This window comes from Nelumbo nucifera, chromosome 5, assembly GCF_055504915.1.
Source record: "Nelumbo nucifera cultivar China Antique chromosome 5, China Antique-T2T, whole genome shotgun sequence".
NCBI classification, from domain to species: domain Eukaryota; kingdom Viridiplantae; phylum Streptophyta; class Magnoliopsida; order Proteales; family Nelumbonaceae; genus Nelumbo; species Nelumbo nucifera.
Genome location: NC_142653.1, coordinates 50,630,272 through 50,702,360, shown reverse-complemented (window position 1 = coordinate 50,702,360; position 72,089 = coordinate 50,630,272). Strand labels below are relative to the sequence as shown.

General features: G+C 36.8%; 2 protein-coding genes and 2 pseudogenes across 6 annotated transcripts; 3 read left to right on the top strand and 1 right to left on the bottom strand.

Annotated features, from left to right (window-relative positions):
• Window positions 1–11,663: 11,663 nt before the first annotated feature.
• LOC104588723 (naringenin,2-oxoglutarate 3-dioxygenase-like) lies at window positions 11,664–20,435 on the bottom strand. Of its 3 annotated transcripts, XM_088888906.1 has the most exons (6): window positions 20,241–20,435; window positions 20,070–20,166; window positions 19,733–19,802; window positions 13,855–16,374; window positions 13,144–13,572; window positions 11,664–12,154 (listed from the first exon to the last, which is right to left on the bottom strand). In XM_088888906.1, the coding sequence occupies exons 4-6, from the start codon at window positions 14,212–14,214 to the stop codon at window positions 11,864–11,866; spliced, it is 1,080 nt and encodes a 359-aa protein (XP_088745032.1). In that variant the 5' UTR covers window positions 14,215–16,374; window positions 19,733–19,802; window positions 20,070–20,166; window positions 20,241–20,435; the 3' UTR covers window positions 11,664–11,863. The 3 variants fall into 3 exon arrangements, with proteins under 3 accessions (XP_088745032.1, XP_088745031.1, XP_010245069.1); XM_088888905.1 differs by having other exon boundaries at window positions 20,070–20,435; XM_010246767.3 differs by having other exon boundaries at window positions 13,855–16,240; window positions 20,070–20,435.
• Window positions 20,436–27,411: 6,976 nt separating this feature from the next.
• Window positions 27,412–32,389, top strand: LOC104588742 (LRR receptor-like serine/threonine-protein kinase EFR; annotated as a pseudogene). Its single transcript, XR_016076690.1, has 2 exons — window positions 27,412–30,258; window positions 31,671–32,389. The product of XR_016076690.1 is annotated as an LRR receptor-like serine/threonine-protein kinase EFR (transcript).
• Window positions 32,390–47,127: 14,738 nt separating this feature from the next.
• Window positions 47,128–50,010, top strand: LOC104588724 (uncharacterized). The gene has a single exon (XM_010246768.3). The coding sequence runs from the start codon at window positions 47,888–47,890 to the stop codon at window positions 49,793–49,795; it is 1,908 nt and encodes a 635-aa protein (XP_010245070.1). The 5' UTR covers window positions 47,128–47,887; the 3' UTR covers window positions 49,796–50,010.
• On the top strand, window positions 49,929–66,308 carry LOC104588725 (LRR receptor-like serine/threonine-protein kinase EFR; annotated as a pseudogene). The gene is made up of 4 exons (XR_016076489.1): window positions 49,929–50,065; window positions 58,970–59,088; window positions 59,199–62,907; window positions 66,056–66,308. The product of XR_016076489.1 is annotated as an LRR receptor-like serine/threonine-protein kinase EFR (transcript).
• The last annotated feature ends 5,781 nt before the right edge of the window (window positions 66,309–72,089 follow it).

Sequence of the window (72,089 nt, the reverse complement as noted above, 5' to 3'; positions counted from 1 at the left end):
CCTTACCTATTAGGCACTAAGGTTGTTGTACACTCTGATCACTCGGCCCTAATACATTTGCCATCAAAGAAAGAGGCCAAACCCAGGCTCCTTAGATGGATCCTTCTATTGCAAGAATTTGACCTTGAGATTTGGGACAAAAAGGGGTTCGAAAATGTGGTAGCTGACCATCTATCCCGAATTCAAATTAAAAAAAGTGAGCCCGTCCATGACTATTCCTTCCTAGGTGAGCACCTCTTAGTTGTCTCTCATAATGCTCCCCTGTGGTATGCTCATATTGTCAATTACTTAGCAGTTGGTAAAATTCTCGAGGGGTGGTCTAAGAATGAGAAAGACAAATTCTTTTATCAACTCAAATACTACTTCTAGGAAGATCCTGAGCTATTTCATATATGTTTGGATCAAGTGATCCGGCGGTGTGTCCCTGAGTCTGAACACCAAAGCATCCTCAACTTTTGTCACACTCTCGCTTGTGGGGGCACTTTTTAGGAAAGAAAACAGTGGCCAAGGTTTTGTAGAGTGGTTTTTACTAGCCGAGTTTATTTAAGGATGCCCGTGTCTTTAGCCAAAATTGCCCAAGATGCCAATTTGTCGGGAATATGTCCCGTAGAGACATGATGCCACTTAACCCTATTCTAGCTGAAGAAATATTTGATGTTTGGGGTATTTATTTCATCGGACCATTCCCGCCATCATCTAGGCACGAATACATCTTGGTGGCCATTGATTATGTATCAAAATGTATTGAGGCGATGGCAACTCGAACTAATGATCAGAAAGTCGTCATGAAATTTGTTCAAAAGAATATTTTCTCTAGGTTTGGGTGTCCGCCGGCAATCATAAGTGATGGGGGATTTCACTTTACTAGTGCGCAATTCCGTACGTTGCTCCACAAATACGGAATCACCCATAAGATAGCATCCCCTATCATATCCAAACAAATGGTCAAGTGGAAGTGTCCAATAGGGAAATTAAAAGTATTCTACAAAAGTCCATTAGGCCCGACCGAAAAGATTGGTCCGACAGTCTGGACGATGCATTTTGGGCTTATCGGACTGCCTACAAAACTCCCATTGGAATGTCTCCTTATAGGCTGGTTTTTGGTAAAGCATGCCACCTTCCCATCGAATTAGAACAACAGGCTTATTAGGCCATCAGAAAGTTCAATCTAGATTTAGGCCAAGTTGGATCCCACTGGCCCTGCAATTAAGTGAACTAGAGGAATTGCGCAATGAGGTCTACGAAAGCTCGTGCATTTATAAAGCCAAAACAAAAGCCTTAAATTATAAAAACATTTCAAGAAAAAACTTTTGAACCGAATCAAAAGGTCTGGCTTTTTAATTCTAGGCTGCGTTTGTTCCCTAGTAAGTTAAGGTCTAGGTGGGACGGGCCATTTATTGTGGAAAAAGTGTTTCCGTATGGTGTAGTTAAAATTGTTGATCCAAAGAATGGAAGCACATTCCAAGTCAATGATCAAAGACTTAAACCATATGTGGAAGGAGTCTCTAAGAGCGGAAAGATTGAGAAGATAGGCTTAAGTGATCTAGATAGGATGGCGTCTGGTTGAAGACGTTAAACTTAGCACTGGTTGGGAGGCAACCCAACGTAGTTTTCAGTTGTTTGGATTTTAGGATTAGAGTTTTTCTTTATTTTCTTGATTTGAGACTAGTTGGCAAACCTTGAACCCCTTGGGAAAATCCTCTTGATTGTTCCCTTTGGCCCAAGTCCCTTTGCAACATTCTATTTATGCCATTAGGGACAATGAAACTTAAGTTGGGGGTGAGGAAAGAGAGTGAAAAATTGAAAATAATAATAATAATAATAAGATCTAAGCCTTTAGAAATGTAGAACTAAAAATTTTGCTGAGAAATTTTTAAGTTTTTCCATTAAAAGAGATTCCCAAACAGAAAAATTTGAGGAAACTGATAGAAGAATATTGAATTTTGTAGAAATTGGTAGCAAGTGATAGGAGTCAAAATTGGTCTTATTTGAATATTGTTGAAACCATTTAGAAATTGGAAAATACTCCCAAGTTTGCCTCTAACAGGATAAGAAGAGAAAGATTGAGAAATTAGACAAAAATTGTTAAAGTCATTAGAGACAGTAGACTACCCTGAACAGTGTTTCCAAAAAAAAAAAAGGAATAAAACGTTAACGGACACCCTAGACTTAGTAACCGGGTCTCTTCACCTAATCCAAATGTCGAAATTCACGTCAAACGGAAAAGGGAATGCCAAAGACAATCACCTAATACTTAGTAACCAGGTCTTTTCACCTAAGGCAAGTGTCGAGATTCATGTCAAACGGTGGAAGGTAGAAATAAAAATAAGCGTGTGTCTCAAAGTTCAAGGGTAGAAATCGATTGTCAGAAATAGTAAGAACAATACCTATCCGGTTTTGAAATCAATCTAGATTTTCTTGACAATTTGCAAATGGAAGAGTATACAAGATTTTTAAACTAAGTTTTTGAAATATTCAAAGAAAGACAGTTTTACCCCTTAAGCTCAATACTGATCTATACAAAGTTTGAGAATTCTAGAATCAGGATACTTGGCTGATTTTGTTAAGGATGATCTTGCTATGGGAATGACTTCTTTTTATACTCAGTAGGATTTTAACGCTACATTGCTAAGGGACTAGCAATGATCAAATTGGGGGGTGTGATAAATTTGTATTTTGATGCCTTAAGGGCATAATTTTAGGGTATTTTAGACCTTAGACTAACTAATCTATACCCTTTTTCCGATTAAATTCAATGTTGTGACCTTTGATGGATCCTATGCAAATTCTGGGTAATCACAGAGCTTTTTATAGATTTTGGGAAGCTTGTGAGAATTCTAGGTGAGAAATGAGGTGTTTCTGTGAAAAACTAAGCATAGGAGGGTGCCTCCTCTCTGCTAAACCCAGAAAGGCGCCCCTCCTACTGTATTAGCATACTTCCCTCTCATTGGAAAACTCTAGGGCGCCTCCCCACTCATTCTTTTCACCTCTAACAAACCTATCCACCCCTAACCGCTAAATCTTCACCTTCCACTCCTCCCCAACATCTAATCTCAACTATCCAAGCCTTAATAGCCCCTCATACCCTTAGATCTCTCCCTAGACAGCATCCTAGCCTCACATATCACTCCTTAAACCTCAATCAATCACCTTAGGGTGCCACATCACACCAACCAATCACATTTCTCCAGTTCTGGGCGCCCAATTCTGGGCACCCAAATCTCAACCCTACATAATATTGGGCGCCCTTTCTTCTCTTCTCAGCCTTTGGATCACCTTAGAACAATCCTAACCCTCCATTCTCAACCCTAGGGTGCCCATATTTCTGCAAAAACCCAACTGCCACCCCTCTCTTTCTCTCTAATCCCAAATCTATCATTCATTCTCTGTAAAGAGGACCCAAGGGGTCCTAAGAAGGGATTTGATTCTGCCCCTAGGTAAGACAAAAGGTTGTTCTTGAGAAGTTCAAGGGTAGAGGAAGAGGAGAACGCCCAAGCTAGAGGAGGGGTTTCTACTTGCAGTTCGCCTAGCCACTATTGCCACCTCTGGATCCTGATCCCAACTAGTTTTCCATAGTGTTAGATTTACTTTTTACGCGTATTTTTATTTTTCGTTATTTAATTTCCAGTTTTTATTTTATTTCTACAATTTAATTTTATCAAATTTAATTTTTGTCTTCCTTTTTACAGATCTGAAATTCGGCTAGGTAAGATGGAAGGCGCAGCTCGAGGAGTTCGAGGGTCAAAGGATAGATCCGGAGACTACTACCTTTGAACGAGTTGCAAATTTTTTATTTAGTTTTTTTTATTTCTGTTATTTATTTATTTTTCTTCAATTTTTACTTTCAGCATGGTTAGAATTTTATTTTAATGGGTTCCAGTTCAGTTAATTAAATTTTGTGTTTCTGCAATATAAAATCTTGTTATTTTGTCCAGATTGAAGTACATAACAATTTTTCACTTGCTTCCCTGTGGATATGACTCCTTTCTCACCACTAATTGCGTTATGTAGTTATTTAGAGAATCGGGAAAATAAATATTGAAACTAGTGTTTTGAAGTGATTAACGACACGCTTCCGGACACACCATTCATCATGAAACCATGTTTCTATTTTCTCATTATGAAACTGGTGTTCCGAAGTCCATAGCTAAGGTATTAACTCATTTTCTCATTAAATCCTAAATTTAATTATATTTGTTCCTCATCTTCAAATTCCACTAATTAAATCCATAACCTTAATTTTAATAGTATAAAAATTAATATTTTGATATATATCCTAAAACAAAACTATTTTCTTTCCTCCTAGTAGTGGGTAAGCAATTCAACCATATGAGTCAATTGGTTAACCAATGATGCCATAATTAAGTAATAAAAAATAAAAAATACATTTATCATGTTAAATTAAAATAAGTATGATATGTGAGAAGTAATTTTTATTAATGATAAAAATGGAATATAAAATCTAAAATTAATATGTAAATGATATGATGTTATTGTCAAATCATAAATTTCATAAAAATATAAAATATAAAGAATAACAAGAGGAGGGGTGAGCTGAGTTTAAGGCTTTGTGCCTATCTAATCGAAATTTTGTTCAATGTAATTTAATATATTTAATTCAAACCACCTAATATCGTTCTCCTTCCAAATTTTCATAACAAATAGCTTACTTATTTCAAAATCTGTTGATAGAGGGGATGCTTCCCTATTGCGTCCTATTCTACAATTTCTTAAAATGGTAGTTTAGTGATATGGACTTTAGTCCAATTTTCTCACAACCTATTTCAATTACTTTTGCACAACTTTGAATACCAAGGTTTTTAAAACCGACCTGAAGAATGAACTGGTCAGGGGTCCAATTCATGGGTCAAACGGTCAGTTCGTTCTGACAAAAAAATAAAAAAGTCAACACCATTGAATGGTTCAAATGGTTCAACCACCCGGGTCAGCGGTTTGCTAATCAAATCAATATTTTTTGTCAAAAATCTAGTTTTAGGGAAAAATGGAAACAGTCACCCCGAATTTCCGGTCTGACCATCCGGTCCGATCCGGTTTTGAAAACCATATTTACAACATAAATCAAGTTACATTGTACTTAAATAATCAATATTTGCTAAATCAACTTCTTTCCCATTTATCATAAACATTTGATAATATGGAGATCAAGGTATTTCATACAAGCCTTACCATGTCATCCTTGACCAACCCACCAATTACCAAATACAAGGGTCGCAAGGCATCCCTTGTATTGAGGAGGCATAGGTTCAAACTGCGGAAGGCAAGCTTTCCACATTGTGTGTTATTGGGCTCTGCATCTTGTTCCCTTTATGGGCTAAATCAACGATACCATAAAAGACAACTTAATTACCACAAAAAGAGGTTATAAAAAAGAAAGAAAAAAATCTTCCCTAGAAAAGCCTTAATCGACTGAAACTGAGCCTTAGTGATTGATTAGTATAAAAGGTTCCAATTCAAATTCATTTATAATTTCTCTTATATTAAATTATTAGTTATTCATAATATTATCACTACAAAATGCCTTTATAATTCAAAGATCAAGTAGACTTGTCAATGCATTATTTAATAAGAATTTGAAGAGACTTGTCAATGCATGCATTGATGTTAAAAGATGCCCATGTTCATGTTCTATAAGAGAGTGATTAGATTCAATTTACTTATAACAAGAAAAGCAAATTGATCCTAAAGGGGTGCCCCGTGTAACGTGGATGAGAAACTGGTGTAATGTGGACACCACACTAAACTTCACAACTATTCTCAATTATGAATTGTGGATGGGTCTATACATCTTTTGATTCCATGCATCTCACATATAGCTGGTGAGATGATCTATACAATGAATTATAAAGAAATGATTCTTACACTTTAAACCCAAAATAAGTTGGAAAAAATCAATAAATTCATATTAACCAATAAAAATTTAATTTAAGAAAAGGCAATAAAAATAGTATAAAATAAATTTATAATGATAATTTTTTTAATATTATTTTAAAAATTTTATCTTCATAACATTATTAAATTATTTAAAATTAGAAAAAATAAAAAATTATTAAAATTAAACAAAAAAATTTAAAATGGGCAAATGAAATATTAATTCACATAAGCATATCATCAAAATAATGGTTTCATTGGTTATGCATACTAATGTATGGATAAAACCATAAAAAAATCCCAAATTTACAACTGATATTTAAACAAAAATAACAAAACAACTATGATAATACATATAAGAATGGTGAAAAGCATGTTGCATTCACAACATGCAAACAACACAATCTCCGGTTTGAGTAATTTAGCACACTTTTGTAACAACCAATTTAGTTACAGTAGATGACCAATCATAAGTTTTTCATTGGGCTAAGTGAGCATCATATTTAGTAAATTCATCTACCCAATTAAAAGAATTTGGATGATTCTCCCATTTTGAGTAATGGTTGAACCACTATCCATAATTTGCATTGGTTATTATTATGACTAGTTCCATCAATCCCTTACCATATGACCATGCAGGTGTATGTCTATATTTGACCATCTTTGTATCAATTTATCAATTTAAAAACAATTATGAGATACAATTAATTTACAAAAGCAAGGAAAAATAAATGTAATGTACCAAGTAAGTTCGAAATGTTAAAAACATCTCTAATACATTGACCATATAATCATATTATCTAAAATTCAAATTAAAATAAAAAAATTAAATTGTTCTAATTGGTGTTGCTTCCACATCATATATGCTATATTGCCTCTATGACCAATTATTTGTATCTTTTCTTGTTCATTCTCCTCATCAGAATCACTCTCAGTAGTTTTATTTGCATCCTCACTAGTCACACCTTCCATTTCCCATCCTCACTAGTCATAAATTGAATGATGACATATTTTGTAAAATAGGAAAATTTTCCTTTAAGCTCAATTTGGAAGGAGTACAAATACAAATATGTGTGGTGTGAATACATACAAAATACAAAGTTTTACACTCTACAAATTTGTATTTGTACTCCTTCCAAACTGAGTCTTAATATCCCAAAACACCTCTCTACAATATTCTTTAGTGATGAATGCCTAATTTTCCCATATCTAGGGGAAAGTTGTCAACATTTGTATGGGACAAAAATGCCCCTTTAGTAATGAAATTTTTATGGCTAAGATGGTCATTGTCTTATTTACATGGGGAATAAAAGAACATGGGTAAATGCACTTACCTGAGTAAGTCTTTCTTGAAAAACACTTACCCAAGTAAGTGCATTTACTTGAATGACTTACCGAAAAATGAATGGGGCATAGGAGTCTAACTACATGTGCCTATGAGACTCCTTCACGAACCGGAGACTAGTTGATTCTTAATTGATAGATGGGCTTGGAAGGCCGATAAATGGAATATTTCCTACAATCATCTCTTTAAGCATGTAACAAGAATCTAAATGTGAATTTGATAATTGACACATTTTCCTTGAAAATCGGGTCATTATGAGTATCACATAATCGTTGTGGAGAAAAGGTATTGGCATGTGTTGAGTTTATGATTCTTTGACACCTTTTCAAGCCCTCAAGTTGAACAAGATCCCCACAAATATTAAAATCAAATTACCATCCAACATGAAAATTGACATCATCGAGGATATTGGCACTATATGAAGCTCTGTCACCTCATCCTCGAGTGGGCGTTTGTAGACATATAAATTTTTATGCCAAATAAGTGGACTTAATTTACATAGAAGACCTCTCAAGTTAATATGTACTTCCATGGACCCAAGGCCCAAGTCTACATAAATATGACTTAGTGGCCTAAGGATCCAAGTATACTAAGTCTAATATGACTCACGTCCTATTGTAATAGGGTGGTCCCATTGGCAATACCACTAACTCCTAAATAATGGTGCATGTATGTAAGTTAATTCTAACCTAACATTCCACTTACATGGGATTGGTTAGCAAAGTAGGCTGAGGTGGTAGTCCTAATCTTTGGCTATAAATAGCCTTGCTTAAGAAGAAAGAGATTCATTTATCAACAATCACATTGCAAGAAGTTCGCGCACACCAATACTTGAAGATTACAAGTAACCACACACACTTGCAAACTCCAAAAACTTCAAGATCAAGATAGAAAAAAAAAGGGAAACGTTCCTTAGTTCTCTATAACATATTTGGATTCAAACTCTTCAAAGAAGATCAAGCCATTACAAAAAGGGCCCTTCTTAGAAAAGCATCATTCACAGCCGATCAAGCATGAGGTCGGAGTGAAGAAATCTACATCAACTATTTAGAAACACCAAATTTAAGGAAATCTACACCGACACCTCAAGAAGTACGAGAAACACGTCAACAACCCTCGTCTTCACTGAATTCAACTGTTAACTAGAGGTTGCTCATGTCATTGAGCAGAAATCAAAAAGAGTTCATTCCCTTGTATTTTTCTTTATTACAAAATTTATTTTTGTAATTTGTCTCCATATTTTGTCTTAATAAAATACACAAAATTTGTGTCGATAATGAGGAATAGGTACCTTGCCTTGAAACCCACACAACACTTGGGATAGGGTGGGGAAAATTCAAGGATTCCTCATCCTTGATGAGGAGTGGGTGTCTTGCCTTAAACTCAAATGACAATGAGAATGAGGTGGACAAATTTGAGGATTCTCTATCCCTAACGGAGAGTGGGTGCCTTGCCCTAAACCCGCCTAACACTAGGTACGAGGTGGGAGTAGGGATGGGGTGCCTCGCCCCGTCATCATTCCTGTATAATTGTTAATTATTAGTGAAATTAATAAAAATGTTAGTTTTTGTGATTATTTTTATTTATTAATAGTCAATCAAAACTTCATTTAAAAATAATGAAAATAACAACATTTATTAAAATTACTACCAATGATTAATAAAATTAAATTTGTTAAAAATACTTGTTCATATTAAATTAGCAATAATTATTTTCTATAAATCAACATTAAATGAAAATACAATTATTAAAAATTTAAATGTTAAAAATAAATTTGAATATTTTTAGTTAATTAACAATAAATTTTGGTCATTAATTTATCAATTAATTAATAATAAATAAAATTATTCAATCTTTTATATTTTCTCATGCATCGCACGGGTCCCCACTAGTCTACTACTATATGGGGACTGAGTCCACATGGCATCTTCCTCTTAAAATTTTGCTCCAAAATCTCTTTTGTTAATCTTATAAATTTTTAATTTTTGATTTTTGAATTCTATGTAATTAACTCACATTCAGCCATTCACGTTTCCCACCCCAACTAACAATCTTAAAAGGCATCGTTGAATGAATCACAACTTATGAGTCAAGTCGTGATATCAAGACTAATCTTAGCTTTCACCATCTATGTGTTTTCAAAAGCTTCAACTTCGACTCAAACATAGCAACTTAACCGTACTTCAAAATAATTAGTTAAACGCTAGTTATTATTACAATAATAATTACTAGTAGAGGGGTCCTTGTTTCGCAGGGGCTGGAATGGAATTGCAACATTTTTATTTGCTACATTAAAAAAGATAGTGGTTTCTTAATAAGAAATTTGCAATTATAAGTACTCAAGTCTTGAAACTCATATAAAGATCATCATGTGCTCGTTTTTTAAATATTTCTTCAACAAAGCATCTTATATAAAAGAATGTTATCATACAATGATAGTTTTAAGTTCTAATTCATAATTGTCCTTTGTTTCACATGAAGAACTCCCAATTGACCCAGATAGTAGGACCGTTCGGCCCGAGAACCATCTAGGCAACCGGTTCTGTTTTACTCCAAACCCAGTCCTTGGCCAAAAAACATTGAATCTATCAATGATTCGTTTACCCGAATGGTCAATCCATCGATCCGTTGACCCGTTCCAACGGTTTTTGTCCATTTTTATTTTTTATTTTTAATTTTTGTTGTCATAATGGGCCATCTGTTCGAACCAGACGGTCGAAGTCGACCTGAAAACTGGTGGCCAAAACGGTTCCATTTTTTGGTCATTTTTTCTAGATGTCAATAATTAGACGAAATAACATTGTAGTCATAGTCATGGGAAGGGTGGACATTGGAAGGGATTCTAAAACCTTGAAAGATAAATCCAAAGTGACCTTAAACACAGAAAAAAATGGCGATAAATCCACCAAACTGAAAAAATCAAGGAAAAAAAATCAGAGAATTGAGTCCAAAGCTTTGCTTTGAGACGGAGCTAAACATACATGCAATCAAAGAAAGAGACAAAGAACATCATCTTGAAAGAAAATTAAAAAAAAAATACACTACACAAGAAAAACCAAAGAAAAAACAAAAGAGAAGAAATAAAATGGTGGTAAACCCTAGATCGTACACGCTCGAATAAAGCCAATAGTAGAATAAATCTTTGAATAGTGAAAATCCAAAAGCATAAAAAATCATGGTTTTCGAACTGCTATTGACCCGAACGGATGGACATTTTGGTCCAGGAACTGTCCAAGCAACCGGTTCCGTTTTACACAAATCTCGGTCCCTAGCCAAAAACTGTTGAATTGTCCAACGACCCATTGATCTAGGAGATCAAACTATCGACCCGTTGACATCTTCAATGGTTTTTTTTATTTTTTTTAATTGGGAACCGTCTAGGAAACCGATTTTGGTTTATCCTAATCCTGGTCCTTAACTAAAAACCATTGAATCGGTTAATGACCCATTGACTCGGGCGATTGAACTAATTATTTATTGTATGGTTTTCAAGCAAATTTCATAAGAATTTTGGGGTATTTTATAAATAAAGTTAAAAGATTTTGCCATTATTTTTTAAATAAATGTTATAAATCGTCAAAAAATTAAATAGTTTGATCAAGACAAGTCACCAAACCACTTCAGTGCTACGAAGAAATGCAATTGGCCAACATAACCATAAGCCATCAAACCGCCTTAATTAGTAATTTAGGTCATTTCAGTAATTTTACAGTATTAAATAAACGAATCATTACGCTAATTTTATTCCTTTTATTATCTTCACATTGTGAACGAATACCACATGTAACCTAGCTATGTATCATATGCTTCTCAGACAAATTTATTTGATAAGAACTTTGAGTATTGACTTTACTTAGAAATAAATCTTATAAATTGATAAAAGAATTTCGTAAATAGTTTGATTGAGAAAAGTCAACAAACTATTAGCAAGAAACCGCTTGCGAAACGCCACGTAACCAAACACCCACTTAAGCCTCTATTATCATCAACCGGTCCATTTGAGTTCCTATCCCATATTTCAAGCGATTTGGCCCAACCTGACTAATTAGAATATATTTGTTTTAACTTTTAAGTCTCCGTTTGGTTGTGGGAATAAGAATTAGAATGGGCTATTTCGATTCTAATTATTTAGTTGGACGGAATTAAAATTCTATTTCTATTCCTGGTGGAATGACATTCTTCTATTTGAGGGAATGGTCATTCCCTTCTTTTCCCTTGAGAATAAAATTCTCATTCCTGTTTCAATCAAACAGACTATGGGCCTGAATAAACCATTCTGATTTTAATTTCGAAGGATTTTGGTTCTAATTCTGATTCCGTTTTTTATTTCAACTCTAGACCAAATGGACCCTAAGGTTTGGCGTTGGATTGTGATTGGAGAAATAAAATATCATATATCTGATAAAATGTGTGATAGAAATAATGGGTGTACTCATCATAAGATAATCTCTATTAGTAAGAAAACTTCAAATGCACAATACATATTAGTGGGACAGTATAACAAGAGAGAAACAGAGAAATTCAAACCAATAAAAAAGACAGAAACACAGAAAGTAGAACAATCATATAATTAACCATTAACAAGCTGACAAATTAAGCAAGAAGGTTTTCAGCTGGGTTGCAGAGTAATCAAGCAAGAATTTCTTCCAGGCGTTTGGTTTTCTCCATCTCTTCCAGCTGCTTGTCCTTGGGGAGCTTCTTGAGCCTATCACGCTCCAGTTCTCCACAAAACTTCCTTCGGTACATCTCAGTGAATGTGATTGACTCATCCAGCACTGGCGTCTCTCCTTCTCTAATCTGGAGTGGATACACAATTGCCTCAGGTGCTGGGTACAGGAAGGTTGCGATTGAGAGACGACTGCAGCTGGAGTTCACTACTGCCTGGTGATCTGCCTTCTTGAATCGCCCATTGCTTAGATACTATGAGCAGCCACATCAACTGTGTATTAGTCTCTATTTATGGGAAAGCAATACAAATTAATGGGAATGTTAAGTATTGGATTGGGTAGGCTTAGTTTCTCAATTTTGGGCTGGCCCTAGCCTTTTGAGTCAGATCCATTTAAGTTGGCTTCAGATTAGGGGTTTCAATTGGACTGGATTTGGTCCAATCTAATTCAATAAATATTTTGGACCATTTTGAAACGGTCCAATTCAATGTCTGGACTGCCCAATCTGTTCAAATTAATTTTGATTTAGATTGGTTCTAACCTAAACCTGGTCCATTGACACCTATGCTCTTATCTTCTTATCAATGGACTAGATATTGACTCAATCCAACCCAATCCAATATAAATTCATTATGGATGGACCAGGTCCAGTCCAATCCAATAAATACTTTGGACCATTAAGTCTGGCTGGTCTAATTCAATATGTCTTGTTGGTCCATCCAATCTATCTAAATTGATTTTGGTTTGGATGAGGTCCAATCTAAAACCGGTCCATTGGCACCCTTACTTTGGATATCTACTTAACCATAATTGGACCGAATCGGATCGGATTTAAAAATATGATCCACTCATTTATGGAATTCGGTATTATTTGATCTGATCCGATATATGTATGCATATGTAAATATCATTTTTTTAGTACTAAAATTCTTCAAAATTAAGTTGGAATTGGGGTTTAGATAAATTAACTTTTTTATTTAATTTTATTTGTAATTTATGATAATTTTTTTTGTGGACTTAATGAATTAGATCGAAATCAGACAACCAGATATATAAACCAATCGAATTTAAATCTATCTTTTACATATCCATTAGATAACAGATTGAATTTGAATCTCTTAGATTCTTAATTATCTGAATGGATTCTGATCCTATCTGTTTGCAGCCCACTTAATTTCATCTGATCATCACTTAATTAGTAAATAATATTCTACTATTTCATATTGATAGGTTTTTACTCACATGACCGTGGTCGCCAAGGTTAACGACGAATGCACCCTCGATGGGCTGAACAGTGATCCATGTCTTGCCACCATCCCTAGTAGCCTGGAGCCCTCCGACTTGGTCTTGAAGCAGAATGGTGATCGTGCCGGGATCAGTGTGTCTTTGGACGCCGAGTGTGAGGTCAGGCTGTGGGCACTTAGGATAGAAGTTGACAATAATCTTTTGTTCCATCTCAACGCAAGCCTTACTAAGCTCGTCTTTGCCAAGGCCCATTGCCTCTGATAGCACCTCCAGCAGCCTGCACGCTAGGTCCATCATCTTCTCACTGTAGGTCTCAGTCGCCGCCACCCATCCCTCTGGTTTGTCCGGCCACCGCGAGTAGTCCCGGCTGCGAAGTGGGTACGAGAAGTAGGTCACAAACTCACGCCAGTCCTGGACTGCTCCTCCCTGTAAATCATCTTTCACATAAGCACAAATTCGTACAAAGTAGCCAGTAGCTCATCAGTATCATGACCACAGCTCCTTTATATGCGAGAAATAGCAAGACAAATTCTGAATCCTACACAATTCAAAATGACAAATATCTCTATCTTAAAATACTAATACCCGCCGGTATATTAACATCACTTCTGAACAGTCATACCTACACCAACTGTACGATGGAGCTAAGAATTTTTAAAGTATGCTGAACAGTCATTCTCATTCTCATGAAAAACATCATATGCATACCTGAATATGACTAGAGACAAGGAATCCACCCTTCTTGCCACCAGTCATATCATACCGGAGCTTCTCCTCTTCAGGCAAAGCAAAGAACTCTCTACCCAGTCGAGCCATCTCAGAGATGAGATTTCCATCCACGCCATGGTCGATGATTTGGAATATCCCCCACTGCTCACATGCTTCTACGATTTTCTGGCATATCTCCATTCTCCGACCCTGTGATTCATCAATTCCAGCAAGAGAAATAACTGGGATTTCATTGCTGAATTGGTTGTGAGCCACCTTAGGACGCTCGTCTTCACAGCGGATAAAGCTTGGAGGAAGTGTCTTTTCCTCAACTAATGCCGTCAAAGTTGCATGCCCCATTTCTCTCTTTTTGGGTATTGTGATAGTGGTATGATGTTAAGGAAATGCTATATGCAGCCATATTTATAGATTTGAATTTGCTATAGCTACCTTCATGGGTGGCACATTCAGAGGTAGGTAGGGAGAATGGACAACCAAAATTGTCAAACCTTATTATGGGTCGTCGACTTCAGAGATTAGTATATTTCTGAAAGAATATATGAATAGAAATAAGGATGCAACTTAGGTTGATTTAATGCAAGCCTAACCCAAAAATGTTGCCTTGGTTTGAATTGAAATGAAGTCTGGATTAGGATTAGGGTTGAAAAGTACGAACCTATATAACAGGTTGGATTAGGGTTGTGGCCTTCGCCAATCTAAACCTAACCCAGCCGCTCCCCCCATCCCCTTCCCTAAGTAGTAGTAGTAAAGCGTAAGTAAGTTCAATTAATTAAGCTTCACTTATTAAGATGGCACCACCTACTTCTGCCTTGTGGAGCTATGATGCAGTTAATCTAGACCATCTCAGATAGGAGCCTTGCACATTGGCCAATTGTTAACTCCCTCAATCTATGACGTGTGCCATATATCATCTTGAATTGAAGCTTTCCCAAGGTTGTGAAACAGTCAACAATAAACAGTAGATGCAAATTTTCATTTGAAGAATTAATTGCTATAGTGAAAGATTTATCTAGATCACTGACTGATTTAGGTAGGAATGATTTTCTCCATGAATAGAGAGAGGCGGGTGGAGATGGATGTGGCAAGCATGCAACCATGGAAAATATAATAAATCTCTTGGCCATTATAAATCATGAACAGATTACTCAGCCAGATACCCTTTTCATAACTAGATGATTCCTTCACCTGAAAATGGTTTCAAACGACTGATATGAAATGGTCTCTTCAATAACCTACATGTCATTGTTAGATAGTCAGTCCAGCTTCAACAACACCCTCTGTGCATTTTAGCTGAACGTTTAGCCCGTTCAACGCTTGACAACCGTCATTTAACTGGGACCCAGATAGGTCACTCGGTCACTGGTTCAGTGGTATCTCATGGGCTGGTCCAAGTCTCATAAGTCTTACAACATTAATGTTTAATTAGTATCATGGTTTTTAAAAACGACCCAGAGGCCGAACCGGTCAGGGTTCTGGTTATTGGGTCGAATGGTCCGACTGTTTGAACCGAATAGTCAGCCCATTCTGATAAAAAAATAAAAAAAGTAAAAATTGATCAAAATTGTTCAAACGGTTAATCGCCCAAATCAGCAGTTTGTTGACCAAAATCAATGGTTTTGGACAAATTTCTGGTTTTGGGGAAAACCAAAACCGGTCACTTAACTGATTCCCGGTTTTTCCGATACGACCATCCGATCCGGTCCGAATTTGAAAACAGTGATTAGTATTAAACTTTCCTGAGTTTTTGGTCCTATCTGTTTTTGAAAATTTGAAATAATGACATATTATTATACTTTTTTATCAACTATTTACATATATCTTTTCACTATTTTGAATGATATTCAATTTAGTTTATTCTCTTCAAAGAAAGTGTATATATGATATGCATTTATTTCTTTTTGAAGTTTTTTGGTTAACCTTTTCACAAATCTATTTGACTATTAATTTTCAGGAACTTATTTTCAACCCAAGTTGGTCATGCTCAGCCATCAAAGCGATTGTTAGGTAATACCAACCATCAAATCATGAACTAGATTTTTTTTTTTTGACAGGTAAAACTAAGATATAATAACAAAAAGAGATAGATATACAATCTTCAACCCTGGGTATCCCATTAAAGTAATTGTTATAGACAAAAAAGGGAGAAGGGTGAGTTTTGGCAGCTTAGGATACCGCATGGGCTGTTAAGTTAGCATTCCTACTTATATACATAATTCAAGTTTCCTAATAGCAAAAAAGTATTCAAAAACAGCCAGTGACAAGTCCAAGGGTAGTCCTTGTGATCCTTGAAGGCGCTTATCAGGCACCGGGAATCAGCATATATGCAAACTTCATTAAAAGACCAACTCTGAAGTTCTTAAATTGCCTACAATACAGTAAATAGTTCAGCCTGAAGAACTGAATTGACTTCAGAAGTATGACCTCCTAAAATTTTTAATACAGATAAGTTTCTTGAGACAATAACAACTCCAAAAGTATATAGAGAATGAGATATTCTTCCTGCATCAGTGAAAATGAGATAATCAGTTTGCTGAGTCAAGCTTATGGTTAAAACATTATGACCTTGAGGATTGGACAGGGAAGTAGGGCTAGGATGATTAGAGAGATGATAAAGAGTATTCACTAGCTTAGCCACTTTCTCTGGGTTAGTAACTATATTATTAAAAACCAGATCATTCCTAGCCTACTAGATAGAATACCAAGCGATAGCTAACCAGCCGAGAATTTGCAAGAAAAGATTATGATCATTGACAAGATTATGCAAGATTTTAAAATTAGAAGTGATATCATCCTGAAGCATAGTGTGCAGATGCAGATTCCAAGGATTTGAGAAAAGAACAGCTTGGGCAAACAGACAATTAAGGTTTCATCCTGATTTTTACAAAGGCCACACAAACTCTGATCGATGTCCAGATGTAATTGAGTTCTAACAGGAATGAACTTGTTTAAGAGACGCCAGATAAATAATTGGTATCTAGGAGGAAAAGGCAACTTCCAAATGTGCTTTAAACAAAATTTCAAATCAGAGTTGAGAGTTGGCAAAGCATTTTGCAAATCTTTTTTTATAATGAAATTTGATGGAGAATTTACCAGAAGTGTGATGAATCCAGATCCAGGAAATGTTATTAATAGCAGGATACACTGGGGTTCATAGCATTCTATCAACTTCTAGAGAGGGAAAAGAGTTCTGAAGGGATTCTAAGTTCCAGTGACCTTCTTGAATAAAAGCTGTGATTGAGGTCTGATTGAGGTGCTGGGGCAAAGGTCGGGAGATCCAACCAAATTGGCCTTCTGAATGGATCCAAGCGCTTTGAGATAGGGGAAAAGAGGAATCTTCATTGACCAAGCCACCACATTTTGAGGCTAGATCTTTTAACTGTGGTCCAATGGGTTTCCAAAAAAAGGAACTTGTAGAAGGGATGGAATAAGGAAAGATATTATTGTTTTTGAGGTATTTTGCTTTCCAACACCTAGCCCATAACCTATCCTGCTCATTCAAGAAGTGCCAGACAACTTTTTTCAGAAAACTTTGGTTCATTAACTTGAGCCTTTTGAACCCTAAGCCTCCATGAGATTTAGGAAGGGTAAGAGTATTCCAAGAGCACCATGTTAAAAGGTGTTTGTTTTTGTCTGAGACTCCCCACCAAAAGTTACGGATAGTTTTCTCAATGCTATCAATGGTTTTTTGGGGGAAATTGATCAAAGACATTGCATGTAGAGGCACAGATTGGAGTACAGATTGGATGAGGACAGCATTTCCTGCTTGATTGATAGCTGAGGATTTCCATTTGCTTAACTTGACCCATAAGTTCTCTAGGATGTAATTCAAGTTGTTATGCTTGTTTTTATCCTAGAAGAGAGGGAGGCCAAGATATATGGAGTGTTTGCTCAAGGATTTAAATTTTAGTTGCCTACTGATCATATGCTAGAGTCTAGGATGTGTATTTTTGCTACAGAAAATACCAGGTTTATCCAAATTAATGACTTGATTAGAGACTTCTTGGAAAGAATTGAGGATTTGGCCTAAATTATCAAGTTCCTTCCTGTGTGCTCTAAGGAAGAGCATTACATTATAAGCAAAAATGAAGTGCGAGATCTTAGGAGCAGAGGCAGAGATAGGGATGCCTTGGATTCTACCCTCTTGTTCAGCTTTATGAAGAAGTCTTGAAAGAGCTTTCATGTCAATGATGAACAAGTAGGGAGAGAGAGGATTGCCTTGGCGAAGGCCTCAGGAAGGGCAAAAGTGACCCTCTGAAGTCCCATTTATAAGAAGAGAGTAAGAAATAGAGGAGATGCACTCTTTTATTATAGCACAAAAGGAGTCCGAGAAACCTAGGAGATACATAATTCTAAGGAGAAAGTTCCAATCCAGTCTATCATAGGCTTTGGACATATCTAGTTTAATAGCTAGATAGTGAGTCCCTTTCTTTTTGTGCTTTAGAAAATGAAACATTTCTTGCGTTATAATGGAATTATTAGACATTTGTCTTCTTGGCACAAAAGTTGCTTGATTGGGACCTATACATTTGTCTAAAACTATATGGGGACGATGGGTTAAGACCTATGCTATTACTTTATAGATTACGTTACAAAGGCTAATAGGTCTGTAGTCCTGAACTTGATTGCAATCCACCTTTTCGGGATGAGGCAGATAAAAGTATGATTTAATCTCTTGAGGAGTTTTTTATTTAGAAAGAATTCTTGAACAATTGAGATTAAATTAGGGCCCATCAGAACCCAGAAATGTTTGAAAACCAGAGCAGGCATACCATCTGGTCCCAGGGATTTAAGGCTCCCTATAGAAAATAGAACTGCTTTAATTTCCTCAGGCGAAGGAGGAGAGAGGAGCATTTGATTGTCTTGCTCAAAAATAACAGGGGAGAACACTTCAGACAACCAACCTAAGTTAGAGGAGTTCTGAGAGGAGTACAAAGACTTGAAGTACTCAAGGAAAGTTGAGGAGATGTCTTCATGAGAGGTCTACCAGATGTTATGATCATTTTTTATTCCCTCAATGAAGTTTCTCTTCCTTCGAAGGAGGGTACTCTTATGAAAGAAATTAGTATTCGTATCTCCTAGTTGGAGCCAAGTCTATCTTGAATTTTTTCTCCACAAGCTTTCTAGTTGTTTGGAGGTAGTTTCATAATCAGCATAAAGCTGATCCAGATTTTGGAGGGAGTTTTGCTATTCAGCCTTAATAATTTTCTCTTCAAGAAGCTTTAACTTTGTCGTGGGTTGAACAAAAACTTTGTTCCTCCACTGAATAAGATTTAATTTCAGAGCTTCTAAATTTTTAGAAAGCTTATAGGCTGCATAACCTGGGAAACTGGACTTCCAAGAATCAGAGATAAGGAGATGGTAGGAGGAGTCTGATAACCACATTTCAAAGAAACGAAAAGGTTTAGGATAGATCTGACAAGGTGGGTCTAAATTTAAAATTAGAGGGTGGTGGTCAGAGCCCCATCTTTTTCCTAGAGATAAGGAAGCATTCGGGTAAAGTTCAATTAAGTCTAGGGACATGACAGCTCTATCCAGGGTACGAGTGATGAAACCATTGGTTCTTTTATTGGACCATGAAAGACCCCCCTAAATATTTAATTCCAGTAAATTATAGTCACAAATGAAATTCCTATATTCAGTGGAAATCACAGAAGGAATCCTACTAGGAGAAGGATCTTTAAAGTTTCAAGAAGCACCCTCATTAAAATCACCAATTAAAAGCAAAGGCAAAGAAAAAGAACAAATCCAGGAGTTTAAGTCCCTCCAGAAAGAGTTTCTATGATGTTTTACTAGAGGTCCATAATGGAAGCCAAGAAGCCAAGAACCTTTATTGGAATTAACTAGAAAGAAGACATACCTGTCTATAGATTTGATAACAGAAACACAAAAACCGGATTTCCAGAGAACGGCTAGTCCTCCTGCTTGTCCTTCAGGGGCGATAAAATGAAAATTAGGATATTTTAGCAAATTCGAGATATTAAGCATACTGTTATCAGGGATTTTTTTTCTCGCAAAGGAAAAGTAAATTTGGGTCAAACCGGTGGACCAAATCCCTTAGTTCTTGAATTGCCTTGGGGTGCCTGGCCCCACGACAATTCCAACTTAGGATTAACATTGATCAAGGTGGGGCTAATAAGGGCCAGCCACCTCTGGCCGTAGTAAAAAGGAAAACCAAATAAAAGGGAAGAACTTACCGTGTCATTATCATCTGGATCTCTGATAGGGGCTTTAGACTTGGCTAGATTAATATGAATGGTATGCTCCTCTACTAAGACCGAAGAGTTGTCAAGCCTGTCATAGGTTGGTAGCTCAGAGGAATGGGCGATTTCCAAATTAGCCAAGAGATCCAGACAAAGGTCTTTTACCTCGAGAAGAAGAGGGACCCGTAGAATCACCAAAGGCATGGTTTGAGAGGAGTTGAGTATCTTCAGCAAGGTGAAAAGTACTAGCTGACACACGAAGCGGGCCATCAGAAGGGGAAGGTATGTTAGAAGCAGGGGTTGAGGTAACAGGTATGGTCATTGGTTAAGTGTGATTCGGGGATTCCTGAGAGTGGTTTGCTTCCTGAGGAAGATTAGGAGGTGGTGGGGGAGATGGATCGGGACATGGACGAAGTCACTAAAGATAGGTCGTTTCCAAGAATGTCTCATTGTTAGTTTTGCCCGAAGCCAAGGGCCTGGATGAATCATTGTATGACGGTTAAAATACTGGTCAAAGGAACGACCTCCAGCCTGAGGTAAGGGCTGAGAACAACGTCATAACATATGGCCGATTTTACCGCAGATGAAACGGGTCCAAGGCAGATCTTCATACCGATAGGTAATCCAATTTGTGCCACAAACAAAATACTTAGTTTTCAAAGGTTGTAAAACTGAAATGGTGACTTTTGCTCTGATGAAGTTCTAATTAACTATAACAAATCGGGTTGGGCCTAGACGTTCAAAAAGGGGAGTTCCTATAGCAACTGAAAGAGATTCGAACGGGAGGTCATGGATTTGGACCTAGACCTCTATCTGTTCTAACTCCCACTCATACTGTGGACGCCCAGGAACCCAAGGCTACATAAGGATCCATTGCCCATTAAGGGTCCAGGGCCCATTGTTTCAGATTCTGTCATAGTCCCCCTGATAGTGAAAGTTCAAATGAAAATGGCCCCTAGGGAAAGGAGCCAGGAATAAGCTATCGTCATCTAGGTTCCAGAGCTCGTACAAACCTTGGACTACCTCTGCAAACTGGTTAGTAAGTCTCGGGAGGAGGTGGCAGATCAGAGAAAGGTGCCATTGTTGGTGAATGTTAGGAGGAATGAGATGTTGTATATCAGCTACTTCAACAGGACCATTACCACGAAGCATTTGTTGAAAGGCTTCATTTAAAGCATCTATTTTATCCATTAAGAAAGTAGGTTAAGAGGACAAGAAAGGGAAGAAGACAAAGGATGAAGAGGGAAAGGGACTGGAAAAAATGAGAAGAAAGGAAGCACAACTAGAGAGTAGGCGAAGGGAGAAAAGAGACGCAGGCTTAATAAAAGCGAAAAGACTAAGCAACTACAAAGCTATAAATGCAAACACAACTAAACCTTTAGTTCTAAAGAAACCAATACATATCTAACTAGTTAATGAGTTAAGTTGAACCGAGAATACTCCCTGTTAGTATTTTTCGAAACCATGCAGTTAATGCACTATGTGTCCCACATAGGGGTGGCAATTTTTCACCCAACCCACCCATTTACTTGGCGGGTTGGGTTGTGGATAACCGTTGGGTTAACCATTACAAACATTAGTATTAATTTCTTAGCCTTTTTTTTTATTTTCTTCATTTGAATTAAATAATTTATAATTAATGCATTAATTTTCTATTAATTATTGACTAAATTTAGTTTTGTCTTGAATCAACACACTTCACCCAACATAAATCCAAATCTATTTGACCCAAGTCCAGACCAATTCAATGTGGTACGACCCGACCCAACATATACCAATCCGAGTTTACCCAAATTCGAAATAGACCTCGGACGGGATGGCTCGGCACCACTTGCTTTGTCCGGTTTGGGTTGTCCAGTCCAACCATTATTCACACAGCCTGGCTTGACCCAGAACAAGCTGATTTGGGTCAACCCAAATCCAAAACGGCTGGATCGGGTGGGGTTTGAACCATAAACCGCCCCGCTTGCTTTGCTCGGTTTGGATCATCCAATTTGGTTCATATCTATACAATTTGATCTGAATCCGGCCCGGTCTGATTTACTTCTTTTGACCCGCTTTGGGCCAATCGATTCGGCCCCAAATCCGGGTACAAACCTGATATGAGCCGACCCAAGTCAATCCACCATCTGGCTGAACCCATCCGGTCTGGTCCAACCGGATCAAACCAGCCCGATCGGGGTCTAGTCCGACTGGACTGAACTGGTCCGATCGGGTTTTGTCCGACCGAATTGAACCAATTTGAGCAGGGTCTAGTCTGATTGGACTGGCTTGGATCTAAACGGTTCAACCACTCTTGAAGTTGATGTGATTACCTCGAAGACAATCTAATTAGATAGTTCAAGTTGGTCTGATCGGTTTGAACCTATGTGGTTCGTCAAATCCGAAACCCGAACATAGTTAAATGGCTTTGGTGCTTGTATAAAAATAATACACATGTAATGTGAATTGAACCTTCACCACTTCTTTAATTAGCAACTACTATTACCACTAAGCTATGACTAACTTATTTATTAAAAAGGAGCTAGTTTTTTTGTGTTAAGTACATAAATATAAGATTAATAAATTTGGACGGATTAGATTAGATTAAAGCGGGTTTGGGTTGAATCCAACCCATTTAATTTTATATAACTACGTCATAAACGAGTTGGCGGGTTAAATGGATTGGATTGAAACTCAAACCAAACCAAATCCATCCCAACCCGCCCAATTGCCACCACTATTCCCACACAATTCAATAGTTTAAACAATTGTCTTCGAGATAAAAGAGTATGAATTAAATGATGCTGGCATAAGTTTTCCAACCCGCAGGCATAAGAAGATCACATTTTCAGGAGACCAAAGCTTCAGAGAGGGTTACACGTAGTTAACCTCTTGCTGGCAACCATAAACCACCGTCGTTGTTCATCCTTCGGTGATTCAAATCAAGACTTTGGGTCAGACCACCATTAAGCGGTCTCTACCAGTTTATCTAAAAGACTGTTGAATGTCATTATCACAATCATCTGATGAACATACCATTAGAGAGTTGTCTATCTCGGGCAACTCCTTAGTTCAGCCATCTGGGGTCTTGGGAGTGATTTGAACCTTCCAAGTTGTAACCATCAACATCAACATCAACTAGAACTAATGATCGGATTGATTTGAACCTTCCAAGTTGTAACCATCATTGAATGAAGCCAATAGTCCAAAGACTTCAAAAGTTCATTTTATTGCTTTGTCATTAATCAAACTCTTCAAAAGTCCTCTCTTGTTTGGTTTGACATAAAACTGTCTGTTTCATTTTTGTCATTACGTGGTGTACAAGTATACTGGTTGGTTGAGGCTCGTGGCTTGTAACCTTTCAACGGTGTTGGTTTTGAATGGCTCTTATATTTATACGTAATTCTGAACTGCTTGTTGGTTTTCAGGTTTACTTGGTGTATTGGTTGGGTGGCGCTTGTGGGCTCGTTCTTTTTTTGTGAGTTCTGAATTTATCGTGTAGCAATGCTTCTGGGCTTAATTGTTCCTTTTCAGTTTTGAATGAATTTGAATAAGCCTGTATTTAGTTTCTTATAAAATAAGAAAGAAACAGAAAGTTGAGAAAAGGTTGTTAAGGCTGAATTGCTGGGTTGGGCTGGTAGAAGGTGGAGAGTTACACACGTAGGGATTATTGATCTTGTCTTTTATAGGACGTGGTTTGATGCATGATTTATTTTGAAGTTCATGGATAGCCCAACGAAAGATAAATCTGTCAATATATATATATATATATGGGAAATATCATTTTAAAACTCTTGATTCTATATATTAATATTTTTCACTTTCAAGTTTCACCAACTTTGTAAGTGGGAATTGCTCTGAACCTAATAGGCTTCCTTTTAACCCAAATCAACATATAGCAATTTCCCTGCTTTTATGATATTCCAAGAAAGATTCTATGTTCCAGACTGCGAAAATGAGACTAAATTGCCTATTGGTTCAAATCAGTCTCCGACAACATCCTATAGCACATTCTTGTACGTGTATTGGAAACATCTCCCGATAATGACATCATCATTTCTGATATTATCATAGGGAGACATTCTTAATACACGTGCATGGCAAAGATGTGCTGTGAGACGTTGTAGGAGGCTGATTCGGTCTCCTGTAGAACTCAGATTAAGTACTTGAAAGCTACTATAAAGGGAAATCTCTAAGATCTAGAGACAGACTCACAGATTCAAGAAACAATTGGAGACAACTTAATTTGAATAGGGCTGAGCGTTTGGCTGAGAGAACACTATTTTATAACCTTCCCACCCAACGTTAACCTCTCTCTAATTTTAGGAATGAAACAACTGAATAAGAACGTTGGGTGGATTGCTCCCCAAGAGACTGATTGAAGCCCCATCAGATTGAGACAAGTGTTTCATTGACCAATGATCTAACCATTTGCTCATCCAGCCTAAACCAAGTCAAATGGATTTCAATTGATCCAATAAGAGTAGGAACTAAGATCTAGAGTAATCTAACAATATTAGCATCTCTAGGAATAAAAGATTTTCAAGTAAACAATCAAATAAATTTCTTTTATATAGAAAATAAATAAATAAATAATAATTTAAGAAAAAAGTAAATGATTGTATATGAAAGTATGGTTTTTAAAACCGACCGGAAGATTAGATCAGTCAGGGGTCTAGTTACCAGGTCGAAGGGTCCGATCGTTCGAACCTAATGATCAGCCTGTTCTAACAAAAAAATAAAAAATTTAAAAAAATAAAAGCCGGTCAAAACCATTTGAATGATTAATCGCCCGGATCAATGGTTTACTGACCAAAATCATCGATTTTTATAAAAAATCAGATTTTGAGAAAAACCAATTCCAGTCCGCCCATCAGGTCCGGTCTGATTTTGAAAACCATGTATAAAAATATTACATGAAGATAATTATAAGATAATCTTTCATCAACATGTAATTTGTCACATGACCATTAGATACTCCAATATATCGAGGATTAAGCGACGACTTAGAGCCTTGATTTATTGTTTTATGGCTGATTGGCATAGCAAATGCCAGTAAGCTTCACGAGGACCTATGTCCACTTATCCCCTTCAAAGTTTCAGTGAGTCAGGATATGGTTAAGATCCTTTTGTATAATCTGCGATTTTTTAAATAAGGTCAAATGGATGTTAATTCTTTTTTATAATTATTTTAATGAATTTGATCTCGAAAATCTACAACACTCTAGACTGTGGCGTTGACGTGGGCAAGCTCAAGGCTTTTATTTATTTACTTTTACTTAGAAACCTGCTCACATAAAATCTGAAAACCCAGTTGTACTCACACACCACAAGGTAGATTATTAATGGTCTATACGTAAATCAGATGCCAACAATCATGATACACCACATAGCCTGGTGTGTGAGACCACGTGTACATAGATGACGGGGCATAATATTATTGACCCAGTATTGCGTGTATGTTAGGATGCTTACTTACAAATGGATAATTTTATCAATCAAGCCCACGCTTATCGTCTTACGGTCTTACCATTTACCACCAATGTAATGGGCCCTGCAAATCTGCAATTGGGCCATGTGAACTTCTACCCTCCAGACTCCAGTTCAGACCATAAATTAGGTCAATAGGAAAATCCATCGGAGGCTCGGAGATAGGAATAGCAACGGGGCAGGTTTGGGGTGGGGCACCCCCTAACAACCATTCGAACCTAATTGTTAAAGTAAAAATTATTTTTATTTATAATAAAAATGGAATACAAAATTTAATAATAATAATTATTAATGCAATTTAAAATTTTCATGTATAATATGTATGCACATTTATCACAAGCATTTAAGGTTATTTTTAATTAAATTGTTATTTTTATTAATTTTCAATTTCTATCTTAATTATGATATATCTAAAATTCAATTAATTAATATGAAGAAAATTTTCGTATTTAATTACTAATTTAATGAAATATGAATGGGACAGTTCAGGCTTGAACTTCCAAGGCCAAGCTCGGGCGTTATACCCTAGTCTTAGGGTTGGGCCTAGGTTGAACTTAAACCTGGCCCAGTCTGCCCAACTTGCACAGCTATATAAAATCAATGAATAACTTGACCATGAAGAAGAGCAAGAAAATCCAATCTCTAGAACCTGATTTTAGTTCTAACATCCATGATACTTGCTCAAAGAAGAGAGACCTCTCGGGTCCGGTACAGTTTTAACTACATAGGAGAGCAAGTTTAAAGAATTTATGTCTCAATCCCTTCCATTGGAACACCTTCTTCCACTCTTATTCGAATTCTTTGAACGATTCATTTCTTCATAAGAACCAACATTAGATTCATGTGAGCCGCTGATATCAATCCAATGGAAGAAATGTCGAGGTTATATGCTAATAGGGTGAAAATGAGATGGCACTGATGTCACTGTTTTTTGGAGCAACGACATCCATGCCAAACAGACGCTAAATTAAAATTAAAAGGTAGGTATGCATCTAATGTGGATTAGGGGAATGAACAGATGGACCTTCAATGATAGGGTCTGTAATCCAATGGGGGGTGGATCAGAATGCCTCGCAATTACTCCACATTGGCCAGCTAAAAGAACAAATTCCTTGGAACTATGTTCTTAAGAAATCATAAAATATCATTTTATTCCTTGAACTTTGATTACGTTTGCAAATGGATCAGATTTAATCTGATATAATTTCAAATCCAATTCGTTTAAGTCATATTTTAGATATTCGTTTATCAATATTGATATCTGAAAATGACCGATTTAGTAATTAAATCGAATCCAGATATTCTTGAGAAATTAAGTGGGATTTGGGATTTGATAAATCTAATTTTTACATTAGTAGTATATACATACTTCTTGTTTTATATTTTTCTCCAATTTGTAACAAACACATTTATTTTTATATTTTCCACCGATTTGTATTGATCAACCGGAAAGGTTTCATAGAGAAACAGCAATTGTAACAAAAACTGATCAAGGATCTTTGATAAATGAAAATTCAGAGCATTTTATGTTCAAAAAGAAAAGCAAAACACAAAGAAAAAAAAAAAGCCAACTATGAATGGAAATGGTGGAAAAAAAAAAGTGCCATTGATGAGATTGGAGCCATTTACTTAAGTCTAAGTCAAGATATGGTGGGGAGAGAAGAACACTGAACATTCACTTCACGGTCAAGCAGGGGATACTGGACAAAGACCGAGAGTGATAGACACGTTGAGATCATGGAAGACAAAGACCGAAAGGACTTAAGACTTGGTTGTGTTTTTCGATAATTACAAGACCTAGATCGCCTGTGGTCAATTCTCTCAAGAACAGAGCATGGTGGAGACGATAGGACTACTTGTTATATTGTTTGGATGGTGAAGGAAGACAGTTTCCAACATCAGTATATAAGTTATTTTTTCCATCGCATATCATAGACAAGAAATTACCTTTCTCCTGAGTGGTGCAGATAGTTCTCTGGCTATCTACCTTTGTCATTCCCCAAAGTCCCCATGAAGATTGAGCTCCCATCGATTGCCTCCACTCTATTTCGGTTATCTGCAATTCATGTCTTCTTTCTCTTGTTGTGTTCAGAAGGTCCCATCACCACCAATGCTACCCCCTTAGGAAATGAGACGGATAGACTGGCCTTGTTTCAGTTCAAGAATGCGATAACTAACGATCCTTTGGGAGCTCTAAGTTCCTGGAACGAGTCTCTCCATTTTTGTGAGTGGCAAGGGATCACATGTGGTCGCCGGCATCAACGAGTTACTGTATTGAATTTACAGGGACAGAGCTTGGTGGGAACTGTATCTCCTTGTATAAGGAACCTCACATTTCTTCGCTCCATTGAACTCGGAGATAATAGCTTCCATGGTGCAATCCCCCAAGAAGTGGGTCGTTTGCTCCGTCTACGGTATATCAACCTTTCCGATGCCAATTTTGAAAGAGAAATTCCAAGAAATCTGACCAACTGCTACAATCTCAAAGTGCTTGACTTATCAAGAAACAACCTTACCGGAAAAGTCCCCTTCGAGTTGGATTCTTTGTCCAAGCTTTCTGCAGTGATTCTTAGTGCAAATTACTTGACTGGAAAAATTCCACCTTCTTTTGGGAACCTGTCATCGCTCCAATCTCTTCGTCTAGTGGATAATAGCATGGAGGGAAGCATTCCAAAGGATCTCGGCCGATTGACAAGATTATCAAATCTCTATGTTGGTGCAAATGAGTTGTCTGGTATGTTCCCTAACTGGATTTACAACATGTCATCTATTGCTTTCATTAATGTTGCACTTAATCGATTCTATGGGAGAATTCCACTGGATGTAGGACTCACTATGCCAAAACTAAAAGTACTTGGTTTCGATGTAAACAATTTCACTGGGCCTATTCCAGTTTCTTTGTTCAATATTTCGGGACTCGAAAGACTTGATCTTGGCCAAAACAGCTTTACTGGATCAGTCCCTCTTAAAATTGGTAGACTTCAAAATCTTTGGTCTCTATGTCTTGCGTACAATCGGTTTGGAACAGGGCAAGCTCATGATCTAGCTTTTCTTACTGAACTCACCAACTGTAGTAATCTAGAAATATTGCAACTACAGAACAATAACTTTGGATGTTCTTTGCCCAAAGCTATAGCTAATCTGTCAACCCAACTCACAATACTAGCACTTGGACAGAACCAACTCTTTGGAAGCTTACCTTCAGGGATCGAGAACCTCATGAACTTGACTGGTTTAAGCATGGAAGGAAATTTACTTGGAGGTAGCATTCCTACTGCTATCGGAATGCTCCAGAAACTAAAGGCGTTGTTCATGGGTGGAAATAGATTCGCAGGAGAGATCCCATTGTCCCTAGGCAATATCACTTCTTTGAATCTACTTCACTTGGAAGTGAACTATCTTACAGGTTGCATTCCTTCTAGCCTTGGAAATTGCCAAAAGTTACAAACATTAACCCTTCATCATAACAATCTTAATGGCTCCATACCAAGACAAGTTATTGGTCTTTATTCTCTAACGAGGATCCTCGACTTGTCTTACAATTCTCTTTCTGGTTCTCTACCATTGGAAGTAGGAAAAATGAAAAATATTGGAATACTTGACCTCTCTGAAAACAATTTATCTCGTGAAATTCCTGTAACAATTGGTGATTGTTCTAATTTGGAGAACCTTTATTTGGAGGGTAACTCCTTCAATGGCACCATTCCTGAATCTTTGGGCCTGTTGAAGGCTATTCAAGGTCTAGATCTTTCACGCAACAATTTATCAGGGCAGATTCCAAAGATTTTTGAAAACCTTCATCTCTTAAGTAATTTCAATCTGTCTTTCAATAGTCTTGTGGGTGAGGTACCAACAAAAGGAGCTTTTGCAAATGCAAGTGCAATTTCAGTGGTTGGAAATTATAAGCTTTGTGGGGAAATCCCTGAACTACAGTTGCCGAGCTGCTCATTAGCTTCCACAAGAGGAGGAAAATCAACTATTTCCAGAGTAATAATTGCAGTAGCTGTTGGGGTTCTATGCCTTTTCTTGTTATTGATATTTCTTGTTCTATACTGGAAGGGAAATTCCAAACGGAAATCTTTGAATATGCCACCAATGGGCGATCAACATTTAATGGTTTCTTACAAAGAACTACTTCAAGCTACAGGTGGATTCTCTGAATCTAGTTTTCTTGGCTCTGGTAGTTTTGGTTCTGTGTATAAAGGAAATCTGAATCAAGGAATAACTGTTGCAGTAAAGGTATTCAACCTTCAACAACCTAGAGCTTCCAAAAGCTTCATGGCAGAATGCAATGCATTGAAGAACATCCGGCATAGGAATCTTGTGAGGATCTTAACCTCTTGTTCAAGTTTGGACTTCAAAGGCAATGATTTCAAAGCCTTAGTTTATGAGTTTATGGCCAATGGGAGTTTAGAGGATTGGTTACATCCAGACATGGATGCACATAATGAGCAGAGAAATTTGAACATTCTTCAGAGAATAAATATTGCAATTGATGTGGCATCTGCATTGGATTATCTTCACAATCACTGTCATACACCAATTATTCACTGTGATTTAAAACCAAGCAATGTTCTTCTTGACAATGATTTTACTGCCCATGTAAGCGATTTTGGTCTAGCAAAGCTACTTTTAGAAGACCCAAATTATCCCTCTCACAGCCAGGCCAGTTCATTTGTTTTGAAAGGGACTATTGGCTATACTCCTCCAGGTATTTGTCTTACACTTCTGCTAGTTTTTTAATAATTAGAAATTTTTATATAGGCTTTATATTGTTTGTTTCCTTTTTTTTTCTTTTGTAAAATAGATGTATACTTATTGACCTAGATAGTTGAACTACTAATCATGGTTTTTAAAACCAACCCGGAGACCGAACCAGTTAGGGTCTGGTTACCAAGTAAAACGGTCCAACCATTCGAACCGAACGATCAGCCCATTCTGACAAAAAAATAAAAAAAATAAAAAATGGTCAAAACTGTTCAAACGGTTCAAACAGTTAACTGCCAGGGTCAGCGGTTTGCTGACCAAAATCAATGGTTTTTGGAGAAAATCCGGTTTTGGGGAAAAACAAAACTGATTACCTGACCAGTTCACAATTTTTTCAGTCAGACCATCCGGTCCGGTCCGATTTTGAAAACCATCCTGCTAATACATTAACCCATAGGGAGCGGTTCAACTTCTGGGCCAAGTTTTAAAGCACTACTTGATTGTACTCCATTGATATGTTCATAAAATGGCTAAGAAATTATATGTCCACCATTTATAGAGTGGGCAATCTTCTCCTGCTAGGTTATTCCCCACCACTCTTGTATCAATTTACGGTTTTTAATACCTTTGCTAGGTTTTTTATTGTTATTATTATTATTTTTTATTTTTATTACCAAAACAGCACATATCTTTGGTACTTGGTAGTAGGGCTGCCACTTGGGCCAGGTTAGTCTGAATCCGACCTGAGTCCAGCTTAAATTTGGGTTGGGTTGGGTTAGTGTTGAGGCTTTTACCAATCTAAATCCAATTTAATTTCATATTTTCATGTATAAATATTATATAAATATGTGTTTATGTTTGTTAATATTTATGTATATGTATATATGTATGTATGTATGTATGTATGTTTGTTTGTAACTATTTATTTATCTATGCATATACTGTATTTATATATAGATATTTTATATCAAAAAATTTTAAGTTTAATGGCAGTGATTTTTTTAAACATAATACCTATATTGTTACAAATAATAATGCTAATACTAAGTTGATATAAAACCCTTAGAATATAGGAAATAAGTACATTTGACAAAAGGAAATAAAGAAATGGGCCAACTCAAGAGTCAAGACCAACCTGTACCCAACCCAAGCCCAACCTGGATTACAGTTTACCTCAACCCGGCCTGAGTTGCACCCCTATTTGCTAGATTAGCTTTAATTCTTTCTTCTCGTAATGCTTGGACTTTCGACTCACATATCATCTTTTATATCGTTAAACCGGTTTTATGTTCTCTGTTTTTGAAATAGAATTTCTTCATTTTTGAGAGAAAAAGGAAAAATTCAGATTTATCATTAAAATTATAAAAATGTTTGATTCTTGCAATTAAAACTTCGACTGTATTGTATGAATTTCAGAGTATGATACAAGCGGTGAGGCATCAAACATGGGGATGTCTATAGCTACGGAATCCTCTTACTAGAGATATTCACAGGAAAGAAACCAACAGATGAAATGTTCAAAGATGATTTGAACCTCCAAAAATTTGCAAAAATGGCTTTGCCTGTAGAAGCGATAAGGATCTTTGACCCAATACTCCTACAAAACCAAGGAGTAGAAGAAATAGAAAATGGAGGTATCACAAACTTTGGAAATTGTAGTATGGCAATTGATCGGAGTCCAGTGCTCTGTGCGGTGACTTGCAGCTTAGGATCTGCACGTTTGGCTGAACGTTCCGAGAAATGTCCTAGAGAACGAATGGATATAAGTGAGGCTGCTAAGGAATTAATTCGGATTAGAGACATCTTTCATGGAATTAGGGTTCATCAACATCAAGTGGTGTCAAGGATATCTCAGTTAGAAGGTGCGTATATAGCTCTAACCATGCCAAAGTTTCGTGATCTGAGTGCCCCTTTTATGATCAATCGATTTCCCATCTTTTAATTGTAGTGTAGTCTCTAGGCTATGTGTCATACAAAGAAATGGTTGCCCAATAGGTGCAACTTAAGTTGGCTTGAAATTTTGTTAAATTTTCAATGGACCTAAACCTTACCCAAAGCCCAATAAAGTTGAAATTCTTCAAGCTGGGGTAACCGAAGTCCGGATTCCGGACTTGCAGCCCTAACCTATTGGAAAAAGGAACACGAAATAATAGACCTGTTTATGGGCTGGGCCAGGTGGGGCTTTGCCTTTACATTAATAGAAAATATTTAGGCCCGAGCCCAAGTCCGGTCTGACCACTGGACCTAGGTCTTGAGCCCAAGCCCAGCTCGATTATAAAGCCCGAAGCTTGGGCCCAACTAGAAATTTGGAAAAAAAAAAGATATTTCTTTTTTAATTCAATTAAAAGTTGTTTTATTTATACTAAAAGACCTCAAAACCTAAAAAAATAATGAAAAGTCTCATTATTACTTGAAAAAGAGAAGAAAATATTATATATATATATATATATATATATATATTTTATTATATAAAATATATTTTTATTAATATAAAACGTTATCAAGTCAGGGTTGGGTTCGGGCCGGGTTTTTTTGAAAAGTCCGAGCCCGAACCTGAAATCTTGTCCAAGCCCAACTTAGATCGGACTGGGCCGGGCCAGCCCGTTGGGCTACCCGGCCCATGAACAGGTCTACGAAGTAACATATACTTTGTTTTACCCTTTGTAAAGTAAACAAAACACCTAGGCTATGTACAGTATAAATATATACAAAATAATATATAATACAAGGCTTTGCGCTCTATACATTTGTATTTTTATTACACATTTTGTATGTATTTGCACAGTACACATTTGTATTTGTACTCCTTCCATAGGCTCAGTTTGGAAGGAGTACAAATACAAATACATACTGTATAAATTACATGTAAAATACAAGTTTTTGCACTCTACATATTTGTATTTGTACTCCTTCCCAACTAAGCCCTAATAACAAATACAATAAGCATTGGTAGGTCTCAAATGAAGGAGTACAAATACAAATACGTACTGTATAAATACATATAAAATACAAGTTTTTGCACTCTACATATTTGTATTTGTACTCCTTCCCAACTAAGCCCTAATAACAAATACAATAAAAATTCATGTATTTAGATATGTGTCCACTTTACAAGTGTTGGAAGTGTAGGCTAAGATTATAGCAGTGTTTGGGATTGTGGTGCTGTGTTTCCATTCATGGGCCACATCTGCTAGATAAAAGCTTAACCACTCCCAAATAGTCTCTTACTAGAGTGAGTTTTGTTTTTATACATTCATACTCAAGTGCATCCCTGATTATTAAAATGGTAAATTACTGGTATACTGCCCTGAGGGGACTCCGAATTTCCTCCTCACACCCACCTCACAGTTACAGTACCTGCATAGGACCATCAGGGATATCTCCCTTAATTTGAATGAAAACATACAAGTAATGCTCAGGTCCTACATTCCAAATGGGCGTATCGTATCATATCTGTTGTTCATTGATACGCTTTATATAAATAGTTTGATAATTTTAATGTTTTTAGATGAAAATGGATGATGTGGTAGGTCTCTTAACAAATTCTCAAAAAAAAAAAAATAATAGTTCTAATCAAATGAAACTCTCTATACCCAAATTTTGTTTATCAAGAGTATGAGAACCAAGATTTTGTCTAGCTGAATGAATCCCAAATTAATTGTAATAAGAGCAAAAAAATCCTCCATTGCATTCATAATTATTAGATTCACCTAAATTACCAAAATTACAAAAATTGATTTACCTGAATTAGCAAAATGAATTTCCCAAATAACCAAAACTACAATAATTAAATTATCAAATATTATGAAAATTTATTTATCAAAAATTAATATATGAAATCACCTAAACTTATATAATAAAATGAATCATAAATTTAATTTCCCATATAACAAAAGATATCACCAAAATTAACAAAATTATTGTACAAAAATTGTCAAATTTTTCAAAATTACTTTACTTGTGGAAATTAATAGTTCACCAAAATTAATAAATTAATAATTTTCCAAAATGACCACAATTATTTATTCATAAATTAGAAAAAAATAATAATCTTTCTTTAATTCTTAGTTATAAAAATAAACAAAAATTTATTTTGGGAATATACCAAAACTTAACAGAATTGTCAAAATTAGTTTATCAAAATTCATTATAAAATTTACCAAAAATAATTTAGATAAATTAATAATCACTAAATGAATTTACCAATGTTATTAAATTAATAAAACTATTGTATGATAATTACAAAAATTAATTAGTAATTTTTGATAAATTATTAATTTACCAAAATAAAGAAAAATGAATTTACTGCAATTAACTTTTGGTTTCTTTTTCAAATGTTATTAATTTACCAAAGTTACCAAAATAAATTACCTAATTTATCAAAATTAATTATGAAATCTACCAAAATAATTTATCAAAATTAATTTCCAAATTACCAAAAAATAACTTTCATTACTTAGGAGAAGCTAGCAAAGTGTGGGATATAGTTTTGTAATTAATATGAGAGAGAAGATAGTGGGAGAAATTTTAGGAGCGAAATGGTTTTAAACTTACTTAAAGAAGGTTGCCATTGGTTGAATTCCTCAATTACATGACTTTAAAATATTAAGAATATTCAAAAAAAATAGAACGACATGTGGACTGAGTGGTTGAATTCCTCAATTAAATGGCTTTAATATTAAGAATATTAAGAATATTAAAAAAAATCCAAAAAGTTAGATTGAGGATTTTAGAGTAAGTTTTGAAATATAGTAGAATGACATTTGGACTGAGTCACTTTATATATAAAAAATAGATGGGAGATGTCCCAGATGTGCGGCTTTAATGTGTTGTGAGGTGGGTGTGGAGGAAACCCAAATTTCCCTGGGGGCTGAGTTTTGGTGATCTCCTTCAGTCCCTTGGGATTTACTTATTTATTTACTCACCCTTGAATTAAAGTTACTTATTCCATCTCGTCAAACCTGAAAAGCAAACCAAGCAACAGATTAGTTGGTGAACGATGGGTAGTTATTTGGAAAAAATAGTAGATTTGGTAATAATGTATTCATCTTTTATATTTAACTTGTTTAGGTTTCTGGGAAAGTATCTTCTGTATGAGCCCCAACCCATTCTCTCTTTTCTATCAATAGAAAAAACATTTGATGAGTAAAACTCAAGGGGAGGTATAAGTAATCTACCCTTATTAAAAAGCGGAACCTAATCAGTAGGTTTAAGTGTGAATTATTTTTTGTAGTCAACCTGTTATGTTATAAACAAGGGTAAATCTATATGGTGCTTGAAATTATGATATCATAAGAGTTTTGACCAATCAAAGCCCCCCCCCCCCTAAATTCTAATAAATATCACCTGATCATTGGTTACTAGTTTATGATACTAGTTGATTTGTTATATGTTTTCCAGTGTTATTGTTGAACCCTGTAAAAATAAGGTCTTTTTCCTTTTTATCGTTTTTTTTTTCTCCATGGAACTACATAAGGGGAGGGTAGACCATCCAGAGACCTTGCCAATTGAGCAAATTGGCACCTAAAAGACTCTGGATCTACTACTCTGTACATACAATCTGATCTCGACCTTCTGTCCAAAACGTGTACGAATCTAGCAGTAAAACAAGTGTTCCAATATGTTTGTATAATCAATCACAAGTAAAGACATAAAAGCCCTATACACATGGAATAAGTCACACATCTAGGTGTTAGAGAGTGTATGCCCTTAGCTCCAATCAGATTGATGTAGAGATATATTTATTGTAAATAAATAAAAGTACATTATTATTTCATGTTGACATTGTATATTCCCGTGAATTTACCTCTTAAACTGGACACTTATGAGACTCGTGTTAGTTTAGAATGTTATCATCCGTTGGATGAACTTGGGAAATTTATCATACCAAGGCTAACATTGATGTGCTACCAAAGAAGTTGGGGCAGTTTATTTCAGTTGCTAGGGTTAGACCCAAAGCACATGTAGTGTATATTTGGCTGAAACACTAAACCTAGACCATTTTCCAATTATACCCTAAACCTTGGAGATTGATGAGCAAAACTAGAAAGTTACACATAACCCTAGACTTAATTATGGTATTGCACTAGGTGTCAGATTGCGCTGTCTTTGATATACCAATCAGTGAGATCCTTTGTTAGTCAAAAACCTAAGCAGATTGCGCTGTCTTTGATATACCAATCAGTGAGATCCTTTGTGGGTCAAAACCTAAGTATGTTAGGGAAGTTTGAGAATTCACTTAAGTGGGTGATTATAGTGATAGGATTGGCCCCTTTGTCAGACAAAGTGAATGATCAAATTTACACTCTTTTTTATGGAAACCTAAATTGTCAACATTGAATTTTAACTGTGTTTAAGATTTGGTTTTGCAATATATATATATATATATATATATATATATATATATATTATGTTTTATGAAAAATATTTGCAAAAGGTTTTAATTCCCGAGATCCATCCAAGCAGAGAGTGTGACACTACACCTTGCAGCTAGGGGAAAGGTCCTTCCCTGTTGGGTAATGTTTGATCATTATGGGCTGAGAAGTTAAATGTAAGAGACCATTATGGGCTGATTACCTAATGGGCTTTATCTTACTTAAGTCCATTATCCTTGAGGCTTCATAGGATGGCTGGATTCAATGATCATTTACTTGTAAATGTTGGGCCCATTTTAAGCCCATAATGATGAGCTCAAGGGTTCACTATGTTTAGCAAAGAATTCAGCCAGGCCTTTCCACAAACGTTGGGCCGAACCCATGTGAGCTTATGTGAGGTCATTGTGGGGTCCCACGCCATACAAATCAAACCTAAATTAGTCGAGCAACACTCTTGGGTTGTGAGTAATATAGTTAATGGGCCTAAGGCTCATAATTAATATGATTAATTAAGATGTCACATGACATCTTAAGTTGTCACGTGACATGGGCGAATCTGGGTTTAGAAATGGGTATGAAGCACCTATCATCTTAAGAAGATAAGACTTATCTCTTGATAGAGTCCAGATCCAAATAAATATTTGGATAATCTCCTAATTTGATTAGGAGAAGTGCTCCATATAGAAATAAAAGAAAAGAGGGCAAACTGATCTAGAACACTTGTCATTTTTGCTCTCTCTCTTCTTCTTTTGTCTTCCAAGAAACCCTAGTTCAACTACAGCTTTTGGGACTAATAAAGATCAGTTATTTCTCTGATTTTTGCAAGAAAAATTCAGAGAAATTCCATGCTCACCTCCCCAGTTCGATCCAAGCAGTTGGATTGCAACTTTGCTGAAAACTGCATTGCTGAACTGGCTTCAAGATCAAGCTGCGCCATTTTCAGTGGAAGCTAGTTTTAGGAACTCATTTAGGCATGAACTTCCATCTTGGGATCTATACTTGTACTATCCGTATCAGGTATACATCTCCCTCTTTGTTTGGTTTCAAATCTGGTCTGGTTCTGTGAAGACCGATCCTAGAAAAATGCAATTTTTCGAAACTTAGGGAATACGATTCCTGGAATGTTTGAAAATTTTTGAAATTTCACCCAGCCATATAGCATGGTTCGACAATCCATATGATAGATTCTAAACCTTCCTTCACTGGGTTCGCACATTTGTATTTGTAGTAGGTTTCGTGGCATCCAAAACAACATATGTATGACATGGGCTCATATAAATGGAATTACAATGCACCTCGTTAGATAGATGCCCATATTTGATTGTAGGTAAACAATGTAAAAATTGAAAGTAAAATGACTCATTTCCAAAAAAACAGAGAAAAGTCCAGAATTGAACCCTGGCACTACAACTTGGATGCACCCCGTGTCCCATTGCATTCCATAAGGTAGGCATAGCATTGTAAGCATATTCAGTTAGCACTTAGAAGATTTTTTTGATACTTGTCCCTTGAAATACCCCAACTTACCCTTGAAACAGATTGGAAAAAGCTTTTGACAATTGTCAAAATATTTATTAAGTGCTTATCAAAACGTGCTTACTATGTTGTGCCTACTAGATCTGGTCTACAACAACAAAGAAAATAAAAGATTATTAATGGTCATGACTACGACGTGGAGATATTATAGTAATCAGTAAGGCGTACACCAACTAGTAATGATTCACCAAATTTCATAGAGGAGTTGATTGGGCAAACTATATACCAAACGTGAGAGTGGATGGAAATGATACTAGAAGAACTTTAACCAAGCACAAACCCCCTAAATTTTGGTATTTTCATATTGATATGTACTTAGTCATGGAAATTCATGTAATTCACTAATCTAGACTCAAGGCCCTAGGGGGATTACATTGATTAAAAGAAATACATCCATTATCAGTTGATAGAGCTTCCTTAACAATCCAGTCTGCCGCTTAATTCACCTCTTTGTAAACATGCCTATATTCCACCCCTTGACTGAGATGATCTCTGTACAATAAGCATTCTCTAACAATATTACTATTGGTCCAAAGGGGACACACTTGACCTTTAAGGCTGGAGATGACTAAGCTCGAGTCCCCTTCGATAATAGTTGCTTGATCTGCATGCTTAGCAGCCAAATCATGGGCCTCCCATGCTGCCTCACAAACCCATCAAATAGGCTTTACTTTAAAGCTATGTTTACGATGTTATTTCACATTTTGGTATTTTGGTATTGATATGTACTTGTGTAGTTGTGGAATTAGTTTTCCCTTGTATCTAATCAATTTTCTTGTTTAAATGAAAGGACCATCATATTGAGGCGATCAAATAAAAAACCTTGTTTCCCAAATTTGGTAAGCATTAAGTCGTGCTTTATATTGTGAAGTTGTTCGTTTGGCTTTCCCTTAATTACTCTTCTTTTTGTGCAGGTATGTGATTCATCCCTACTAATAACTTCTTTATATAATGATTGATGGAGTTTGATTAGTAGTAAGGCTCATGCTAAGTATGGAATTAATGTAATTAGTTGTGGATTGAACTACTAAAATATCCTTAGAGTATGGTTTGAGATCTTATACATGATAAAAGAAAATAAAAACCTTGTATCCACACTCTCCAGCTTTAATTCATGGATAATTTGCAACTAGAAAGTTAAAATCTTCTATGATATGACCAAAGTAAGCCCTTATATCAATAAAATTTGGAAAGTCATCTAGCTAAAACCTCCATTACCTTTATTGACAATATCTTAACCTACGCAGGTTTTTAATATCACTAAATTGAACATCTGCATGGAATACTAGTATGTTATTCGTGATTGATTATGCAGCTCTTTACAAATAGCTTGAGATGATCAACAACAAATCTCGAGTGCTCCAAAGAAAAGTAACATCCTCTATACCCTCAGTACAGAAAATTTTCTGTACATAACCAATGGCAATTTGCCACATCATTTAAAAAATAATTACTTTAATTTTGAAATTAAAAGATCATGCCGATGTGGCAGATTGCTATTGGCTTAGGAGGGTACAAAGGATTTGAATTCCTCCAAAGCCCCCTCCTCCCAAGAGATGTTTCACCAAATGGCCAAAACAAAAAAAAAATAATAACAATAAAAAAAAAAAGAAAGAGAAGTTGTCATAACAAGCATTTTTAAACATTAAATAAAAGAGAAATTCAAATATGTAATAGATAAATCCATACCTTCCATTTGGCTGTTTTGGGCTTGCAAATTCTGTTTTAGCCATTCTTGGTCTTGGACACTCTCCACTCAGCTTTAGGTCTCCAAGAGGATGGGAAAGAAGTGATTGAGATGGATGCCTTGCTGAGTAGTGGTGATCGTCTTTATTTATGGTTGTTCTTGAGGCTATCAGAAAGTACACCCATCAAGGACTTTAAATCCTCTAAATATTATAGATTGCTTCAGTTCATTACAGTTAATAGGAATGTATTAATTGTAGGTCGGCTGAGCAGTCACCAGTTTTGAACAATGTAGATAAAAGTATGGAATAATAAAACTGAAATAATAAAATAGGTCTAACTTGATCAGATCTTGTAGACTGGTGATTACTTTAGCCTATCAAAAGAACAAAAAAAAAATTAACATTATACCTCCAGTCGCCATAACCACTATTCTTGGTTTATAGAAGTTGATTTCCTTCTCGTATCAACCTTTATACGTTCTCCTTGGCTGTATCAATGCAGGTTTCTCCACTTGAATGCAGTACCTTCTATCACCAAAATATATGCTTGGTGACTACAAGGACTTAGTCTATCCCCTTGATTCACAATGCTTCTCTCATGAATCCCTTCTCTAAGAAATAGTGTTGATAGGATACACTTTCATGAGTTGAAGGTTTAGATGAGGTCAGTCAATAGAGAGAATGCTCCATACCCCCAAGGGAGAGGGGTCCTCTCTCATATTCATTCTATTAAGCAACCTCCCCTTATTAAGGAGTTTACCTAAAGCAGAGGGATTTAATTCCCTTGATTTACTCTTAATGAACAGCTCCATTATTTCCAATTAAATGTGGTCTATTTAAATTGTCAAATCCCCAAAATTTGTTGTTATGGGAAAGTGTTTAAGTCTTACCACTTACACAATGAGCTCTATTTGGGTGGTTGGATTAGGACCAAATAATCTGGATCGTGACCACTATGATGGGCCACAATTCGGGTCCTACACGAATGGGTATTTTCAAACAAACTCCCACTTGGCCCGAATTGTGGACATGGAGAGAAATCATAAAATAAACTTAGCTTGATCAAGGATAATAATTGTGTAAATATACACATGTAACCAAACCATTTAGGAAATTGTTAGCATAATGCAAATCATGGCAATTCCCTCTAACTATTAGAGTTTCTTTCCATGTATTATACCATTATACATCACAACCCTCAGTGTACGGACCTGTTGTGTTTTGGTCCACTGTTTGTCACTACATATATGTGTACAAGGTGACAGGCTATGAGACATCCACAGATACAAGAATTACTAACATCTGTCACCCAATCAAGCTGCCTTTATCCAAGGAACTAACAATACCCATGTTTTTCACATGGTTTTGATAAATTATAGGGGACAAACCTGTAGTCATGGGGTCTGCCAACATCTTCTATGTTTTAACATGTTGGATGTTTACCTTGCATTCTTGTATTCTATCATTCACTACCAAGTACTTTAAATCTATGTACTTGCTTTGGCTATTGTTCTTGTTATTTTTAGAGAAAAACACAATTGTTGCATTGTCGTTGTTAAGTTGTATCAGTCTGTCTACATAATCCAATACAAGAGCACCCAGACCGACAATAAAGTTTCTTAACCACATTGCATGTGTCATAGCATCATGGCACCCAATAAACTCTGCTTCCATTGTGAAGGAAACTCTTAGTTTCTACTTGTTGCTCCTCCAAAAAATTTCTCCTCTAGCAAGTAGGAATACATATCCCGATGTGGACTTTCTAATGTCTAGGCAACCAGCATAATCTGAATCAATATATCCACACAGATTCAAATCGTCCCCTCTTTTATATGTGAGAACATATTGTTTATTTCCCTGCAAATATCTAAGCACTTTTTTTGCAACTCTCCAATGTTTCCTACTTGGGTTACTTTGAAATCTATCCAGTACTCCCACTACAAATGCAATGTTAGGTCTTGTTCAAACTTGTGCATACATCAAACTGCCAATGGCTTATGCATAAGGAACTCTATTCATGTCTTCTTTTTTTTATATTCAATTTGAGGACAACTTTCGCTACTAAGTTTATCTCCTTTATGAATGGGGAACTACACTTGGTGCACAATTTTCCATCCCAAGCCTTTCTATGACCCTTTGGGATAACCCCAGAACCTTACGGTCTCTATCTCTTTGGATCTCAATTCCTAAAACATATGAGGCTCCTCTCACGTCCTTCATGTCGAATTTCTATTTTAGAAATTCTTTGGTTTGGTACAATAGGCCCATATCTCTACTATTTAACAAGATATCATCAGCATATAACACTAGCATAATGAAACTACTCCTACTAACCTTGAAGTATATACATTGATCCACAACATTTCCTTTGTATCCAAAAGATGTAATAATACTGTAAAGTTTGTAGTACCACCGATGGGAGGCCTGTTTCAACCCATAAATGGCCTTTTTCAATCCATAAATCATATGTTCCTTACCCTCAGTTGCAAATCCTTTGGATTGCTTCATGTGCATTTCCTCATATAGATCACCATTCAAAAAGGCCATTATCACATCCATCTAATGTAGTTTCATGTCATAATGAGCTACCAAGAGCATGGTTGTTCTGGATTAGTCTTTTTAAAGATAGGAGAAAATGTCTCATTGTAGTCAACTCCCTTCTCTATATTGTACCCTTTGGCCATGAGCCTAGATCTGTACCTTTTCAACTTCACAAATAGGTGTCCTTTTAATCTTAAATATCCATTTGCATGGAATTGTTCGAGCACCTACCTGCAGCGATACTAAGTCCCTAACACCATTAGAGACCATAGATTCAATTTTACTCTTCATGGCCTTAAGCCAGAGTGTAGAGTTATGACTATCCATGGCTTCTCTGAATGTGAGTGGATCTATAAAAGGACCCATATCAAATTCAGTCTCTTGAATGTACACATAGTCAGAAGATGTGGTGCTTCTTATTCCAATCGATCTCCTAAGAAGTATGGGTGCTTCTATGCTCTTTACAGGAGATGGTATTTGCTTCGTAGGTTCTACTAAATGAGCAACAGTTACATCTACTTCAGTGGTATGTTCTACTAATGATTGTTCTTCTTGTACCATAGTGGAATCTGTAGGTAGAACAGCATTGAGATGTCTGTCAATAGTTTGGACTTCCCTTAACTCATTGTTTCCGGTATGTTCATTCCCACTCTCCAAGAAATCCTCTAAGAATTTTTCATTTCTTTCCTCCACAATTCTTGGGGAATTATTTGAACAATAGAACTTGAACCCTTTGGATCAGCATACCCTACAAAATGTCCATTGATGGTCCTAGGATCCTGTTTCCCTAATTACAGGTTGTATACCCTTACTTCAGCTCTGCAACCCCAAACTCAAATGGAGTTTTTGGTACCGACTTGGTTGGTACTCTATTTAATACGTATACTGCACTTGTTAGGGATTCTCTCCATAAATTTTTGGGCAAATTAGAGTCACTCATCATACTCCTCACCATGTCCATAAGGGTTCTGTTTCTTCTTTCAGCTACACCATTCTAGTCAGGTGACCCGGGCACGGCCTACTGCATGACAATATATTGTTCTCTTAAGAACAAAGCAAAGGGTTCAAGACTTTGACCTAAGTCAGTATATCTCCCATAATATTCTCTTCCTCTATCAAATCGAACTATCTTTATTGTATCCCTGGTTTGCTTTTCTACTTCTACCTTGAAAGTCTTAAATGCTTGTAAGGCTTCAGACTTCTCATGAAGCAGATATATATACATATACCTTGAGTAGTCATTAGTGTACGTTATAAAGTATCTTTGACCACTCAAGTAGGGAGTAGGGAGCGGTCCACATATGTCTGTGTGAATCAAAGCTAGTCTTGATTCACTCCTTATGGCTTTCTTTCCCTTCTTGTTGATTTATTTTCCTTTGATACAATCAATGCAAGTGGGGAAATTCTCAAGGCTCATGCATTGCAAAATTCCATCACACATGAGTCTCTTAAGGTGATCAACTGAAATGCGACCTAACCTTCTATGCCACAGGAATAAGGAGTTCGCTCCTATTGAACTCCTCTTTGTCCCAACTGTATAGGACATTAGTTTGTCCAAATCCGATGAGCGGTTTAATTTATACAAGTTAACAATTAACTCACTAAAACCAATTAATCTAGATGAATAAAATATTTCCAACTTTTATCATACAAATTAAGTCTATAACCATCAAGTACTAGTTTGGAAACAAAAATCAAGTTCCTGTAAAAGCCATAGGAGATGAACTATTCAAACTATGGCTTTTACAACAACTTTATTTCCATCTCCCAAGAAGATGAACTATTCATTCAGTTTTGATTTCCTTGTCCTTCGCAGTCCCTAAATGGTGTTAACAATATGGGTTGTTGCACTTGAATCAATCCACTATGAATCAAAGCATGACTTAACAAAATTAGATTCACATACCAAGGAAATATTAGTACCTAATTCTTTCCCCTTCAAACCCTTCTTCTTTTCCAACCAGCTTATAAACCTTGTGCAGTCACTTCTAAAATGGTCATTCTTCTTGCAAAAGAAGAAAGTGGGCTCACTTTTTGGCTTCCCTTTAGTATTTTTATGCCCCTTGCTCTTCTATACATGACCTTTCCTCTTCTTCTCACCTTTCATAACAAGATTGGCAATTTTCAGCCTCTCTTGTTTAAGTCTCTCCTCCTCTTGTAGACACATAGTCAAGAGACTATTAAAGTTCCAAGGTTCCTTTTGACTATTATATGACACTTTGAATGGTCCATACTCAATTGGCAAGAAGGTAAGAATAAAGGTCACTACGAAAGGTTCTGTAACAATCAGACCAAGGCTATTGAGCTTATCGCTTATGTCCTTCATTTCCAAAATATGGTCTCTAACAAATTTTGAATTAGCTAATCTCATGTTAACTAATTTGTTCAATATTGTCTGTGAGACCACCTTTTTCTGAGGCAACAAAGTGTTCTTCGATGGCTACAAGATATTCAGCCATGATATCCTTCTCAGGAATAGCACCTCTTATCCTTTTGTTTATGCAGGCTTTTACAATAGATTTGCATATTCGATTGGATCTTTTCCAATCATCTAAGTGCTCTTTCTCTTTCTGAGATGCATCGTCATTAAGTAAGGGTTTCTTCTTTTCTTGTATAGCTAAATCTAGGTCTTTGCATCCCAGAATTATGTGGAGCATTTGCTCCATTCTACATAATTATCACCGTCCAATATATGTATAGTGCAAAAACATATAAAATAATACAAAATACAAGATTTTGCACTCTACATATTTGCATTTGTACTCCTTCCAAACTGAGCCCAATAGATAAATTAATGACAATATCTCCATTGCTCATGAAGTGTTTCATTTCATGAACAAGAAAAATGGAAGTTTGGACATTATGGCATGTAAAATTGACATGGAAAAAGACTGATAGATTGGGATGGGATTTTATTCAAAAAATCCTTACAAATTTTGTTCCATGATAAGTGGATATCCTGGGTTATGGAATTCATTAAGTCAGTCTTGTAGCAAATTTAAATTAATGGTAGCCTGTCAGGGGAATTCGAACTTACTAAAGCTATTCAACAAGGGGACCCCTATTGCCTTAAATTTTTGTCCTTTGTGTTGAGGCCCTCAATAAGATGTTAATAAGAGAATCATGTGAACTAGGAAACCCTATTAGTTACAAAGCATTTAGGGGTTGTCCTCTTATTCCTACTCTTCAATTTGTGGATAACTATTTAATTATTGCAAAAACCATCGTCCCTACTTTGCTTAAAGATCAAAGAGATCTTGACGAGCTCTGCAAAAAGCCTTTGGATAGTGCCCAAATTTTACTAAATTGGATGTTAAGTTTTCAAAGAACATCCACCATCACCTCTAAAAAATTCTTTCTAAGTTGCTAAGTATTCCCATTGATAGTAATTCTAAACACTGTTCGGGGCTTCACTAATCACTGGGAGAGTAATGTGATTGATGAGATTCATAAGAAAAAAAAAAAAAACCCAAAAAAGACAAAAAAACAAAAACAAAACTTGCACCCCAAAATATGTGTGTGGAATGAAGCTAGTTTAGCTAAGTTAGACCAGAAAATGCTTAGAGAAGAGGATAACATTTGGGTGAAAGTTATGGGAGAAAAATATTTAAAAAATGATAATTTCTAGAATTTTAAAGCCAAAAAAGGAATTTTCTAGGTATTCTTTTGGCTAGGTATAAGGGTATTGGATAGACCGTGGGAAATGGTAGTTCCATTAATTTCTGGACGAGAATTTGATTAAAGATAAAAATATGAGTGTGTCTAGTGTTGTAATTGATCATGATAGAACATCTGACCACGTTGGAAAATATATATATATATATATATATATATATATATATATATATATATATAATTTGTGGAATACTCCACAACCAATTATGACAAAAGGTCAAATTGATTTTCATTCCTTCTAACCCTATTGATGATAGGATGATTTGGAGGTTCATATCAGATGGCAACTTCTCGATTTCCAAATGTAACCTTTGGAAGAGAGGTTTTAATATAGATGATAGATTGTGCAATTTCTGCGACAATGAGATAGATCATGGTTTTTTAAAATCGAACCGGTGATTTGAATGGTTAGCCCGTTTTAACAAAAAAATAAAAAATTTGAAAAATAGTTAAAACCGTTTAAACAATTAACCGGTTGATTCAGCAGTTTATTGATCAAAATCAACGATTTTGAAGGAAAACAGAACTAGTTAGGTAACCGATTCCCGGTTATTTCAGTACGACCGTCCAGTCCAGTCTAGTTTTAAAAACCATGAGATAGATAATAATCACATATTTAGGAATATGAATTCTCAAAACAGGTCTGGATAACCATTTCCCCTTCATGGAGGGGCCTACTGACAATGAGCAAGCTATATGGGCTTGAATGGTGACTATTTCCCCTTCGCTTTGGAATTTGAATTGCACTTTTAATGGATTGGATGGTGATTATCCATTTCAATTCGATCGGAAAGGATCCAAACCAATAATTCATTATTTTACTTTCAAAATGAGGTTCAAAATTGCTAGTATAATTGATAATTGTAGATAAGAAATATAAGCGGATCTAATCGGGTCAGACCCGTTTATCAGGAAGAATGATTGTTTCGGTTCCGGATATTGGATATCCTGATTACTTATCGGATTGGGACTGAAACACCTCCTTGTCCCGAACGAACCCGTCCAGTTGACAACTCTCAACTCTACGGCTACGGGTGTTTAATTAATAGGATGGTCCGGTCCATTAACAGCAGTCCAGTCGACAGCCCTACGCTACGCTACCAAAGGAGAAGCGAGAAGGTGCGAGAGAGAAGTCCTCCGTCGAACGGCGAAAAGAGGTTTTTTGTTTTGATCACATGCAATCGCTGTGCTTCAATTCTTTTCTTCCAAATTTCCAGGTAAGTAAACATGAATAAGGACAATCAAAATCCTTTCAGTTCTTTGATCTGCAAGTTTTCTCGTTTTCGGCTTTCATGAATCGGTTTCGGATTCATGGTTGTTTGAATCAGAAGAAGTTTTTGTGCTTTGGTTGCCGTGTTGAATGAGATAGGTATTGAATGAACATGATGAAGTGAGGCTCTTGCTGGAAAGTTAGATTATTATTTTTTTATTGAATGGCTGTTGTTGATGGGTTTAGTTGCTTCTGAATTGAACAATGAAATTCGAATTGCGTCTGGATTGTGGGGGATCGATTAATTGAGTTTCTTATTCCTGACAATATCATCTTGGGTTTGTATGCTTGTGTCAAAGCCTTTTGGAGGGAATTAGGGCTTTGCTTCGCTCATCTGTGGAATTAGTTTACTTGATTTGGTAAGGGTATTTCTCGATTGGTGGGTTATTCTGTGTGTTTTATAGACTAAGAAAGTGAGAGAGAGAACGGCAGAAGAAAAAGGGAAAAACGGCTTGGAGGATTTCTTCGAGGATGGTTGTGAGACAAACAAGTTGAGATTGGATGCCTTGATGTAAAGTTCGAATTGTTTCTAATTTCAATGTTTGTGTCATGGCTCCTGCAATTTTTTCTTTTCTTGGGAATTTGTGGCCATTTGCTCGATGGAAACTTGATTCGAGGCCTGATGATGTGAAAGCCTCGGATAGAATTGTTCGTGGGCTTTCGATACCCGAGCAAACAAAACAATTCGTTTTTGCCATTCGTGAACCTGAGTCTCAGTCTATTATATATATACTAGCTGCGGAGAAGTTATCTGAGCAATCGGCTACTGATGCTGAGTGTCTTATTAAAGAAGTTCGGCCAGATGTGGTTGTTTCTCAGGTTTCTTTGTTGGATCCAACTGAGATTGAGGACGAGGAGAAGATTTTGAGGGATGATATAGCAAACTCTGTTCCTACTTCAACTTTTGGGGTGCTCAAAGGTTGTTTTGTCAACAAATTCAACAAAGAGAAGTACGAGAAGCTGGCCCGTAGTTTGGTTCTCCAAGAGATTTTCGGAGTTGGAGTTCATGGGCACTTCTTGGCTGCTAAAAGGGCTGCTAAGGAGGTCGGCTCCTCTGTCCTGTTGCTTGAATCACCACTTGGAGATGCTAGTGAGGCGTCTTCCACTGAACCTGATGTTGGTAAAATGTTTCAAGCTCGAGCTCTACAATCAAGTAGTTTAGTACCTCGCCGAGCAGTATCTTTTGTTTCATCAAGTTCAAAGCGATTATCCTCCCATGCTAGTGATGTTCAAACCCAGAGAGTGAAACCAATAGCTTCATCTCTAGCCTTCTCCACTTCTGATTCAAGTGTTTCTGGTTCTATCTCAGATGTAGGGTCTGGAGATTGTCAATTGGGATGCAATTACCAGGCACCATCATTTGCCCAATCCATTTATGTCTTCCTAAGCGATCTACACTGTATCTTCATTGATATCCCATCAGTTAGAAGAGCCCTTGCCCATGCACAGAAGATGCTTTTTAACGTGGACAATGGGCAAAATGTGGATGCAAAGCTTCTATCTGAAGTTCACTCCTTCCGAGTTGCAGTAGAGAGTCTTAGGCTGTGCAACAGTAATGCTGGCAGGTGCACCACTAACCTTTTGCAGAACCCCAATTCGGTTAAAACTGATTTTTCAGAGCTGACTATTGAGGACAAATCTCATGCTCTCCTAGCTCAAACCCTTCGTGGCCAGACTAAGAAGTTCAGATCCATTGTGGCTATAGTGGATAGCAGTAGCTTAGCTGGACTTAGGAAACACTGGAATACTCCTGTGCCTCAAGAGATTGAGGACTTAGCTGAACAGTTCTTTAAAAGGCTTGACAATGAGGGAAACTTTTATTCTTCTGAAAACATGGAAAGAAGGAAGTTATTAGCTGATAAACCAGTGGTGGCAGTTGGGGCAGGAGCAACAGCAGTTTTAGGGGTTTCATCCCTCTCCAAAGTTGTCCCTGCATCAACCTTTGTGAAATTACTTACATTGAAAGTACCTGCTTCACTTAAACTCTTTTTTGCCCAAACCCAGAAGGCAGTTGCAATCACCTTTACCAAAACCGTTGGCCCATCAAAAGTGGTAATACCAGGATTTGCTGGTTCTGGAGCAAAAACTACATCTGCTATGAAGGCAACAGCTTCTGCAGATAAAATCCATGCAGTAGCACACAGTTTTGTAACCTATGCTCAGCGGACCAGTCTTTCAGCCATGCGGACAGCATTCTATGAAATAATGAGGAAACGACGGGTTCAGTCTTTCCGTGGTATGCCATGGGCCACATTTATGTGCAGTGCTGCAATGTGCACTGGATTGCTTGTGTGTGGAGATGGAATTGAGTGTGCTGCTGAGACTCTCCCTGCAGCTCCCTCCATTGCTCGTCTTGGTTGTGGGCTCCAAAGTTTGCATCAGGCATCTCAGGCAGTAAGAGCAGGTAGACAGTGTGCAAATACAGGAAACCATTCAGTCCATGATCTACATGTTTAAGAAAGTGAAGGTTTAGTGATGCGACTGCCCTTCTGTATAGATTGATTGATGCTCTATATGAATTGATTATAGTTCACATTATTGATTCTTCCTTTTCATAAATTGATTATAGTTCAAAATATGTATATAGATATGTGAATTATAGAATTTACAGTGGTAGTTATTTACATTCAGTGGTTATTAATTTTATGGTTTGTACCGAGTTTCTAATCTAATGGTTTAATGCTAGAGAACTGCAGAACTTCAGAGGATCTCTTTTCTACTAAAAATGTGAGTTAGAAAGACCTTTTTCTTATTTCATTACTTTTTTAGAATTTTTTTCATATAATATCTAAGCTTCTTTCATCTATATAGTTAGCTTTTGGACATCTTAAGCAAATCTGATAACCAAAAGAGAGTAATCGTCTGTATGATTTTCTTTTGAATTTTAAATACTTATAAATTATTTTACTTTATCCAGACAGTTTAATGTCTAAAATAGTCTTTTAAGCTTATCAAATTTTCCATTGTCTCTCCTTCCCTTGTTTAACTTGGGCAGGCTTGGGTCAAGGATTTCTTGAAATTTGAATGGGCCTGACCCAAGGGCCAGGGTCCTGATTGTGTGTAAATTCTTCAAATCAGTGAACCAACTTGCACCTCTGATCTTATTCTTAGGGTTCTTTGCGGAGAAAAAAGGTTGCTAGAATATTGATTGTGAGAACCTAGTTCTCCACCACTAAGAAAAAGAAACAACAGAAATCTTGAATGGAGAATTATGATTTTCTGGTAGAATCAGGTTAGTTTCTCTTTTTCTTTTTACATTTAAGAATAGAAGGTTAAAATTACTTGAGGTAACTGTAGCTTATATTTAAAGAACTTTGGGGGCATAGATCCCCCACCACCACCCTATCCACCTTAGAAAACTATGTAAACTTCTCTCCAGAATTTGGAGTTATATAATACTCAACATCTTTACAAATCAGGTTGCAGATGAGAACTCAACTCCTATTCCAGGTTCTTGGTATGCCTCCTTTCCTCCAAGCACACTGAGAGACAGAGGGGCAGTCAAGTATTGATAGGATACTCAATACATGCATGCTTCACGAGTTCAACACTAGGAAGTTATTGATAGGATACTTGCCTTTTTTAAGGGACACTCAAGTAGAGGCATACTGTTTTCTAACCATAGACATTGGAAGTTAGAAGCTTATACAAATATTGATTGAATAGGGTGCCTAGATAACAAGAGATCTACATCAATAGTTTGCACTCTTATTGGAGGTAATCTGATTTCATGGAAGAATAAGAAACAATCAGCTATAACAAGGTCAAGTACAGAAGTTGAATACAAAGCTATAGCACATAGTGTTTCAGAGTTCCTTTAGGTCAATTCCATGTTAAGAGAGATTGGAATTGAGGTAAGAGAACTTGTAATGTTATACTGTGGTGATCAAGCAACAATTAACATTGATCATAACCTTGTTCATGATAATAGGATGCTTGATGAAGCATGTAAAAGTAGATATACATTTCATAAGAGAAAGGGTGACATTAAGAGAAGTGTGCCTACCACATGCATCTGACTTGCAACTAGATGATGTTTTCACAATGTTGTTGCAAGAAACAAGTTCAAGCATGATCTACACAAGTTGGAAATGTGTAACATCTATTCCCAACATGAGGGGGAGTGTTGAGATTCAATTGATAATACTTATTTTTGTTTATATAGTTTAGTTAGAGTTATTGGGTCCAAGGCCCATTAGTTTATGTTTTGTTAATAGTGCTTTTTATGTTCATTAGTAGTAGCCAACTTACTAAGGGTATACATGTCATTATAATTAAATTTATTTGTGAGTATATAAGATAATGAAAGGGGCAGTCAGATCTAATTTTTGGCTTTTTCCCATTCTTTCCAATTTCTCTCTTCTTCTCTTCTCTACAAAACTTCTTTTATCTTTCTTTTTTCTATCTCATGTTTTAAATCTTATTAAATTTTTTCACTTTCTACTATAATATATAATAAATATTATTTAAATAATATTGTTAATTAAAAAATAAATAATATTTTTTTACTTAAATAAATAATAATATTTTATAGTAATATTTATTTAGTATATTTATTAATAATAACAACATATAATAATTAGGGTAGTTCACAAAATGATAAAAATAAATCAAATAGACCAAACCAACCTGATTCGACCTGATTGTTGATTTCTCAAATGATTTGGTTGGTTTTGGTTTCATTGAATGTAAAACCCAACATTTCAGTTCGATTGCCAATTACGACTTTGTAAACCAAGTTAAAACCAAGCAAAATATAGATCCCAAACAAATTCAAAGTAACTGGTTGTTTTTTATTTATTTCATTCATTACTTCACTTTTAACTTTTTTGGTGAATAGATACTAGTCTCTCTTAGATCTAGGACTATTCTCTCATCTTTCTAGATTCCCATAAAAGTCAAAAAAGACAAAAGCACAGGTCTACTAATTACATAAATAACAATGTTTCATAATAATATTTATTTAATATATTTATGAATAATAGCAAATATTTAATAATTAGGACTATTCACAAAATGATAATCTAATAAACCAACCTGACTCAACTTGATTTGATTGATTTCTCAAATGAGTTGGTTGGTTTTGGTTTCCTTGAATGTAAAATCTAACTTTTCAGTTTGGTTATGGGTTATGACTTTGTAAACCAAGTTAAAACCGAACTGAACCAATTATATGATGTTAATAGTTTATATGTCATCCTAGAGAAATCCAAACTAACTTGGTATGCTCATAATTTGTTTCTTTTATTATTGCACTTTTAACTTTTTTGGTGAATGGTTACTAGTCTCTCTTACACGCTAGTGTGTATCCTAGACTCTGAGGGCTTGTTCGTTTGCTCTGAAGTATGATATCTAAAAGTAAAATAATTACATTAAGAGATATATTGGTATTGGTGAACTTTTCTTTCCTCTGAGCTCTGAAAATGATCAAATATCCATTTTGACCCCATATATGAGAGTTTTTGTTCGTCTTTTTGGGGGTATCATTGAAAAACAAAAAGTTGTATGATTGCACTATAAGAGATAAGAGATAAGAGGAAACAGTTTCTCTTAAAGTTAAAAGATTCATCTTTAGAGATAAGAGTTAAGAGGAAATGAACAAGCCTTTAGTCTAGGATTGCCCTCTCATCTTTCTCGATTCCCATAAAAGTCAAAAAGGCAAAATCACATATATACCATTTTAGACTTATAGTGAATGTAGTATTGCTAAATTTCTTAAGTTTAAATGTCCACCATTGGATGAATCAATTTAATATACGACTTTAAGCCCATCCTACGTTCATTGTGGTCCAAATTACACTAGATCAAATGTTCTTAAAAAACGACAATAAAACTTGCAATGATAACTCTTGCCTAGCACCCCCACAAATAAAAAGGGTAATCAATGCAAAAGACATGTAAAGTTGGTTAATTGATAGAATTGACTAAATATAAAACAAATGCTAAAATCAGATTAAGTAGTCTGTCGATGAATTTTGGTAAGGTTGATTATCAACACAAAAGTGTCAGTTCAATTGGCACAACTATAAGTAAAACTGAATCCAATCGACTTGTCCACAACCCCATTAATAATGTGTACATAAATAATAATTATTATAATAATTTTATGTAATAATAATAATAATCATGACAATAATATTTTTGTTATTTGCAATATTATCAATCTACTTCTAGGAGTAAAATTGTAAGCCTCACAATTTCATATATTAGAGAATTACTCCAATTCAAACATCCTTATCCTTGTAGAGCCACTATAACATACTTCTTTTTAGATTTCAGACATTATTAGTAATAGCATTTTTACTTTTTAGACATCAGACTTCCAATTTATTAAACGTAAATCTTAATCACTAGTTAAGATTAGATTTGAAAAGTAAAAAGACACGTAATTCTCATTTTTATTTTCAATCGAAATACAAGTTTTTCTTTTAAATTTTCTCCAAAAAAAAAAAAGAAAACTTATCTATTGCTGTTAAAAAGTGGCTTCCTTTATTTTTTTTTTATCAATAATAGAAATTTTATTAATAAGTCAAAGTACAACAGTTACAACCTCCTAGGGGAGGGCTCCTCTGCCTCCACTTACCAGCCATTTGCCACGTCAACTTCTTCTTCAACCTTGGAATACCCTGCCCATAATGGCGCTTCAATCTTTGTTACTATCCACACCTTCCATCACTTGCCATTTGCTAATAGTTCACAACAATGAAGTATTATTTCCTGCCTGATCCTTGCTATTATCACGCCTATTGCCATCAGATTGGAAAGATTGTACTCCACCAAATGAATGAATAATCCTACATATGATTTCCTCCTTCCAAAAGTTGAATGTAAGCCCCACCAATTTCATTGCAACTCTGTCATCATAAAGCTCCACCTCATTACATGGCATAATCCATCTTTCAAATAGAACTGGGCCCTTTGTCATTTCCACCACTGAAATCTCTATAACCACATTTCCAATGTCAATAATGGCTCTGGTTTCTTAGAAAGGGAGCGTCAGCGCAAAGTTACTAATATTAAACTTGGATACCATTGTATTAACGATTGCTTTCCAATCCTAGACTTTAGCTTTCACTGTAATGATGAATCTCTTTTCCTAGTCTCCCTTGTCTACATCCATGGCAATCTTTATACCGAAAGAAGAGTTAAACATTTGAATGTTGTATACCAATTTCTATCATCCGCACCCATCAAAGGGCTTACACTCACTGAATGCTCAACGTGACTTCCTTCCTCACCTTTCTTTTCAACCTCTTGCACCGTTTAGAGTTAAGACTCTTGAAAAACTAAAAACTCATATAGTTCTCTGTGATTAGCAATTGGCCTTCGCACCAATTTACTTTCGACAGACACACCACTTGTTTCTTATCCTGATTGAAATACTCTATGGTTGTGATAAACCATCCTTTATTGTTCCATTGAAGCTTAGCCTCATTTCTCTTCCTTAACCGAGCTAGAGAACTCTTCTAACCCATATTTTTCACAGAGTAGGTTGCTCCATTGACGAATCCCTTAATCCATTACACAACTCTTTCATTGTCATCATGGTGGTTTGTTCTCTAGTATCTTCCTTTATAATAAAAATATATTATAGAAATAGTTCTTTTAAGGAAATTTCAGGTGAAAATACTCGATAGAGTTAAAGCCATACGCTAGGGCACCTTGGTCCTTGTTAGACAATCGAGCTATTACATGCCAAAAATTTTTTACCTATAAATAAACATATTTTCTAAACAAAAAATTAAAAAAGAAAAACCCTGCTTAAACATAAAAGCATAAACAAAAAAAAGAAAGACAAAAATATAATGAAAGACACAGAGAATGAATTTATTGACACTGGATTTTGTAATTGAACATATAGCCATGTTCTTTTAATTCAATGTTGGTTATGAATGGTCCATGCTTACAAGAAAAGTAGACCATTAGTGAAGGATGCAAGCATCTAAGCCATTGCTCAATATGCATTCAATTTTGCTCTTGCATGAAGGACGCAAGAATTCAAGAGCCCTTAGGATAGGCATGTAACCACTCAGAAGGACACTTGCCTCTTTCACGGAAGTAGAAATATTGATTCACCCGATGTAAGGTTCTAACCAATGTTTAGAGAATCGGACCAGGAAAAGAACTAGAGAAGGGAGAGATTCAACCAGGGTCGAACCGTGATGGCATGGCATATATGTATATATACTATAGGTTATATAAATACTATATAGAATATATCTTACAATTTTTAATATACATAAAATGTGGTGGATGGATGGAAAATTCCTTAATTTTTAAAATAAAAGACCAGGGTTTAAGTCTCATAATTTATATTTTCTTTAAAATGCATGTATAATAAAGTAATACATACAATAAAGATTGATTAAATAACAGAAGTAAAGAGGTTGATTAGTGGTAATTAAGCGATATATGAAAATAAGAGGTCATGGGTTCAAGACTTCTCCAACTCATTTAAAATTTCAAGTATTTAATGGCCTAGGCAGTTTCATGAAACTGGCACCTATTCATTGGTTTTCCAGTTAAAACGACAAGTCAACACGTCTTTAGTAAATACGATTATTGGGGTGTCGAAATCTGAAAAGAAGTAAAAGTGATGTTTTTCTTTCTAGAGGCTCTCAAAAGATAAGATCATTTGAGTTGGAGAAATTCTCCAACATTTGATAGTGTGGATTTTAGGATTCCAAAAAAAGTGTGTTATTTATTATTTTACCCTTGCAAATAGATTGTTTGAAATATTTAAAATAATAGTTAGCCAAAAAAAGAAATATAAAAAATAATAATAAAATATTAAATAATAATTGTTATTATTATTGAACATTTTTTTATTAATTATTATTATTCTTCTTCAACATCATTATTTTTGTTGTTGTAATAAGATTGGGGCATTAATGTCATTTTATGACCATTTTATCACCTCAAATGCCTCCAAGGTTTGAAAAGCAGCCTTTTAGACATCTAACATCTGAAAGTGGTATGCCACTTAAGACATCTAACAGCTTTTTAGACATCATATACCACCTAAGACTCAAACCCACATTCTCATGCTTGTAAGCCAAAGATTTTGATATGTATCTCTTGAAAGCAAAAGCTTTACAAACACTCTTGTAAACATTGACATCCAACTACACATTACGAACATCGTCTCCCCATGAATTTAGCATATATGAGATCTCTTGTAGGGTTGGATGTTGTTTGCTTGGATTGGTCGAGGGCAACAAAGTAATTTTGTCCCTATGCTCTTGAGGTTGGCCGAAGGCTTCAAGGGTTCAGAGAGGTTGCTACCGAGGCCGAGGCGGAGGATGCTCCGAGTACTACGGAAGCCAAAGGCAGGTGGCCAAGGTACTGCAAGACAAAATACGTCAGAGGCCCCGGGTGAGAACCCGAGGCAGAGTCTCCGACGATCAAGTTAGTACGGGGTATGAAGAGGGGAAATAGAATATAGTTTTTGAGACCAGTTCCAAATCCAAATGTTGACTGTATTAGACTCCTCTCCTTACCAAGAGGGGGGTACCCCAATTTATACTTGAGCTGCCTGGAGGTAGGTGGAGATGAACGCCTGAGATGGGTGTTGTACGAGGGTGGTCAGAGAGCTCTACGGGGACGCGTGGGTGCTCCGCGATTGGCTCTGTACGAGGGGAGCAAGGTAACCCCTGCTATAGCGGATCTCGTTCACGAGTCTGGCACTTGTGAGCTAGGCATCCCAGCCCCAAATGGGCTGGATTGGGTCACCCCACATCACTTGCCCTCCACTCCCGAGGCTGAGAGAAAATTTTGGCTTCGGCTGATGGGAGTAGTAATGGCGAGCGCCAATGGGCTCGGTAGCCGAGGTGTACCCTGCGGTGGTGTCCTTTTCCTCGTCTCTACCTGGTTCGTCTTTATAAGTTGGGTCAAGGCTGCAAGTGGTCTATGGCACTGCTACTTCAGACAAGTGACTCGGGGGCATGCTCAGTGCGGAAGCTCTGGCGCCGTCATCTGGGCCGAGGACCTAAGGGGCAAAAGGCCGTTCAGGCTGAAGACCTGTAGAGTCAAAGGCTATTTAGGCCGAAGACATGTGAAGCCAAAGGCTGTTTAGGCCAAGGACCTATGAAGCTGAGGGGCCCGTGAGGCCCGAGGATCCGTGCGCGCGATGACTTTCTGGTTGGACCAGTGTGCGTGCTCGCGGGAACGAGTAGCCCAGACCGGCGGGTCATTTTGGGCAAACATGCTAGTCTGTCTTGAGCATCATTTCATCTTTCGAGGGTGAGCATTCATGGGTGTAGCGTGTTTGGATCGCAGGTGCACCCTGAGCATCGTTTTGCCTTCCGAGGATGGGCGTTCAAGAGTGCGGCGCAGCTGGATCGCAGGTGCGAAGGCGTTTCGCATCCATTGGATCAGGGACGATCTAAGCCGTCACTGGCACATCATTTCGCCTTCCGAGGTTGAGCGTCATGCGGCGCACCATGATTGGGTTGTGGAGGCGGTGGCTTCTCAGTCATTGGATCTCGAGAAATCTGGGCCGTTCGTTCCTCTTTAAATAGGGGCTTCGACAGTAGAATTCTTGTCATTTTGCCTCCAAGTGCTTTCACCTTCGAGTGAACTCAGCTCCCAGATTCTCTAGTCTTCAACACTCTACCTTCACTTCTTTTCCTTCCACTACCCTTTTTAGGTAATTTCCAACTATATCTTTCTCATATTCTGGACCTGAGTAGTATGAACTTCCGAATGTATCAGAGGGGAGCTCCATTCGAACCCCTTCTCCCCTTTCCCCTTTAAGCCCTTCTATTTTTGTTTCCACAGACGGCGCCAATTGTTGGAGCTCGGATTGGCCAAGGGCAACAAAGTAATTTTGTCCCTAGGCTCCTGAGGCTGGCCGAAGGCTTCGAGGTTTTGGAGAGGATGCTGCCAAGGCCGAGGCAGAGGAGGCTCCAAGTACTGTAGAAGCCAAAGGCAGATGGCCGAGGTACTGTAAGACAGAATACATCAGAGGCCCTAGGTGAGAACCCGAGGCGGAGTCTCCAACGGTCAAGTTAGTACAAGGTACGAAGAGGGGAACTAAAATATAGTTTTTGAGACCAGTTCCAAATCCAAATGTTGATTGTATTAGACTCCTCTCCTTACCTGGAGGAGAGTACCCCTATTTATACTTGAGCTGCCTAGAGGTAGGTAGAAATGAACACCTAAGATGGGTGCCATACGAGGGCAGTCAATGATCTCTGTGGGGACACGTGGGTGCTTCATGATTGGCTCCGTACGAGGGGAACAGGGTAACCCCTCCTGTAGCGGATCTCGTTCCCGAGTCTGGCGCTCGTGAGCTGGGTTGGGTCACCCCAGATCAGATGCAATGCTCTCAGAGTTTTTACTTTTACTGCTGTTGTATTGAAAATTAATGGCTCTTATGGGTATCACCAAAACTGTACCAGCTGCAAATGTTCACATTGAGACTGCAAATACTGAAACTCCTATGTGCAAAAATTACAGTCTAAGTTTACAGTGGTATCAGGGTGCAACACTATAGCCAAGGACCCAAGATTTATTGCTTTCACAGTATCAGTATCACAAATATGCATGTTTCTGTTCCTAGAATACAATTATAAATGTAATTGCGCATTAAATACCTTAATACCCATAGGAGAAATTTTTGGAATTCAGATCTAGAAAAAACTACAACTTCAATGCTGGGCGTTCGCTGCATTGGCCCTTGGGTACACGGAACCACTACGGATACCGTAAGAAAGGGATCGGACTTCAGACTGGAAAATGAACAAATGGTATTCCTTCGTATGGGTTGCATCTTGAAATAAATACCCTCTTTTTCTTTTATAGGAAGCACTGATCATCTCTGACCTATTCTATATTCATGATGTGCTTTGTATTACAGGTTGGAAATTGGAACTTGAAATAACCAACTTAATTTTTCTCCCTTATTGGAAGGGTTGATTATCTCTGACCCATTTTGTACCATTCAAAGTCTTAAGTGACCAATGACTTACAGTCAACAGTCAAGTCCAAAGAATAGGTCAATTGTTTCTGAAGTGTCATTGAAGCCACAATTAATGCTTATTAAATAGTGATTTGCAATTCAGATACTGGAATGGGTACAAGTAGATTCGTTGTACCGTTAGAAGTATTTGTTGGATTTTAATTTCATTAGAGATTAAATTGAACGCGGTTTGATTGGTCAATTACATAAAAAATTACATCTGTACATTTGTTTTGAAAGATAGTTTTTTCTCTTACTAAAACAAGTTATAACTTGTCCCATTGAAAAATTACAAAACTTGTTATGAGTTTAAATAATAACTCATTTACATTCCTTAGAAATAAAGAGAAAAGTATGGAGGTTTGCTACTGCACAGCACGCACGCACACGTGTGTGCAGCGCAATGAGGCACATTTTGCTCGTACTTTTGGTGCGAGGCTGACCGTTGATGCATTCAATGGCCACGATTTGATCAGGTGTGATCAAGAGACACAATCCAAAGTTGATAGTCATTAACTGTTAATTACCTTTTCTAAACCAGCACCTTTCTCTGCTCCATAACTCTTCAAAAATTATTTAGAGAGCATGAATCAAGCTTTCACATACACAATTTTGAAAGTCACTTTGTCTCTCTCTCAATCCGGTCTGCTACAGTCTTACAAAAGGTTTCTTCGGAGACTCTTCAACTTTGTTGATTGTAGATTCTCGCCTAAGGCTCTATTGTATCCTGATAACAGATTTGTCTGTAACCCAATAGCAAACTCAATGAAATTGAGTGGGGGCAAATAACGTTCTAAAGGCAGCATCTTCAAACGTGCCTCATAGCTTCTCCTCTAAGTTTCAATGACCCTATTTCCCAACAATATTTGCCTTGGCTACTTCTATATATCCATCTAAAGTATCCCAAAGGAAGAAGACTCTTGGCTAGTCTTACATGATGAGTTTACGAGCATTCTGTCTATTTGCCATCCTTGTCCTTGTTCTCATGTTCACCAACATTCTGGCTTCAGAATTTTCCACCATGACCATGACCAGTTTAGGAAACGAGACTGATCGATATGCTTTGCTTGAGTTCAAGAAACAAATTACTGACGATCCCCTTGAAGCACTAAGTTCTTGGAACGACTCTCTCCATTTCTGCCATTGGCGAGGTGTCACATGTGGTCGTCGGCATCAACGAGTCGTGTCCTTGTATTTAGAGGGGCAACGCTTGGTTGGAACGTTATCTCCTTACATTGGGAATCTCACATTTCTTCGTTCCATCAATCTCGACAATTATAGCTTCCGTGGAACCATCCCCCAAGAAGTTGGTCGTCTGTTCCGGCTGCAATATATCAGTCTGACCAATAACACCTTCAGAGGAGAACTCCCAATCAATCTGACCCAGTGCAACAATCTCAAGATGCTGAGTATAAGGAACAACAAACTTAGTGGAATGATTCCACCTGAACTTGGGTTCATGCCCAAGCTCTCGGAAATCCATCTCAACAAAAATTACTTTACTGGACGAATCCCACCTTCTTTGAGTAACCTGTCTACGCTCACAGGTCTAATTTTATCATTTAATGGCTTGGAAGGAAGCATTCCTGAAGAACTCGGCAAATTGACGGGGTTAGAATATATCATGATTGGTGTTAACAATTTGTCTGGTATGTTCCCTCACTCCTTGTACAATTTATCATCTCTCAACCATATTGGTCTCACATACAACCAAATTCATGGAAGCTTCCCACCAAACATAGGCCTTACACTTCCGAACCTCAATCGCCTCCAAGTTGAATTTAACCAATTTACTGGAGAAATTCCAGTTTCCTTTGGCAATATTTCAGGACTAGAAATATTTAGTGCCGGTGGAAACAATTTGTTTGGACCAATCCATGTTGACTTTGGTGGTCTTAAGGATCTCTGGACTCTAGCAATTGCTTGGAATAAACTTGGAGCAGGGAAAGAAGATGATTTGGGTTTTCTCACTTCTTTGACCAACTCTACCAGACTAGAGAAATTGGAACTGTTTGGTAATAATTTTGGAGGCACGTTGCCAAACTCTATAGGCAATTTCTCAACTACAATTCAATATTTTTTGCTTGAAAAAAACCAAATATCTGGAAACATCCCCTTGGGAATAGAAAACCTCATCAACTTGAGCATTTTGTCCTTGAGGGACAACTTATTATCAGGTAGCATTCCCCCTGGTATTGGAAAACTAAAGAACTTGAGAGTATTGGACATGCAAAACAACACACTCTCAGGAGAGATTCCTTCCTCTTTGGGCAATCTCACTTTTCTGTATTATCTTTCTTTGAAAAACAACAAACTTACAGGAAGTATTCCTTCTAGCCTTGGAAATTGTCAGCATCTAAAAATTGTGTTCCTTTCTCATAACAATCTGGTTGGTATCATACCAAAAGAAGTCTTTGGTCTTTCTTCCCTATCACATTTCTACTTGCATTTTAATTCACTGTCTAGTCCCATACATTTGGAAATAGGAAAGTTGCAGAGTATTGAAGAATTGACCTTCTTTGGAAACAAATTGTCTGGTAAAATCCCCAACAGTATTGGAAATTGTCTTAGTTTACATAAACTATATATGGGAGATAACCTTTTGGAGGGAAATATTCCTCCATCACTAAGTTCATTAAAGGGGATTGAAGTACTAGATCTTTCACAAAACAACTTATCAGGACAAATTCCAAAAGATCTAGAAAACCTTCAATATTTACAGAAATTGAATTTGTCTTTCAACAATCTTGAGGGTGAGGTGCCAACAGAAGGAGTATTTGGAAATGCAAGTGCAATTTCAGTGGATGGAAATGATAAGCTTTGTGGAGGAATCATTGAACTACACTTGCCAACCTGCTCAACTACTGATTTGAAAAGAAAAAATACCATGTCCAAAAAAGTGAGGGCCATAATGATTGTGGTTCCAGTTTTTCTTTTGATTTGCTGTTTTCTAATTATTGTTTGTTGGATAAGAAAATCCAAAAGGAAACCTCCATCCACACCTTCAATGGGTGATCGACACTTCAAAGTTTCCTACAAAGAGCTGTTTCAAGCTACTAATGGATTCTCTGCAACTAACTTGATTGGCTCTGGTAGCTTTGGCTGTGTATAAAGGAATCCTCAATCAGGTTGACAAAGTTGTTGCGATAAAAGTTCTCAACCTTCAACAACCAAGAGCTTCCAAGAGCTTCATGACTGAGTGCAGTGCATTGAGGAACATTCGCCACAGGAATCTTGTCAAGATACTTACTTCTTGCTCAAGTCTGGATTCAAAAGGCAATGATTTCAAAGCCCTGGTTTTTGAGTTTATGTCCAATGGCAGCCTAGAGATGTGGTTGCATCCAGACATGGATGTACAGAACAATCTCAGGGAATTAAACATCCTTCAAAGGCTAAATATTGCAACTGATGTGGCTTCAGTAATGGATTATCTTCATCATCACTGCCAAATCCCAGTTGTTCACTGTGATCTAAAGCCAAGCAACATTCTTCTTGATGATGATATGAGTGCTCATGTTAGTGATTTTGGTCTAGCTCGGCTACTCATAGAAGACAGAAATGATCCTTGTGGGAACCAGACTAGCTCACTTGTATTGAAAGGCTCCAGGTAACAAAATTAATCTACAGCTCTTTCATTTCGTTTACCAACTATTATATTATATATATTATTAAATTTTTCTTAAGATTAGTTCACTTTTATGAAAGCACTTTTACGAAAGTGTTTTTACAAAAGTACTTTTACGAAAGTGTATTTATAAAAGTATTTTTATGAAAGCACTTTTATGAAAATATTTTTATTAAAGCACTTTTATAAAAATACTTTTACAAAAGCATTTTTACAAAAATACTTTATAAAAGCACTTTTACGGAAGTACTTTTATGAAACCAGTTTTACAAAAGTACTTTTATAAACTTTTATAAAATTCAAATAGGGATCATTTTGGAAGAAAAATTTGAATAAGTGTTTACTTAAAAAATAAGCCCTTATTTTTTAAATAAAAACTTATTTCGAGCTTATTTCCCAAACAGCAATAAGTGCTTAATGGTGTAGGCCCGACCCAAATAAACACTTATTTTTAAGCACTCCCAAACATGGCCTAAGACTAGTCTGGTTATGAATTTATGACAACAACCTTTCTTTCAGATATAAGTTGTGTTTCACATACAGAAATGTTTTGTGACCAATTGAAGCCATCTTAACTAGATCCTTTGAATTGCTCAGCTCATGGTCCACCAGAACATTATTGGTTATGGTCAAGTAGATTCAATAGAATCTGTTTTCTTAATATCATTCTAGTCTTGTAAATCCAAATTTTGTGTTACAATCTTAAAAATAAATAAATCGACCTTAGTTTTCATGGGGGATGCACCCAAACAACTCCCCTTTATTTCCTTGTATTGAGGAGTGGAGGCAAAGAACTATGATTTATGAAACTCTCTGTTTGCTTCACTCTAATGCCAAGTAGGTGGGATCTATGTAAAATCTTTCCAATTTTGTTGCTTAGTGTCTTTTCATGGGTTCCACCTAAAAGCATACGAATACGATGCATTCCCATAGTGTATCCTCGTAGAGGTGGGAAATAGAAACTAAGGGGGTGTTCTTCGGGTGAGTTTCAAAAACAAATTAAAATCATCTGGTGTGAAGACAAATTGTTTTTTAAAATAAACATGGGAAACATGTGTTTAGTTGCAATTTGTAAAAATGTTTTTTGTTTTCATAAATCATACAACAAAAACATGAATTGCTTTTCTAAAGCAAGACTGAACTTGTTTTTGCTTCTCAGATAATAAAAAACATAACATGTTTTCGTTCTTTTGATTTGCTGACGTAACAATTTAAAAACGAATGAAAACAAAAACATTCACGTTTTACAACACCCCTAAATCTATGTTAATCTTAGGGGTGCAGTTTAGGCAGGGCCAACCTGAGCTCAAGCCAATGCAATCCGAAAGTTTACACCGACGATCTGAGTCTGGATATTTTATCATCAAATTCTGCTGGCCCAAAATCGTTGGGTTTTGAGGTTTTCTGTTTTTCTTCTGGGCCTGGGCCTTAGGTTGCCCAAGACCAGCTCAATCCTCGCCCAATCCCCACCAAGTACTCAGCCCAATTATACATACATGCACGTCATCATCTGAGCCTTGTCTATGGATCGGTTACAATTCCTGTTTCACTAAGCCATTCTATTTGGTGTATGCATATACATCTGGATACATGCATGCACAATAATATATGATATTCCCATTTAACAGTTTAGCTTAGTGAACTTGTATAGATTTAAGGCCTTCGCTTGTACATTGGTAAAATAGAGTGCCTGAGCCCATATTGCCAACTCAAGCCTAATTGAAATGTGTTAAATTTTAGGCTCAGCCCAATTGAAATGTGTACATTGATATAATTTGCTCAGCCCAAACTAAAATTTTAGGCTTTGGTCTAAATTGAAGTATTGAACATAAACCTGACCCAGCTAGCGTACCCAAGTTGCACCCCTAATTCATCCACCCAAATCCTAATCATAGCATCCCCTGGTAGGATTTAATAATAGCACCATATCATTAGGATAAAGAACAAAAGGGGTTGAACAAAACCCATTGTATTTCCTTTTCGAAAAGGGGTTCGGAGCACTTACCCATAAACTCTTGGGAGAATGACAGTTCAGCCCAGGGTCAGAATTCATAGACCCGAAGTACAGATGGGGTAGGTGCCAATTCGGAATTGATGCTAATTTACGGGCAGGAATTGGGGCATAAAGTAGGGGTTTTTGACATTTTTAATGTTTATAGATCCGCAGTGGAATTCAAAACTCTGTATTGGGTCTGTCCATACTTTTCCCAAAACTCTTCCCACATCCCTACACACACTAAGGCCCCGCTCCTTTTTAGGAAGTTACTTTCCCAGATAAATGCACTTACTTGGGGAAATACTTACCCGGCTAGGTACATTTACCCATGTGAAAAAGTTACCCACCCACCTAGGAGCAAGGTTTAGTTGAACGCTTACTTGTTCAGCACCAGTATTAAATACATGGGACCTACATCTTTTACAGTGGGGCCTATGAATTCAATACTGGCATAGAACCTCATCATTGGTTCCACAGCCCGCTGAACAGTTAAATCGTTCAGCTAATTCGAGTTCCCCACCTAGGAGATGGGTTATCAATTAGCCGGGGTAAGTGATATGTAAGGAGAATAAATTTTACATGAACCCCAGATCAATCTGAGAAAACAACATGGGTATCTTAGTTAATGAAAATCAAAATTCCGTTGATCAACTTTTCCCCCTCTCAAAATCCCGAAAATGAGTATGCCCTAAAAGTATACATTGGAAATATCTTCTTTATCATTCATGGGAATATGTTCCTAAAACACAACATTAGTGTCTCGTAGGTAGGGACGTAGGAAAAGTTTGCGGGTAGGTGATCTGAAGAACAAAGGTAGAAAAGTTCCAGTTCTAATTAGTAAATAGTATCATTTTTCCAATGTTAAGATGAAACCTTTTCAACAGTCCAAGTTGAAATGTTTAGATATCCCATCAGTTCTTTTAATTCTCTATGAAATAAATGAGCAACAATCAAAATCAGCTCATACATTATCTAACTAGGTCGGTTTTGAATCTTCTTTTCCTCGTGATGTTTAAGCTGCTCTCTTATCTTTTTCCATTAATGCTGAGAGTGTTTTGGGTTCTATAGATCATTTGAAAAAACTGTAAGGTTTTTACATTTACGCTTTTAATGAGATATAAATATAAATTCCAGAGTATGGCACAAGTGGCGAGGTGTCAACACATGGGGATGTGTACAGCTATGGAATCCTCTTACTGGAGATGTTCACAGGAAAAAGACCAACAGATGAAATGTTCAAAGCTCCATAGATTTGCAAAGATGGCTTTTCCTGAAGAAGTGATGAAAATTTTGGACCCAAAACTTCTACCCATGAATGGAGTAGGAGAAGAAACAGAAGAGGAAACCAGGTTAAACTTTGGAAGTCTTGGTAATGTGATGGATAAATTGCAAGAGTTTATTGCTCCAGTGATAAGAATTGGAATCCAATGTTCTGCTGAATCTCCTAAAGAACGAATGGACATAAATGATGTCGCCAGGGAATTAAATCAGATCAGAGAAGCCTTTCTTGGCATCGTCATTGAAGCACATCAAGTGAGACCAACTATACAATCATACTAAGGGGTTGTTTGCCAACATGCATGAATTTGTGCTTTAAAGCAAAAACAACTGCCATGTCACTCTTCTGATGTGGCAAGACATGGCAATTTTTTCTATATTTTGTTATAATCAAGTGGTGTGTCAAAGGGATGCAAACATCAGATTCGAATCAGGGTATATCTGAATTCGATCCGACATTGTCATTTGCACATATAATCGAATCTGATAAACATGAATCTGAATTCAAATCCAACGAGGATGTCAGATTTTTGGGTCTAATCTTATCCAATTTTGAAAGAAATTATTAAAAGAAAAATAAAATACAACAATTTAAATAAAGAAAAACAAAAACTACAAGTATATTTTCATCATATATACATGTTTTTTATAAAAAATAAATAAATAATATTACAAATTTACAAAAAAAATATAATATAAATAATATATTTATAAATAAATAAATAACATATATATATTTCAAATCGAATCTTCTTGAATTGAATATGGGGCTGATCCAAATTCGATCTGATTTCTGATTGGACCCTATTATCCGATCCGAAGATCTAAAGTCTTGGAATATAGGATCAGACTTTGGATCGGATCGGATGACAATCCTTTTGCACCCGTAATGTGTCACGATTTATCTAAAAATTGGAGATGGGGGCAGATCTACCCATCTAAGGTAGCGTTTGATTGCTTTAAATCAGGGTCTGGAATCTAAAAGTTATTTTTCAGAGGTTGGGACTCGATTGTGTTACAACTGAACCATATCTGTCTCTAAATGTGATAAAAGGTCTAATTTGGCAAGAGAAGGCCCATGTATGTTTTTAGACATATTTTATATGGCTCATAATGATTAAAATGCCCTTCTTAGTTCTTTCGACTTTGGAAAACAAAATTGCAAATTTTTGGTTTCCAACAGTTAAAAAAGAGTGTTTTAGCTTTTAGATTTGATTTTTATCAAACACCATCTAAGCCAAATGGGTCATACCATGTCATAGGAGCAAGAATGGATGATTAACCGGTTAGGGTGCAAGTCGGGTGCTTATTATTGAAAATTTTCAATACTAGGATTCAAAGCTTGATGACATTCATGAAAGAATGGTAAGATCCATCATATGATCGCCAAAAGGATGCGGAATGGGTGGGCAAATTTCAAAAATTTCTTACCTTTCTTCCAACTAGGAATCATATTCCCTAAATTTAGAATACAATATTCAAGGATCTGACTTGAACCAAAATCGAACCAGATCTGAACCAAAAGAAAAGGGAAGGGATATACCTGATCTGGAGAAAGAGTATCTCCCAATGTCGGTGTTCACGCCCAAAGAAATTTCCAAGAACCACTCCCACTGAAGATGACACAGTGATGATGGAACAAAACCAGCAGTGTTCGTCCCACGAACCAGGTCCTTCTGAAGAACTCGATGGAAGCAATGAGCACTACACACGATCAATCTTTCAACAAAAACTGATATCAAGAAGCTTTCTTGATCTTTTCCCTCACAGAGATATCGAACTGGCAGTTGATGGCGGCGGCTGCTGGAGGAGAAGACTAGAGAAGAAGGTAGCGAACTGCTTTCTCCTCTCTAGGGTTTCTTTGCGATCCAATCTCTAGTTGCAGAGTATTCTCTACAAATTCCCTTAAGGTTCGAATTCTTGTAATTCGAATTAGGGTTTCTCCCCTTTCTTTCTTAGTGATTAAGAAACCTCCTAATCCCATTAGGAGTTATCCTAATCCAAATCTGTATTTGGATAAGGAGTCTTCTTAATCCTATTTGCAAATTAGATCAGCCCACTCTTGATCTTATCAGGAGGTTACCATATTCAAATCCTAATTTGAACTTGGTCTCCATGAGTGGATAGGGTTAAGACCCAATCCTTTTGGCTTGACTTAATCTCAAATCCGCCCTTTAAGTGACTGATCATATCAACCCAGTTCGAAATGGGCTTTAGGCCCAATATGTATCAAGTGCTCAATAGGCTTCCAAACTGCTACTCAGTTGGGCTTCTTTGTTTGGCGTGGGACCCAAGCATTGATCTACACATCAGCCACATGGGTTCGGCCCAGCCTCTGTTATAAGGCCTAGCCGAATTCACTGGAAAAACCCAATGAACCCCTTGAGCTCATCACATAGACTCCATGGGCCCAACACTTACACTAAGTGGTCCCTGGGCCAAGCCATCTTATAAAAACACAGGGACTGTGGGCAGATGCAAGATTAGCTCATCAGGTATAACCCTAAATGGCCTTACACTTAACCTCTCAGTCCATAATGATCAAACACTGCCCGACAAAAGAGGACCTCTCCCTCAGCTGCAAGGAACAGTGCTGCACTCTCTGCTCACATGGATCCCAGGAATTAAAATCATTTGCAAACATTTTGGAACTGTATATATATATATATTCCAACGATTGAAATCAACTGCCGGCAGTTTGGTTTCCATCAAAGAGAGTGCACCCCCGATCATTACCTTTGTCCGACAAAGGGGTTGATCCTGTCACTATGATCACCCACTCGGATGAATTTTCAGACTGTCCCAACATACCCAGGTTTTGACCCCCGCTAAGGATCTCACTGATCTGCTCACATGGATCCCAGGAATTAAAATCATTTGCAAACATTTTGGAACTGTATATATATATATATATATTCCAACGATTGAAATCAACTGCCGGCAGTTTGGTTTCCATCAAAGAGAGTGCATCCCCGATCATTACCTTTGTCCGACAAAGGGGTTGATCCTGTCACTATGATCACCCACTCGGATGAATTTTCAGACTGTCCCAACATACCCAGGTTTTGACCCCCGCTAAGGATCTCACTGATTGGCATATCAAAGACAACCCAATCCGACACCTAGTGTAGTATCATAATCGAGTCTAAGGGTCAGGTGTAACTTTCCAATTTTGCCCATCAATCTCCAAGGTCCAGGGCAATACTAGAAATCTGGTCTGGTTCAAAGATTCAAGTAATCCTACACTGCATGCGCCTTGGGTCTCACCCTGGCGGCTGAGACAGACCACCTCAACATTTGGCAGCACACCAATGTCAGCCTTGGCAGGATAAATCTTCACAGACTTATCCAACGGTTGCGAACATTCTAAACTAACACGAGTTTTATTAAGTGTCCAATTTAAGGGTCTTACACAGAAACATACCACACAACATGAATCAAACATGCACTTTATTCATTTACACTAAATGTCTAAAGTACATCAAAACTGATTGGAACTAAGGGCATACAAAACTGTCTAACAATTTAAACTTTGACAAATGCTCAATCCAACTACACAAGTTGCACTCAGCCTTGAGATAAAACTGTATCTCAAGATGGGGCTAGCTTGTACTTTTACTCTTGAAAAAAACTTAGTTGTCTAAAGTCAACAGCCACTTCAGTGTCAGCAGGGATCTCTCTCCCTGTTGACAGCCAGCGTTCAGGGACTACTATGTTACAAGTAGTTTGTGTGTGAACCAAAGGGGCATACATGGACTATTCTATTGATAGCCCAGGCTGTCAAACTTAGTCAAAGTTTGCTCCTTCGTTATAACTGATTAGGATACACAACCGAGGGAAAAAGATAGAATTTCCATTGAGCTGCTTTGGGAAGCCACTAAAAACTTTTCAATGAAAAGACCTATTTTTGGTTGAAAGACTGTTTATTTGGGCTTTCTAGGGTTTTCACCAAACATAACTTGTGGTTTGGGCAGAGCCCACCTCATAAAGTCAGAAGCCGCTACCTGAAAACTCTCCTAAATGGATATGGCTCCAGAGGAGTTTAAATTATCCCCCCTTAAAGATTGCCCCCATAGTCACAATGTCCCACAGTATACTTCCTCCGTGTATTGGGAACATCTTCCAATGATAACATCATCATTTCTGATATTATCATTGGGAGATGTTCTCAATACACAGCAGAGATATGCTGTGGGACTTTGTGGGAGGCTGATTTGATCTTGTTCCAGAGTTCTGCTGTTTCTTTTTATAATCATGACTATATAGATGTAGTTTTCCTAATTAGCTTTGGAATTACAGGAGGCCATCAATAAAGCAATCCACTGAAAATCCTGTTTCCTAAGTTTGGTAAGTATAAAATGGGCCTTCTTTTTATGTTGTTAATTAACTAGGGTTTAATCCCAACTTGTTTGTGTTTTCCCTTGCTAATTTTTTTTTTTTTTTTGTTTATTGTTCTGTTCAGGTATCTAATCTCTCCTATATTGGCACGTCTATATATTTAAATTGCTGGATCAGGACACAAAATGATAATATTTTCTTAATGTCAGTAGCTCTTGTGGCCTGTGGAAGGGTCGGGCGGTGTAGTGGTACAAATTGAACATTTGTATTAATAATTTAGCTGTGTCATGTAACTTAATTCCCATTAAATCCTCATGGTTTGTACTTTGTAGAGTTGATTTCTTTATGTTTCTATCATTAGCAAAGAACAACTTGAATGAGATGATTTCTGCTGATGAGGCGTAGCTTTGAGAGGCAAGACGACAAATGATGCTTCTTAAATATTATTTAATTTGCATAAATGCCATGTATTTGTATGTTTTCGTGTGCATTGTCTTGCACATGTACATATTAATATTGTTAATGTGCAAACCCAAACCCAAACCCAAGCCATTTTTTATTGGGTTGGGCTAGAATTGAGAAGTTCAGGTTGAAGAATGGATTGGATTGGGCTAGGGTTGACCTTATCCTAACCCAATCCAGCCCAAGTCTGACCCTTACCTAGTCCATCATTTCCAATGTTAGAACTTAAAAGAAACTTGTTCAAAACTAAATAAATAAAGGTTCAACTATGATACTGGAAAGATATGATATTCAAAAATTTTTTGACCAATCAACCAGTATCATAATTGGTTACCAATCGGGTGAAATTTATCAAAATTCACAGGTGGGTTTTAATTGATGAAAACTCTTTCAATACCATTTATTTCCCGTATAATAGTTTTTCCCATCTTTTAATCCAACTGGGATTTGCTCATCACACAGCGCACCTCACACCAACCTCATGCCCATCCCACCATGTATTTGGAACATCTCCCCATGAATAATAACTAGTATGGAAGTATAGAAGATGTTCCCGATGTGCAGCTGGGACGCATTGTGGGATTGGTGTGAGATGCGCTTTGTGAGGAGCAGATCCAGTCCCCTTTTAATCTTGTTCTTGTAATATGATTTAAAGAGTTGAAGCTGTATAGGGGATGCTTTCAGCCGTTCTGAGTTTTCTGATGAGAGAGTGGAGAGATAAACTATGCAAACTGGGTAGTAAGTCATTTCTATGACTCAATATGTCTACAAATTCATTAACAATTGAACATGAAAAGAACACTCATATGGAGAAAAATAGGAAATTGTCTAAAATTCATTATGACTTTTCAGCATTTCTCTTAAATCCATCATGACTTTTCAAAATGTCCAGGGGAGTGAGTTTTTATTTTACAAAACTCACCATCCATCAGAGAACCGTTAGCTAGAGGTGGCAATTGGGCGGGTTGGATTGGATTCGGTTTGGGTTGAGTTTCAACCCAACCCATCTAACCCACTAACCCATTAATGACCCAATTAGATAGAATTAAATGAGTTGGGTTCAATCCAAACCCACCTGAACCCAACCTAA

Coding starts and splice junctions, on each gene's coding strand:
- LOC104588724 (XM_010246768.3), top strand. CDS start 47,888: ATGGCTCCTGCAATTTTTTCTTTTCTTGGGAATTTGTGGCCATTTGCT.
- LOC104588723 (XM_088888905.1), bottom strand. CDS start 14,214: ATGGGGCATGCAACTTTGACGGCATTAGTTGAGGAAAAGACACTTCCT. Junction 13,573..13,854: donor TTGTCTCTAGTCATATTCAG/GTATGCATATGA, acceptor GATGATTTACAG/GGAGGAGCAGTCCAGGACTG. Junction 12,155..13,143: donor ACCTTGGCGACCACGGTCAT/GTGAGTAAAAAC, acceptor GGCTGCTCATAG/TATCTAAGCAATGGGCGATT.